Source organism: Crassostrea angulata, chromosome 2 (genome assembly GCF_025612915.1).
Source record: "Crassostrea angulata isolate pt1a10 chromosome 2, ASM2561291v2, whole genome shotgun sequence".
Classification (NCBI taxonomy): domain Eukaryota; kingdom Metazoa; phylum Mollusca; class Bivalvia; order Ostreida; family Ostreidae; genus Magallana; species Magallana angulata.
Genome location: NC_069112.1, coordinates 1,757,437 through 1,829,525, shown reverse-complemented (window position 1 = coordinate 1,829,525; position 72,089 = coordinate 1,757,437). Strand labels below are relative to the sequence as shown.

The 72,089-nt window shown below is 35.6% G+C and overlaps 4 protein-coding genes across 8 annotated transcripts; 2 read left to right on the top strand and 2 right to left on the bottom strand.

The window, feature by feature from the left end:
• Positions 1-4,998: 4,998 nt before the first annotated feature.
• On the bottom strand, positions 4,999-18,930 carry LOC128171446 (uncharacterized). The gene is made up of 6 exons (XM_052837235.1): positions 18,705-18,930; positions 13,943-14,001; positions 12,456-12,502; positions 6,444-8,196; positions 5,887-5,964; positions 4,999-5,698 (listed from the first exon to the last, which is right to left on the bottom strand). Exons 4-6 carry the CDS (start codon positions 8,191-8,193, stop codon positions 5,640-5,642), a joined length of 1,887 nt encoding a protein of 628 aa, XP_052693195.1. The 5' UTR covers positions 8,194-8,196; positions 12,456-12,502; positions 13,943-14,001; positions 18,705-18,930; the 3' UTR covers positions 4,999-5,639.
• Positions 18,931-24,282: 5,352 nt separating this feature from the next.
• Positions 24,283-28,777, top strand: LOC128171362 (uncharacterized). Its single transcript, XM_052837141.1, has 11 exons — positions 24,283-24,640; positions 24,799-25,008; positions 25,294-25,641; positions 25,939-25,959; positions 26,148-26,162; positions 26,309-26,422; positions 26,810-26,962; positions 27,116-27,406; positions 27,766-28,101; positions 28,239-28,451; positions 28,692-28,777. The coding sequence occupies exons 1-11, from the start codon at positions 24,367-24,369 to the stop codon at positions 28,772-28,774; spliced, it is 2,058 nt and encodes a 685-aa protein (XP_052693101.1). The 5' UTR covers positions 24,283-24,366; the 3' UTR covers positions 28,775-28,777.
• A 6,760-nt stretch (positions 28,778-35,537) lies between these two features.
• On the bottom strand, positions 35,538-56,871 carry LOC128171358 (ralA-binding protein 1-like). 5 transcript variants are annotated; one of them, XM_052837135.1, is made up of 15 exons: positions 56,825-56,871; positions 53,841-53,938; positions 51,800-51,932; positions 50,922-50,976; positions 50,526-50,667; positions 49,226-49,348; positions 47,153-47,356; positions 46,680-46,798; positions 45,599-45,729; positions 44,802-45,003; positions 43,259-43,798; positions 42,424-42,817; positions 40,896-40,985; positions 39,777-39,979; positions 35,538-37,034 (listed from the first exon to the last, which is right to left on the bottom strand). In XM_052837135.1, exons 2-15 carry the CDS (start codon positions 53,860-53,862, stop codon positions 36,903-36,905), a joined length of 2,490 nt encoding a protein of 829 aa, XP_052693095.1. In that variant the 5' UTR covers positions 53,863-53,938; positions 56,825-56,871; the 3' UTR covers positions 35,538-36,902. The 5 variants fall into 5 exon arrangements, with proteins under 5 accessions (XP_052693095.1, XP_052693096.1, XP_052693093.1 ...); XM_052837136.1 differs by lacking the exon at positions 56,825-56,871 and adding an exon at positions 56,041-56,177; XM_052837133.1 differs by lacking the exon at positions 56,825-56,871 and adding an exon at positions 54,311-54,453.
• A 614-nt stretch (positions 56,872-57,485) lies between these two features.
• LOC128171401 (frizzled-10-like) lies at positions 57,486-64,678 on the top strand. The gene is made up of 2 exons (XM_052837198.1): positions 57,486-57,754; positions 63,763-64,678. Exons 1-2 carry the CDS (start codon positions 57,582-57,584, stop codon positions 64,427-64,429), a joined length of 840 nt encoding a protein of 279 aa, XP_052693158.1. The 5' UTR covers positions 57,486-57,581; the 3' UTR covers positions 64,430-64,678.
• The last annotated feature ends 7,411 nt before the right edge of the window (positions 64,679-72,089 follow it).

Below are 72,089 nucleotides of genomic sequence, written 5' to 3'. Positions count from 1 at the left end.
ACGTGTGCGATTCTGTGTAATGGTATATGTGTTAAAGTGCAGGAGTGTGTGTAACGGTGTATGTTTAAAGTGCTTGGTTTTGTGTAACGGTATATGCCTTCGATAGCACGATTGTGTACAATGATGTGTGTGTTAAATGTTTGATTTATTGTGTGTAACAGTTTATGCTTGAGAGTGCGTGATTGCGTAAAACTATATGTGTTAAAGTGTGTGATTTGATATAACGGTTTATGCGTTAAAGTGTGTGATAATGTGTATAACGGTATATGTGTGAGAGTGTGTGTACATGTGTGTTAAAATGCATGATTGTGTGTAATGGTATATGTGTGAGTGTGTGATTATGTGTGACGGTATGCTTTAAAGTGTGTGATTGTGTGTGACGGTATATGTGTTCGAGTGTGTGATTGCGTGTAATGGTATATGTGTTAAAGTGCAGGAGTGTGTGTAACGGTGTATGCCTTCAATAGCACGATTGTGTACAATGATATGTGTGTTAAAGTGTGTGATTGATTGTGTGTAACAGTTGATGTGTTAGGGTGCGTGATTGCGTAAAACTATATTTGTTAAAGTGTGTGATTTAGTTTAACGGTTTATGCGTTAAAGTGTGTGATAATGTGTAACGGTATATGTGTGAGAGTGTGTGTACATGTGTGTTAAAATGCATGATTGTGTGTAATGGTATATGTGTGAGAGTGTGTGATTATGTGTGACGGTATGCTTTAAAGTATGTGATGGTGTGTGAGGGTATATGTGTTCGAGTGTGTGATTGCGTGTAACGGTATGCGTTTTAAAGTGTGTGATTTGGGTGTAATGGCATATGTGTTCAAGTACCTGATTGTGTGTAACGGTATATGTGTTAAATTAATAGTGTGTGATTGTGTGTAGCGGTATAGGTGTTAAAGTGTTTGATTGCGTGTAACGGTGTATGCTTTAAGGTGGTTGATTGCGTGTAACAATAGATGAGATGCAAGTGCGTGATTGCGCGTAACAGTATAACTATATGCGTAAAAGTACCTGATTGCGTATAACAGTGTATGCATTCAAGTGGGTGATTGCCTGTGACGGTAAAAACGTAACAGTTCCTCATTCCGTGTAACATTATATGTGTTAATGAGCATGACTGCGAGGTAACATTATTCACGTGTAGTAAATACAACTGCGGTAACAGTGCATCTATCAAAGTGTGTGATTGCCGGAAGAAGATACATCTATTAAGGTTTGTACCGGTATTTTTTGAGTGAGATTGATATAATATATAAATAGTGCCTGTTTGGGAGGGTAACAGTTGAAATTGACACCCCTCCGCTTCGCGTCGGTTGACAATGGTTTTCTCGGGGTGTCAATTTCAACTGTTACCCTCCCAAACAGGCACTATTTATATAATGTTACCCGTTGCTAAGTGTGTTGCTAACGCTGAGGGTAATAGAACGGATTATGAACTGCATCTTAACCAATCAGATTTCAGTATTTAACATGAAAGTATAACAACATAATTTATTGCACGATCATGTTACAATTATCGACCAACCATAAGCTGAGGACAGATATCAAAATAACAGTCTTTATCATAGTACTCAGAATTAAACCTATCAGTTATAACGAAATTCTTAAAAACAACTTTGAGTACTTGGATGTAAAATTCATTTTGTAATTTGTTGTTGACTTGTCTCCATTAACATCTAACTATAGTGACTCCAAAAGGAGATTGGTTTGTCAGATTTGGTTCGCCCCAATACATAATTGTCTTGTTCTTCTATATAAAGTTACAGCATCATATTTTATGTTTCTGTACCAAATACAACAGTAGTGTCTTTCTAAGAAAAAAAAAGTCAAAACTAAAAAGAAATATCACATTTATTGAGTTCTATCTACAGATTGCTACGACTCACCAAACATCATTTGTATATAAGTAGTATGTATTTCATGGAAAGCGTAAATACAAAGAAAGAAAAAAAAATAAGTAAACTAAAACTTGGTCACAATATTCCTCCAAAACTATTTACATAAACATGAATTTTCTATCTACCTGATCAATGCAACTCAGTTTAATGAGGGAGAAATGTGCTAAATCCACCATTAGTGCACATATAGGTATATTCTTACAAAATGCATCTTAAACCCAATACAAAGAGTTGCATCAAAGGAGTAACCACATGGCCTATATAACATTTGCCTTACTCCACTATCCCATGGTGTAACTTGTAATAACATTGTAAGTATACAGGACTTAGATCATTTAAGGCATCATTCAGCTGTACATATATAATATATTGACATACAAATTAAAGTTATCTACTTTAAAAAAATGTTCATTGTATCATTTAAACAAACCCCCCCCATCACAAACTATAACATATACAATACATGTATATTGACATACAACTACTTTAAAAAATGTTCACTACAATAAAATACAGTATTTAGGTATGGTCAAATTTGAATGTGGGATCACCCCCTGATCACACTAATCATGACATTTTGTAATAATAATATATTAACTGATACTCCATAGCCCCCCCCCCCCCCCCCCCCTTTTTTTTTGCGAAGTTAGGCCTACCCATAAGGCCATTGCAGGTTTAGCCCCCCCCCCCCCCCCCCCCAACTTTATCTCACAGCAAAGATAATTGGTTTTAAATTTACCTTGAAAAGATGGAAATATTGAGAAGTTGGAGTTATAGGTTATTGGTTAGTAAGATCTCTTTTTTTGGAACTATAGGTATCCCCCCCCCCCCCCCCCCCTGCATTAGGATTTTGGGAGTTAGTTTTTTTGGGCTTGCCAAGATTGATTAATCTAGCCCCCCCCCTCCCCCTCCCCCCCCCGTTGACTTTCAATTTGCTTTCGACGCCACTGTACTCAATAAACTCTCCCACAAAAAAATGTCAGGGATCAACAGCATAAAATACAGATATCTCTAGAAAACATTAGTAGAAGGGGGATAACTTTCTTTCATTTCAAACTGAAAAATACAAATTGGAGTTATCCCCCTTTGCATGTGTTTTTTAATCAACACTGAAAAAAATTCATCACACATTCGTCACATTTCTAAGGAATATCTCTGTCCCAGCACCAAAGTACACCAGAGATTTATAAGAGATCTCAGGAGCTTATTATGTAAAACACACATATCGTTCAAATGTAAAATAGCAACTTAATAAACTAATACTAAATAGAATTAATAAAAAGGATGACTAACAAATTACTGTTAAATCCATGTACAAAGAAATGGAATCCAAACTTCACGCACACAGAAAAACAGAGTCCATTGATGATGTATAATTTATATAAAGTTCACGCACACAGAAAAACAGAATCCATTGATGATGCATAATTTATATAAAGTTATTTATATAAAGTTCACGTACACAGAACACAAAGTCCATTGATGTCGGGTAATTACTTGACTTCTGTACCTCCATTGGAATTATGGGTAATCCCGACAGGTTTTTTTACTGTCTCCCCCTGAACTGGCCTGAGGGCGTTATAAAAAAGCAGTTTGTCTGCAAGAAACAAAAATAATTAGTTTATGACTGTATTAAAGGAAAGAAAAAGTAAGCAAGCTCAAATACCCCACGTTCCCCCATTACTTGACAACGCTACACATCATGAATGGCAGAGTATGCATTAAGGTGGTATGGGACACTTCCATGTTGTGACGTATTATTTATCAAAATAAACAATAAAATAAAGTGTAATTATATAAGTATTTTCTTTCCACAATTGATCACCTAACTCCGTAGCACAGTGGGTAAGAGGGTTTACTATGAAGCTGTAAGTCAAGAGTTCGAATCCCGCTGGGGGTTTTACAATTTTTTACCTTTTCAATTATTTCTAAAAGCTATTTTTTGGTTAAATATTGTAAAATTTGAAAATTCTAAACCGGTGAAAACTGTTCACCCTACACACCAGTGTCATGATTTTCACAACTTTGACTCTACACTACTAGAGGATGCTTTTACTTATGTTTCATCTTTCCTGGCTGAATGGTTTCTGAGAAGATTTTTAAAGATCTACTCTACATAAGTATATTCATATGTAAAAATTTGACCCCCAATTGACTTAATTGTGGCCCCACCCTACCCCAGAGGGGGGGGGGGGGATTCTAGATATTTACAACTTTGAATCTACACTACCTGAGGTTGCTTCCACAAAAATTTCAGCTTTCGTGGCTTATTAGTTTTTGAAAAGAAGATTTTTATTTTTAAAGATTTACTCTAATCTATGTTGAAGGTTCGACCATTGTGGCCCCACCCTACCACCGGGGGTCATGGTTTTCACAACTTTGAATCTACACTACTCGAGGATGATTCCACACAAGTTTCAGCTTTCCTGGCTGAGAAGATGATTTTCAAAGATCTATTCTATATATTCATATATATAAATATCATATTACATATATTTTATATGTAAAAAAAAATTACCCCCCCCATTGGGGCCCCACCCTACCCCCAGGGGTCAAGATTGTCACAACTTTGAATCTACACTACCTGAGGATTCTTTCACATAAGTTTCAACTTTCCTGGCCAAATGGTTCTTGAGAAGAAGATTTTTGAAAATTTCTTTAAATTTTTTAAAATATTTTCTAATTATCTCACCTTAATAAAGGGCATGTTGCTTAATTTTCACAACTTTGAATCCCCTCTGCCTAAGGGTGCTTTGTGCCAAGTTTGGTTGAAATTGGCCCAGTAGTTTTGGAGATGATGTTGAAAATGTGAAAAGTTTACAGACAGAGGACAGACAGACAGATGGACGGACAAACGACAGACAAAATATGATCAGAAAAGCTCACTTGAGCTTTCAGCTCAGGTAAAATAAAAATGATAAAGGGCATTACTAGCAAACCATCATCAGATCAAAACTTTCTGCAATTATGCACATATCTTATCATTTGTCTTAAACATCAACAATATACTAATTAATTCTAATGGTTAACAAATTCAAGACAAAACATTGTAATTAAATTTCCTAGAAACATGCAAATCAACACATTGTGCCCCAACTACCTAAAAAGTTTTACGAAATCCAATACAGCTGTTTGAGAAGAGTCACGTTTACAAAAACATCATTGCTAAATTCAACATATGGCCAAAATTCAAGTTCAATGGGGCTAAAATTCCCAGACAGATAAATGAATCGGAACTTCCTAGTAATTAGCACATCTACACATTGTGTTCTAAATACCTTAAAAGTTTCATAAAATTCTGTGCAGCTGTTTAATATAAGTTTTGCTTAAAAACCAGGACTGAATGGCAGATAGGTTGAAATCATTATTCTCTAACAACTCCATTGCTTGGGGTATAATAATGGCACAATTAGCAAAACAAAGATACATTTTGGAATTGATAAAGATCCAACATTTACAATGTTTAATTGTTTAGTTATTATTTGTTTTATAATATTCCACATTCAGAAAATAAAACTTGTATAACATGATGTTTCTCACTCAGCAACAGACAGCCATGTTTGGATGATCACAAAGTGTGAAATAAACAGGAGTCAGTATTACAGTCCATGTGAATTATACACAGCTCAATTTCAGCTGCAGATGTTGAACAAAGTGACAAACAACATGTGTGGTTTTGAGAGCAGACTAGATTTGTACAGAAACATTTACAACCTGTCAATATCCCAGCTATCTCGATTATACGGCTGGTGTTGAGCTGGACATGGTGTCCTCATCAGGACATGGTTTGTGTTCATCTACAACAAGGCATTAATTAGCTGTTAATTAATTAATTCCATACATTATATATAATGATAGAGCTACATCTACAAATTAAAACTTTAACCTGATTACCATGTCACTTGGTCTATTATTTGTCTAATTAATTAAATTAAGTCAATTAACATGTAACAAAACAACAAATACATGCGTCAGTGAGTTTTACCTTTGTTTAGTTGATGAGTTTTGTTGTGAGGATGTGTCGTGTATTGAGTGTCTCCATCAGGACGGGGTCTGTGTTTGTCTACAACAAGTCATTAATTAGCTGTTAATTAATACATACAGTATATGTAATGACAGAGCTACATCTACAAATTAACACTTTAACCTGATTACCATGACACTTTCTTTAATATGTATCTAATTAATTAAATTAAGTCAATTAACATGTCACCAAAAAACTGATTACAAATACATGAGTCACTCTATATATTTCATAATTAAATACAGCAACCTTCTATTTCTATTCACTAAATACAATGACATGTAACTGTACATTTAATGAATAAAATAATGTATCTAATTTCTGTACATTTTAGATAAACACTGACTCCCAATGACTGGTAGATACAGCTAACCCTGTAACAATGAGTTGTTTATATTGACAAACAATCACACAGATAAACATGTCTTACATGTATCTTATTGACTGATAATTAACACGGACTGTGTGTCTTAGTTATCTATATCTAATTAATGTGAATGATAATGACTCAGACTTACCTGTCAGAGCGTTCTGTCTGGTGATATACCTGTAGACACACACCTTGTTGTTGTACCGTGCTCCGACCCAGAGACGGTGAGTGTTGACATCATAACTCAGGCTCAATGGATAACGCATCTCTTGTGATTTTGTCAGTAGATGTGACAGGAACTGACCGTCCTTATTTATCATCTGTACTGTGTCGGTTATAACATCACACACCAGGATGTGTGACAGCGCGTCAGTACAGATTCCCCATGGATCTAGTCCTGATCCTGATGGATGTCCTGTGTAGGAGAAACGATGTCTTCCTCCACGCTCTGTCACCACTACAGCACTGAATGAGTCAGACACCAAGACATCCCCATTGTTGTTCTCTGTTATATAGTAAGGTCCACTATACAGTCCCCGTCCTGTGTTATCGTGTTGTATGGTTTGTGTGAGTTGTCCACTCTGGTTGTACCGGGTTACCTTGCCTGTCTCTGTATCATCGTTATACATCCCGACCAGTAGATCCCCAGTGGACGGGGACCAGTACACACACCGTGGTTCCCATGTAGAGTCTGTTCTCTCTATAAATGTGGTGGTTGTTTTCATATCCTTTGACAGTTTGTTGATGTTATCATTCCTATCTATATAAATCAGTTCACTCTCACTGTTCACTGTGTGTAATCCATAACCACTACATGAATCCTCCACACGATGTAGAGGGACACCTGTTGTGTCTGTCAACATGAGATTGTTTCTCCAATCACTGACCCAGACCCGGTCTGATGTCACACAGGAAATGTGAAAACAACGACCAACACCTGTCAGTGTGAGAGATTGATGGAGCTCAGCACCAGACGTCAGTTTCCGCAGACACTGGTTTCCTACGCGTCGGTTTCCTCTCTCTGTGATTTGGATTGCACTCAGTGACTCCATCACATCCTCCTTGTTGAGTGACTCAGTCATGGAGAGCTGGCTGGTGTGGAGTGTAAGATGTATCTGGGGGAGGGCTGTCTTTGTGAATGAGAGGAATTGTAGCGCACTGAATGTGAATGCTGGCTGTACATATCTGTGTTCATATCTCCTTAGTCTGACAATATGTCTGATCATTTTTATCTTTTGTTTTTTACATCTGTGTTTGAAATCAAAGTAACATAACACATTGTTCAATAGATCATATACCACATAGTCAATGAGATCCTTCAGTTTCTGGGCCTTTGTTAACATCTCTGATTGAAGGGGGGAGAATTCTGTGTGACAGGTTTTGACATCAGCTTTGATTTCTGTCAGGAGAACAGGTCTGTAAAAGAGAGCCTCACTTCTGATGAAGTGAATGGTTCCTCTGTGTTGTTGTCGCTTTGTTTTATATGCTGTTTTAACAACTATCTTCTTGTGTTTTCTATGTGTTTGGCAATTATTACAGGCAGGAACTTGACAAAGTTCACAGTACTTTGTATAAACATGGCTAGGATGTCTCACACAGATCTCTTGTGTTGGGATGTAGTTGATTTTATCACGGCGTGACACAACATCATGGTCTATTGTTTGGAGATCTTTTACATGGTTCTCTTTACACTGGGGACACAGATCACATGGACACGATACACAATGGTACGCTGTATCCCCCAGACACTTAGAACATTGATGTAGTCTAAATGAGGAGCTTGCTGTGATGTATTGGGAGCTTGCTGTGATGTATGGGGAGCTTGCTGTGGTGTATTGGGAGCTTGCTGTGGTGTATTGGGAGCTTGCTGTGTCCATGATGTGGGCGGTCTGGATCATAACCTGTTGAATGAAAATAAAAGAGTTTTAGAATTATCATTGTTTTATATATTCAATGTCAAATGATATAAGAAATATTTAAGTTTAAAGCAGATGTTTTTATTTAAGAAATAATATATTTTTCCTATCTACTTATGTAATTGACGGTTCATCATTCTGGTTCTGATTATAGAGACACTCAACCAGTAGAAAAATACAACATAATATTGCTGATTGAGAAAGAGGTGCTCTCTCTCTCTCTCTCTCTCTCTATCCCTACATTTCTTTCTCTCTCTCTCTCCTCTCTCTCTCTCTCTTTCTCTTCTCTCTCTATCCATACATTTCTTTCTCTGTTTCTCTCTCTTGGATGTGTACATAATTGAGAAAGTGTACTATATGATTATCTAGCAAAGAAAGTCAGAGAGAGAAAAATAAAATAAGATGTAGAGTACAAGTCTCAATTTAGTTCAATTCAATTACCAGGTATTTACTGGTTCAATTTACCTAACATGCATTCCTGCTATTTTTATTTCTTTCTCTTAATCTCTGTTTCTCATAATTTTAATACTAAACATGCACTCTCTCTCTCTCTCTCTCTCTCTCTCTCTCTCTCTCTCTCTCTCATGTACAATTGCTCTAGATCTTATTCCTCCTTTCTCTCAGACTTTTTTCAAACAAATGCTTTTTCTCTATCTCCTCGGATTTCTCCTCTAAACATGTATTTTAGTTCTCTATTTCTATCTTTCAGACAAACTCAATTAAACATGTACATGTACTAAATATATCTTACTGTCAAATATGTAATCTCTCTCTCTCTCTCTCTCTCTCTCTGACCTATTCTTATAAACATGTGCATATTACTATTGTAATATATTTCTCTCTCTCTATCTCTTTTTTCTCTCCGAGTTACTCTCTGTTAAACATATGCATCTTTCTATTTCTCTTAGCCATGTAATCTCTCTCTCTTTCTTTCTCTCTCTCTCACATTCTCAAATTTTACAGCTAAACAAGTTCTTATCTTTCATTCTTTCTCTAAGCCTCTGTCCCTCATTATTTCAGCACTGATAAACATGTAAACACTTTTTATCTGTTATGTAAACATGTGCATCTTACTTATTCTCTTAGACATGTAATCTCTTTCTTTCTTTCTCTCTCTCTCTCTCTCTCTCTCTCTCTCTCTCTCTCTCTCTCTCCTCTTTATCTCTCTCTCTCTCTCATTATTACTCCTTCATTCACTATCTCATAATTTTACGGTTAAGTTTGTACTTCTTATCTCTCATTCTTTCTCAAAGCCCCTGTCTCTTATCATTTCCTGATAAATATGTTCTTTTGCTTTCCATCTGTTCTCTCTATCCCTCAATATTTACATTCTACTGTGTTTTTCCATTAAAATTTATTATCTTTAAATGCCTGTAAATGCAACACCTAATCACTGCGTATGAATTTACATGTAATTTACATAAGTAGTTCTCAAACAAAAATTTCTATGTTATCGGTTAAAAAAATTTATTTCATGAATGTTGTCAAAACACCATGTTTTTTAATCATTCAACAAAAAAGATGACTTTATAGTTAAAAGCAAAATTTCAAGAGTTATTTTTCATGGATTATATTTTCATGCTCGTCGATCTCAACTCAACAGTCTATGTGATAACCAGTTTAAACCGGTTTTATATAACAGCTATTCTTGCTGTTACTAATTTACTCCCTTCGTGATCTGCAATTTATATTGATTTATTCAAGTAAACAATTGATTTCATCAGTAAGGGAATGTAAATATAAGCATTGAATGATTTAGTTTTGATGTCGTCGTGTCAATAACTGCCGTCAGATGAGCAGACAAATTGTCATTACACGCACGTTATTCAATTTGTCTGCTAATGGCAGACGTCAAAAATAAATCATTCAATGCTATACACTTTCACTGCTAAACCCTCTCTCTCTCTCTCTCTCTCTCTCTCTCTCTCTCCTTACTCTTATAGCGAAGCGAGCTCTGCCGGCAAGGCGTGTGTGAATAGAAAATTCGGACTAGTTGCACATTCATTCAACGGATTTTTTTGGCGTCAGTAAATCGGACCAGTAATGCATCGTTTTAATCGTCCCAGTAGTTCCCTGTAATCATGGCAATTTTTATCACTTCACACTCTCACGAGAATCAGCAAGACAAATTTAGACAGTAAAAGCAATAACGATGTAAGCGACATACAGTCAATGTTACCTCTAAAGTTCACCTCAGTACACTTTCAATCAAAAATAATCGTGTGACGTCACAAACGTTTACACATTGATCCGATATATTTTTTCGGAGTCAGTAAATTTTGACCCACAATTCATAGTACCAATGGTTTCCAACCTCACGTTCCAACATCACGTTCTCCCGAGAATCAAAGTAAAACCTTTGAAAAGCTTATAAGATGTGTAATTTTAAGAACATCATGCTTTTTAAGTAAATAAAACAGTATACTTCGCATACTTTTATTTCTCAGGGGAGTTTTAAAGAGTAAGACGACACTTAACCAACGTCAGCTTTGACGTCACAATTAGCACTGATAAGGGGAAATTACTCTAATTGAAGTTATTGTAAATCTGCTGAAATGACCAAAATTCTCTTAAAATCTTGCAAAGGCTAAGATAAAGAACAGCTGACGAATAAGGACATTTCTTCAGATACAGGAAACAGTTGTAAATTGCACTAATTTGGATGAATGCTCACAAATATTTTATTCACTATAATTACGGTAATTTCCTGAAACGTAACGTTATACGTAGCAGCGCCTTTTTTTTTTAAAGGGGGTGGGTGGGTGGATGGCAGCCTCATCCAAAAAATCTTTGCAAGCAAAAAGAAAAATAAATCATGAAAATTCTAATCCTTCAGCTCTTTAGCAGTTCAATTGTTTCTTTATTTTCACTTCCATTTATTACATGCGGGGGGGGGGGGGGGGGGGGGGGGGGGGGGGGGGGGGGGGGGGGGGGGGGGGGGGGGAACAACACCATGTTCTTTTAACATGATAAGCAAATATTTTTAAGCGTAAATTAAAAATGAAATTAAACATTAATTTATTTTTTTTAAGTGGAGGGGCAAATCCATGGTAAGTCGATTTTCTATGTATAAATTGACAAAAATGAAAAAATTTTTAGCATGGGGGAGCTCTATGATGAGTCAAGTTTTATATATGTAAGTTTAAGAAAAAATGTCTACTGCAAAAAAAAGGGGGAAATCAATCAATCAATCATAATCACAATCACTTTAAAAGAGGAGATGCAGTGCAATGAATATTTATGTATTAAAATCTTTATTATTTAACAACATTGTATCTGAGATTAAACTATTGTTCTACATATAAATAAATAAATTATAACAAATCTTATAAACTATGAATAATGAAAATTTACTGAAAAATAGGTATGTTTTATTTTTTGGCATTCAAATTTCATGTTGTTAATTTTATTTTATTAATTTATTATAATTCATTGTTTGATCACATGCTGTGCTCGCCCCAACGGTCACACCGTAAAACATATTATATGTAAAGATGTGCATCTTACTTATTCCTTCAGACATATAGTCTCTCTCTCTCTCTCTCTCTCCACACACACATCACCATAACTTAGTTATAGAAATGAGGGCTGACACAAGATTTGCCTTCTCTCTCTCTCTGACTAACTCTGTTAAACATGCATCTTTCTATTTCTCGTAGACATGTAATCAATCGCTCTCTCTCTCTCTCTTTCTCTCTCTCCACACACAGATCACCATAACTTGGTTATATAAATGAGGGCTGACACAAGATTTGCCTTCTGTCTGATTCTATTGCAGTCTCTCTCTCTCTCTCTCTCTCTCTCTCTCTCTCTCTCTCTCTCTCTCTATGTCCCATGCCAGTTTATGTCCCATGCTTTGCTATTCCCTTAACACTGGTTGATTTTTGACTGTCCCCGGGCAGATAATTGAACTATACCCCAGCCCTGACATTACCACAAGGATATGTTTCTCCTCGTCTAATACATTAATCATCAAATGGGAATGTGGGCAATAGTTATATTGTCTGTTCCTGGGTAAGAAGTTAATGTTGACCTCGGCCTATGCTCTTGGGCAACAGTTCTTACCCCAGGACTAACACAATGACTACTGCCCTCATACCCATTTAAAAGATGTATACTAAAATGTCTATGAATGACACACGACGACAAACGTGAGATAGCAATGGGTCTCCTGAGTGACTCAGGTGACCTAAAAATACATAGTATAGCTACATGAACATGGTGATATTACATGAATACTATACCACATATATTCTCTCTTTGACCTCTCAGTCAGACACAGCCTGGGAACCTGTAAAGAGACCATCAACTGTTACATTCTAGTACTTGATGATATCCCGAGCAAGTGCGGGATTTAATAATATACACATTTAAATGATACAATGTTTAATATGTTGATCCATATCTTTTTTATTTATGTATATATAGTGTCTGATTTTTTTCTTAATTTATTTCTTAACCTTTTTCAAGCTCGTAAAAATCTACATTTACTATATCAAATACTGCTTACTCTCAAACATGTACTTTGCATCTACTGGGTATGTTAATTCTCTCTCTCTCTCTCTCTCACATACACAGGTGCACACACACAGTCTTTCTCTGCTTACAAATTGTTCTTGATTTTCTGTACTAAACCTGTATATGTAATATTACTCTTTATATCTTACTCCCTCTCTTCTCTCTTAGTTTTGTTCTGTCAAACAGGTACTAATGTTCTTATCTCTCTCTGTTCTCTTTCTTTCTCTTTCTATCCCTCTCTCATACTTTCTTTGCTTTTTCTCTACTGAACAATTCAGTTTCAATTTCTTTATTAACCAATTAAGGGCCCTCAAGGGACAACATGAAGACTGTTGCATACAACATTCAATGAACATAAAACATTCAATCAACATATACAAGAGGGAAAGAGCTGGATGATTAAAAGAACTATGTAATATTACTCACTAGATCTCTCTCTCTCTCTCTCTCTCTCTCATACTTTCTTTGCTTTTTCTCTACTGAACATGTACATGTAATATTACTTCTTAGATTTTATCTCTCTCTCTCTCTCTCTCTCTTTCTTTGCTTAAAATTTCCCCTTGAATTTTTCTACTAAACCTGTACATGTAATATTTCTCTTTAGATCTCTCTCTCTCTCTCTCTCTCTCTCTCTCTCTCTCTCTCTCTCTCTCTCTCTCTCTCTCTCTCTCTCAGTTGTGTCATTACCCCATGTAGAGAACATTTTGTACTTGCTATCAAAATACAATTCACACCTAATCATCAAATGTGTGCAAAATGGGAATCCACCAACGTATACATGTTAATTCCTGGCTTATGGCCCATGCTTTGCTATTCCCTTTAAAAGTGGCCTTAACCCTGGTTGATTTTTGACTGTCCCCCGGGAAGATAATTGGACAATACCCCAGCCCTGACATTACCACAAGGTTATGTTTCTCCTCGTCTAACACCTCAATGATCTAATGGGATTGTGGGCAAAAGTTATTCTCTCAGTTCCTGGGTAAGAAATTGATGTTGACCTCGGCCTATGCTCTCAGGCAACAGTTCTTACCCCAGGACTAACACAATGACTACTGCCCTCGTACCCATTAAGTAATGAAAACTATCATAAAATGTCTATGAATGACACACGACGACAAACATGAGATAGCAATGGGTCTCCTGAATGACTCAGGTGACCTAAAAATACACAGTATAGCTACATGAACATGGTGATATTACATGAATACTATACCACATATATTCTCTCTTTGACCTCTCAGTACACAGCACAGTCAGAGACAGCCTGGGAACCTGTAAAGAGACCATCAACTGTTACACACTAGTATTTGATGATATCCCACGCAAGCACTGGATTTAACATCATATACATGTATACACATTTATGATACAATGCTTAATATTTTAAAAAAATTTTTTTGGTTCATTTTTGTACATATTGTGTCCGATTTTTTTCTTAATTACCTTCTCATGTTTCTTAACATGTTTAAAATGGTTGATATATAAAGTACATTTATCATTTTGCGGTTTATAAAGCCACTTAACCTTTTCTTTAAAATTGAAATAAAACCCAACTGCATGGCTGGATTTTTACAGGAGCAGGATGAAAAATATAAACTAAAATGGTTGATATATACATGTACATTTATTATTTTGCGGTTTATAAAGCGTAAACTGCCCCAAACCATTTCATATCGTATAAAACAAATAAATATTGAATTCATTGCTTATACTTTAATTTTTTTTACTCTTCATTGTAAATAAACATAGGTAATCACAGATTACTAAGCTCACCGAGGCGGAGCATCACCCTTAAGAGACATCACCTTCATAAGACCACCTTTATCATTTTATATGAAAATCATACTTTATGATCTTGGATATTCATGGATTCTGTTTTGACAAAATATCGTATATCATCTGATAAATTTTTTTATGATAATCATATGTTCATATGTTAATCAATACAATGATATAAAATTAAATATTGCATCATGTCATATTTTTAATATATATCATATAATACAATAAAATACCGTAATAAACAATAATGAGATATGATATTGTAACATACGATATGACATTGTATTGTGTTATACCATATTGTATTTGATCACATAATACAATATCATAAAATATAATACAATATAGTATTATATTACAATATCATATTACATAAATTAATACATCATAACATTGAAACATGATATTATATTGTATAATATAGTATGATATTGTATTGAATGACATTGAAACATATTTGATCATACATTGTATGATATTATATCATATAATACCATATAATTTTATTCCAACATTGTATCTTATCAAATGATACCATATTATGTGATAAAGTAAAATATTATAAAATACATTATTATATTATACATGTATATTGTATCATATGACACAATCATTTATAGTACAATATCATATCATGCAATTTCATGTGATATGATAATATATCATATAAACCAATATCATATCATACAATATCATATGATACAATATTATATAATATTACAATATCATATAATACAATTTCATGTGATATAATTCTATATTACTGAAACCAATATCATATTATACAATATTGTATGATACAATATAATAGAATATACAATATTGTATCATAGGATACAATATAATATTTTGCAATATCTTATGTAATTGTATCATGTGAAAAAATAATAAATTAATAAAAATACAATTTAATATTATACATTACTATACATAACAATATCATGATACAATATCATATCATAAAATATCAAAAAAATTGATACAATATCATATCGTATCGTATAACTTTTTATAGTATAACATATGATATCATTTTGTATCATATCAAACAATATTGTTTCATATCATACAATACTATATCATAGGAATCATGTTATATCATTTATCAACAAACACATCTATCTATCGAGCAGGTTTGAGCGAGGTAGGAGATTTCTTTAGCATCCTTGATAATGGAGATCAGGCTCTGCATCTGAAGCAACCTCTGCGTTTAATTTATAATAAAGTTAAATCAACTATGCAAGCTATCATCTAAAAAACATGTGACCTGTTCCAAAAAACTAAACCTCATCCAGCATCCAAAACCTATGGCTCAGATTCAGCATTCAAGCCCATCAGGTGCATTGGTATCATAAAACGCATCATCCATGCAAGTTTGGTGAAGTTTGGACCAGTAATAACTAAGATATCATCCTCAGAGGGCACTAGCAATTAAAACCTTAACTTCCTCCAGCATCCGCAACCTATGGCTCAGATTCAGCATCCATGCCTGTCAGGTGCATCTGTATCATAAGACGCATCATCCATACAAGTTTGGTGAAGTTAGGACCAGTAATAACTAAGATTTATTTTTTAGCATCCTTGATAATGGAGATCAAGCTCTGCATCTGAAGCTACCTCTGCGATTCATTCATATTACAGTTAAATCAACTATGCAAGTTTGAAATAGTACTATCATCTATTAAACATGTGACCTGTTCCAAAAAACTTAACTTTATCCAGCATCCAAAACCAGACTCAGCATTCAAGCCTATCAGGTGCATCAGTATCATAAGACACACCATCCATGGAAGTCTGGTGAAGTAAGGACAAGTAATAACTAAGATATCATCATCACCTGTTTCAAAAACTTTATTTAAACAGCTCTTAAAACCTTAACCTCCTCCAGCATCCGAAACCTATTGCTCAGATTCAGCATTCAAGCTTGTCAGGTGCATCAGAATCATAAGATGCACCATCCATACAAGTTTGGTGAAGTTAGGACCAGTAGTAACTAAGATATAATCATCAGAGGGCACCTGCAACAAAAACTTTAACCAGCTCTTAAAACCTTAACCTCCTCCAGCATCCGAAACCTATTGCTCAGATTCAGCATTCAAGCTTGTCAGGTGCATCAGTATCATAAGACGCATCATCCATACAAGTTTGGTGAAGTTAGGACCAGTAGTAACTTAGATATTGCTATCAAAGGGCACCTGCAACAAAAACTTTAACCTGGTCCAACAACCTTAACCTCCTCCAGCATCTGAAATTTAGGACCCAGATTCAGCATCCAAGTCTTTCAAGTCCATAAGTAGGTCCAGATGCATCATCCATGCAAGTTTGGTGAAGATAGGACATGTAATAGCTTAGATACAGGACCTGCAACAAAAACTTTAACCAGGTCCGGACGCCGACGCCACCGCCGACGCCGAGGGTATTGCATAAGCTCTCCTTGACTTCGTCTCAGTGAGCTAAAAACGGTCATTTGACCCTTAAAATGACGTAAAACTGTACAAAATTCAAACGTAACGTCAGGTGTATTGACACATTTTTGACGTTAGTCTTGTTACGACGTAGGCAACATTCTTAATATGATATTCAACAATTTTTTAGCCAATCAGAAAGCGCATTACAACCAGAATTAGATTATATACCCATCAATTTTTCTTTCTTAAAGCTGTCAATTTTACAGAGTTTGATCTGAGTTTCCAGATCACCACACTGTGGTTTTTTCCGATTCCGTATCACTGCTCGCTGAAACTGATTTGTTCTTAAGGTCAAATCTCACTATAATTTGTAAAACTGTTCCAAATAAAAATTTCAGATAAAAGACGATTTTGTTGAAAAAACAATAATTGGGGAGGGGGGTTATCCCCCATTCAACCTCCCAATTGGATGTATACATGATTTATTCATATAGACGTAGAACACAATCTGTTCATTGTTTACAAATTAATGTAAAACGTTTACTACTAATCTTTCCTGGTATAAAAATGTATGAAATTAAAAGAAGCTAGTGTATGCTAGTAATGCAACTGTCAATACGATAAGCATGGACCATTATCATCGTGATGTCATGAAAAAGTTCAATTCAATATCAATATCAATATAATTTCATTGCTAGCCTAGTATATATTTTGATACAAACTCCCACTGACTTGGATCCCCCAAAGCATGTCCACCACCATACTCTCATTTTTGCTATTTTGGACTGGTTTTAAAATGTCGAAAATTAAAGTAGGTTTTCAATTAATTTTACAATATATGTATAACTTATCAGGCAAAATTCAATTATAGTTGATGGACATCATATCACACTTGTTGAAATACCAAAGGTGTAAGCAGTTACTCTGGTGCAGGCATTTTTCAGTTTATTGACAACATGTCTTAATCTAAGTATAGATATTCTTACATGTAACAAATGTTTAAGTGACAATAACTTGTTTCTATATTTTTTTTGTAATCCAGGTAAGTGATTAAGATATTGATAACAACTGACCCCATTTCTTACATGTTATACATGTTTAAGGACGGCGACGCAATTCATTTCCACGGTAGATTTTTTATTTAAATTTTTCTATAATATGTTAATCAGTTAATGACGAGTGAAAATCAATTTAAAAAAAATTATATTATCATCGACTTCCTTTCTTTACTGGGGGCATTTCAAAATTTGGGACTAAGGGTACGAAAATTCTCAGATATAAAAGAATTAAGTAATTAATGGGAATTTTCTGGGTGTGGGAAAAAATGTAGGTCATCGAGATTGTGGTAACGTTATATTTCTTATTGAAATCATTAATCACTTATTATTTGGGACTAAGGTACGAAAATTCTCAGATATAAAAGAATTAAGTAATGGGAATTTTCTGGGGTGTGGGAAAAAAATGTAGGTCATCGAGATTGTGGTAACGTTATCTTACTGAAATCATTAATCACTTATTATATCTACCGGTACATACAGCTGTTGGATTGAAACAACCTACCCCCTCCTCCCTTACCTGAACTAAGTTACAACAGTTTTTTTTTTCTCGAAAACTTTACATATACATGAATGACATGATTTCCGGGTAGCCATTTTATTTCAATATGTAACGTTACATAGGCCTAGTTGATTTTTAAATATATCGCGTTTTAACTCACATACTATTGTCACTGGCATGGTATATTGAAGAAGTAGACTACATTGTAGAATATATGATATGACAAACCTTTTGTTTCACGGGGAACACTTATCTAAACGAATAGAAATAAACTTTCCTTTCCTCTTCGGAGTCTTCCCTTTGTCTATCGTCTGTTCGACATACGTCACAGCGATGCTTAAACGTTTCGACCCCAAGTCGTTTCGGTCCCAGATGATGAATATACCGAAAACGCTGTTCGAATATTTAGTTTTTAATGTATTAATCGGTCAACTTAATTTCATTATTACTTAATTTAATCTTTATATTACTTAACGTATATATTCTCAAAGTAAAGTTAAACATATTTTTTAAAAGGGGAGGGGGGGGGGGGTCTGTGTCTGAACAAACGACTTAGATCTACATGTATAATTAAAAAAAAATGTCAACATTGAGGAAATAGGCACATAGCATCGTTTTTGAAAGTGGGAGGGGGCCAAACTTATCCAAAAAATCTTGACAAGCAAAAAAAAAAAACAAAAAAAAAATAAATTAAAGGTTACTTTACAAAACCCTGAAAATCCTAATCCGTGGTTGGGGTGGGGGGGGGGGGGGGCAACTCGATGTTAATTCAATTTTTTGTAGGTAAATTTAAGAAAAAAAATGATGTGCAAAAAAGTGGGAGGGGGGATGCTACGTGCCTGGGAAAGATGTTTCTACATTTCTACATATTTAGCAGAAACGTTGGCGAGAACAACTGAAGTGTATCTACTGGTCAGTTTCATTATATGTGCTTTCTTTTATTAATTCGTGTCAAATTTCATTATTCGTTTGTGAAATAACACGTTTTAGTCTTTTGGACGGCAATCCTACTACCTCTAGTATAGCTGCCCAGTCACGATGACGACACCGGAAATCGTGTTTATTTCAGCAGCAAAATCATCGCACTTGTTGAACTGAAGACAAGCACATAACAAAATGTCATGGACATTCGGTACACGCACTTTTTACACAAAATAACATGATCAATGAAATCAGCTAGATTATAAACGAAAAAAAACTGGATGACATTTTAATTCACAAATATTAAGTACAACTCAAACTGCCATTAGACACAATCTATATAAGAAACGCCATCATTCATGAAACATATATACGGAAAATCACCAAGACTGGGCGAAGAATATTCATAAACAAATTGTCTTGTATAAATTCCTAGACCGTTTTCCTATGTTACAAAGGATACCCACCAATAAAGATCATTGATAGAATGGTAAACAAGTTAATGTGTTTTAATTAACTAATTTAATTAATTTAATGGATTAATAATAATAATTCTATATCATGAAATAACAGTTGTAAGTTTTGTATAATTTTTCTATTTAATGGTAAAGACCTAGTAAGTTGTCAGAACTTGTGTCCAAACCATTTATATATGTATTATATATATATGTATACAATAAAATATGTTCAAATCAATGGATTAATGTATTTGAACATATATGGTACTGAAAATGAGGGGGGGGGGGGGGTCCTTGAAACAAATAATCGACATCATTCTATTTTGAAAACAAAATCTGAAGGATTACAAAATAAAATGAATTGGCCTACTGTATGTTTTGTGTCAAGAACAAATGATTGCACGGAAATGACGGAGCTAGATTTTTTTCAGGAAGGTGGGGAGGTATTTTGTTTGGCGGTTTTTGGTAGCTTTGCTATACTAATTTAATAAGTTATTATTTTTTTAATTTTAGAACGTTGCGTCTGAAACACCATACCCATGTAACTGATGTAGAGTACCGTCCCTTGATGCACCTGATGTAGAGTACCGTCCCTTGGTGTATCTGATGTAGAGTACCGTCCCTTGGTGTATCTGATGTAGAGTACCGTCCCTTGGTGTATCTGGTGTAGAGTACCGTCCCTTCGTGTACATGTATCTGGTGTAGAGTATCATCATGTCTTTGTATATACTTGTTGTAAATTGCATTTTTATTGAACTGTTACTTTTATGCAAAGGATATTTTATTCTATTCTACTACAGTTTTATTCTCCAATATACCACGAACGTCATCAGTAAATTATCAGATCAGAAACACCTATTTTTCTCGTACTGATCATGAAAGTACATTAACTTCAAACCGCAAAAAGTTTTAAAACCATGTCAATTTCACGTGTTATAGTTCCAGTCAAATGCGAGATCAATGCGGCTGTTCTTAGGACCTCCCCAGCACATTTTCACTGCGTGTTTTTACATAAAATATATAACGTGTAGTAGTAATATTCGTATTAAATTGCCCTTAAAATATTAGGAATATTACTCAAAGATTTTATGAATTAAGTGAAGAGTAATAAAAATCAAAAGAAAAATTTTGTCGTCTGCATGTGATTCCTTTGATCTGTTCAATATACATAACAAAACCGTTGGGGTTACACGGAACAGCCGTCAAATGACCTAGATCGTCTCTATATAGGAGAAACGATCTGTAGAAATACTGGGCTGTTAGTAGAATAAAAATAAAGTTCTTGTTTTCGTGAATGTTGCAGGATAACCTCCTCGGTCTCGAAATGTTGTTTGAAATATAAAAGCCTCGGCTAACGCCTCGGCTTTTATATTTCTAAACAACATCTATCGACCACGGAGGTTATTCTGCAACATTCACGATAATTCGTACTTTATTTCTTAAATCAATTGACGTGAATTGTGATCAAAACAAACTGTTTATTTACTGAATTTATTAATCTTTCTATTGTGTGTAGAATGCAATTATTAGTGGCATCCTGTAAATACTGGCACGCAGTGAATGCGTATAAAACGTGAAGATATGCTCAGCGAGACTGTTTGTCTTGCAAGACAATATTTCACTGACGTATTCAGAAGTATGCTAGTGACCTATATGTAAATTATGTATCCTGGAGTACCGTCCCTTGGTGTATCTGATATAGAGTACCGTCCCTTGGTGTATCTGATGTAGAGTACCGTCCCTTGGTGTATCTGATTTAGAGTACCGTCCCTTGGTGTATCTGATGTAGAGTACCGTCCCTTGGTGTATCTGATGTAGAGTACCGTCCCTTGGTGTATCTGATGTAGAGTACCGTCCCTTGGTGTATCTGATGTAGAGTACCGTCCTTTGGTGTATCTGATGTAGAGTACCGTCCCTTGGTGTATCTGATGTAGAGTACCGTCCCTTGGTGTATCTGATGTAGAGTACCGTCCTTTGGTGTATCTGATGTAAAGTACCGTCTCTCGATGTATCTGATGTAGCGTACCGTCCCTTGGTGTATCTGATGTAGAGTACCGTCCCTTGGTGTATCTGATGTAGAGTACCGTCCCTTGGTGTATCTGATGTAGAGTACGGTCCCTTGGTGTATCTGATGTAGAGTACCGTCCCTTGGTGTATCTGATGTGGAGTACCGTCCCTTGGTGTATCTGATGTAGAGTACAGTCCCTTGGTGTATCTGATGTAGAGTACCGTCCCTTGGTGTATTTGATGTAGCGTACCGTCCCTTGGTGTATCTGATGTAGCGTACCGTCCCTTGGTGTATCTGATGTAGAGTACCGTCCCTTGGTGCATCTGGTGTAGAGTACCGTCCCCTGGTGTATCTGATGTAGAGTACCGTCCCTTGGTTTATCTGATGTAGAGTACCGCCCCTTGGAGTATCTGGTGTAGAGTACCGTCCCTTGGTGTATCTGATGTAGAGTACCGTCCCTTGGTTTATCTGATGTAGAGTACCGTCCCTTGGTGTATCTGGTGTTGAGTACCGTCCCTTGGTGTATCTGATGTAGAGTACTGTCCCTTGGTTTATCTGATGTAGAGTACCGCCCCTTGGAGTATCTGGTGTAGAGTACCGTACCTTGATGTATCTGATGTAGAATACCGTACCTTGGTGTATCTGATGTAGAGTACCGTGCCTTGGTTTATCTGATGTAGAGTACGGTCCCTTGGTGTATCTGATGTAGAGTACCGTCCCTTGGTGTATCTGATGTAGAGTACCGTCCCTTAGTGTATCTGATGTAGAGTACGGTCCCTTGGTGTATCTGATGTAGAGTACCGTTCCTTGGTGTATCTGATGTAGAGTACCGTCCCTTGGTTTATCTGATGTAGAGTACCGCCCCTTGGAGTATCTGGTGTAGAGTACCGTCCCTTGGTGTATCTGATGTAGAGTACCGTCACTTGGTTTATCTGATGTAGAGTACCGCCCCTTGGAGTATCTGGTGTAGAGTACCGTACCTTGATGTATCTGATGTAGAGTACCGTACCTTGATGTATCTGATGTAGAGTACCGTCCTTTGGAGTATCTGGTGTAGAGTATCATTATTTCTTTGTATTTACTTGTTGTAAATTGCATTTTTATTGAACTGTTACTTTTATGCAAAGACTATTTTATTCTAATCAATCAAACGTTGAGAAAATGATATATCCCTTGAAGTAAATGGTGATCATAACAAACTGTTTAGTTACTGAATTTATTAATCTTTCTGTTGTGTGTAGAATGTTATAGTGGCACCCCGTAAATACTGGCACGCAGTGACTGCCCGGGCACCTGCTACTGCCTCGGTGTGTACAATGTGCGGGTCTACAGCTCAGGTACGGTCCATCCGATCGTCACCTGTCGCCTTGTCGGTTTGGTCAAGGAATTATCAAGCCAGGAGATAAAACGGAAGTCACTCTGTTTAATCAGCGCATGCATCGTATCTCCACTCACGATAGTATATTATATCGATTGTTCTTTCTTCAGGCGCAGCTTTCTTACTTCTTGTTAGAACATTTCTAGGCCTAGTTATTAAGCAAATAATTTTCTTTTGGAAAATTTATTTTAAAAAAAAAGAAATATAATTTTATTCAACGTGACAATGACTGGAATTATTGCGTATATTTTCTTTACAACAGGTAAGAACACTATAACTTTCTTTTTTGATAAATCGTCCACTGTTAGTTCAATGTTATCAATATAAATCTTGCATGATGTATTTGTATATAACATTTTCTGATCCAATAAAGAAAAAATAGCGTACGTCATATGGAAAAAAAGAGCTAAGCAGGCACTGCCCCCCACCCCCACTTTTTCTCACAGCAACAAATTTTTAAAAATTACATATAAAAAATTGAATTATCATAGAGTTGCCCCCCCCCCCACTTTTTTGGTAGTATGTAAAAAACTGATATGAAAATAAGGAAATAAGGAATGAAATTGAAGTTATATACTCTGTCAGCCCCCCCCCCCCCCCCCCCCCCCCCCCCCCCGGATTAGGATTTTGAAGATTTTGGAAAAGCTTAAATTTCCTTTTTTCTTTTTTTTTCTTTTTTTTGCTTGCTTGTCAAGATTTTTTGGATGAGTCTGGCCCCCCACTTTCAAAAACGATGCTTCGTGCCCGCTAAGTTACTAGTATTTGAACCTGATGTTTTCGGTGTTGAGTTTTCTTTAGTTTTTATGAAATAAAAAAAATTAATATTAATATATTAGACGATTTAAAAAAAATGGAAAAAAAAACCCAGGTACAAACAACTAAAATTACTTTGATTTAAGACATTACATTTTGAATTTAACATCGTATTGGCGAACTTTATATCTCGGATTTTATATGTTTAAGAAATGCATGAAATACCACCATCGTAAGAACAAGTTTATCAATCACTATAGTTACATTGTAGTCTTACACACCACACTCAGTGAACCCGATAAAGAACTAATCAGAAGCCGCCATCATAACAGCAAACACAAACGATTCAACATACCCCGGGGGTCTCCCTCTATGATGGGAGGGGGTGGTCCCTTCCACGGAGGTGGGTCAAACGGCAGCCCAATGGGAGGAGTCTTGTCCCACGGGCCGATGTCAGCCCAATCAATGGGCCCAGGGGGCGGGATGCGAGGTCCGCGCCCAGGGGGCGGGGCGATGGGCGGGGCGATGGGAGGACACGCCCCTTCCTCCGTTTTTAACCCCTCCCGCTGTCTGAGACGTGTACGGTGTCCCCAATGGTGTCTAATGGTTGATGAATTTGGCTGTCAATCTTGTCCATGTGGTCCAGGTAAAAATCATATCAATATCTTTAAGAATCATTTTAGTTCGTTTTTGTCCTAATTATTGATTGAAGAGTATGATGAGTATGATCAATATATGCCTGATACCTACTAGAAGTATATGATTTGGGGGGATTTATGGCGGTGCAATTGATATTTTAATTAGGCGGCGGAATGATGGCGATGTCAGGCGGTTCTTTCATGTCCGGCATGCCTTCCATGGGCGGAGCCGCTTTCTCTCACGTCAATCAAGGACCAGGAACTAAGACAGACTGTCTAGGGGTGGAGCTATGCAAATCAACCTGTGAAGGGAGGTACAGGATTGGTCCTTTAGGATCAGACGGATGTCCGTCCTGTGACTGCAGCCCGGTATCAGGTAAACCAGTACATGTTCCTTACTGGTTTGTTGTAGGGATTCTGTTCGGCATGTTGTCAACAAATCAAACGTCATCTTTGCTGTAAATAAATCCTTGTATTTTTTTATAAGCTCAAACATTGTTTCAAATATATATACAACCAAATACGTCAAGACTTTCAGAGCAGTTGTATACCAGCATCTCTTCCTTTTTGTTCCATGTCTAGCTAGCTTTGTTATGCTGATTTTTTTTCTTTGAATTTTATTTATATTATAAACGATATTAATTTGTGAATGATAATTTAGTGGGCGGATCTTCCATTGGCGGTGGAGGAGGTGGATATATGGGTGGATCAAACTCCGTCAATGGCGGATTCACCCCGTTCACCACCTCTGGTGGCGGCTCCAACATCTCAGGGGGCGGAGTCGGGGGCGGCACCATGCCAGGGGGAGGTGGAACTGTATCGGGTGGCCGACCGTCAACACAAGTTACCACGGCAACATCTTCCCACAACACATACCTTGTGTCCCCGCCCAATGAGTGCAGAGTAGAACAGACGTGTCGGGAGACGTGCGGAACTCACTACCACATACGGGAGGCGGGGCGTGACGGGTGTGGCACCTGTATCTGTGTCAAACCGGCAGTCACCTACAGTAAGTCACGTGGTATCAAATTAGATATAGATCCATAGACGGTCCGTCGACTCCAATCCTCTCCTCTCCATGTAGCTACAGATCTGCAACAAAAGTCAATTATATCTAATTATTCACGACTTTCATAAAAGGGTATCTGTAGTTGTGCCTTAAATCAGTCTTACACTGTCATGAGTACTATAACTATTATGTTTTATATCAACAAACATTGTTATGACACCAGCAGGTGACTTTTAACTGTATTATGTTTTATATCAACAAAAATTTTATCAAAAATAATCATATTTTTCTTTGTAGCTCAAGTTGTTCAGCCACAAGGTAATGTAGCTTCTTTGCATCAGTACTAACAGGTGACTTTAAATCTTAAAACAGTCAAACGCACGTTGACAACATAAATTGAGATCAATCTTAACAAAACGTTAGTATTTTTTTCGCTAGAGAGGGCACTTTTAATATGTCTTATATCAACATTTTTTTATAAAAAATAAACATATTTTTCTTTGTAGTTATTCAGCCACAAGGTAAGGTAACTTCTTTGCACCAGTATTCAAAGTATTAAAATAGTACTGTATGATTTTATAACAGATGTTCATTGTTTCTTCTTACTAGTAGTTCGAAAATTATATCATAACGAGATCTGTCTGACCCTAGCATTTGACCTTTGTAGTTCAGCAGATAGTGACCTTGACCTGCCCTAGTTTGGTGTGTAGCTATGGATGTAGTGTTGGCTACAAGTGTGGGGCAGACGGATGTCCCACGTGTGACTGTGCCATACCCTCAGGTAAATGACAACTCTCTTAGTAAAACTTGGCAAAAGTTAACCGTGCTGACATTTGATTACACTCTGACTGCTGTCTGACGTCGTCATTTATGTGTCCTACACTCTGCTTCACGTCGGTTGACAATGGTTTTAGAGGGGTGTCAATTCCAACAGTTACTCTCCAAAACAGGCACTATCTACTAGAATATATTATAAGGTCGCCGTTTTCAATAACATCAGTCGTTTCTTGTAATAAATTCTAAAATGCGTCTACACATATATAACAAATGAGAAAATGATACAGTTTTCATTTATTTTTAGATTGAAGGAATATACCATTTTACAATTATTTCGTTCACTATCTAATCTTGTATTTATCTTTATGCATCTATATTTTTGATTGGCCAGGGTACTCCACACATGAGGTTGTCATTCAACACAAGGTTGACTGTGTGACGTCATTCAGCTGTCCTACTTCCTGTGAGGTCGGGTACAAGTGCGGTGTGGACGGATGTCCCACCTGTGAATGTCTAGTCGGATACGTACAGCCCCAGACCACGTGTAAGTCACATGGGCAAGTGTGTGAACGTTTAGTGCAATGTATAGAAGAAAAAGCGTCAGGATAAATACGTTTCACAAACCGATCCATTATACATGGAAAGTACCCACCGTCAAAAACAATTGACAATAAATGATACTTATTTGTTGTTCTAGCTGAATGCATTGATTGCGAGTACATTGACTTCCTCACACCTACACCCGAACCAGTGACGTACGTACAAACAGCACCAAAACAAACAGAAACTGTTTACGTCACAGGAGGGAGCAAGTGTCATGATTGTGACGTCACACCTCAGATGGTGTCATATGTCAAGCCTAGACCACAAACTCAAACTGTTTATGTCAAAAACCCGAACGAGTGTTACAATTGTGAGCCCCCTGTGGAACCCCAGTTGGTGTCCTATGTCAGACCCCGGCCCCAGACCGAGGCTGTATACGTCACAGGTAGATCTGACTTTTGCTTTAATTCTTAATTAAGACTTAATAAAAACTAGTCTTCCTATGTATTTTCAATACGTTTACTTTTTTGTATTTTTGAATGCGTGTTATAACGCGATGAACCAAAGCTGTGCAACATCGGTTATTTTCGTCATGTTCTTGACGTCACATCAAATTACCTTATAAGGTAAATCCAAAAAATATGTAACGTTAGCTATTATCATTTAATTAAATTACTGACATATTTGGTATTGTCAATAACTGTTCATTTTGTATTGATTTTTTTTCTTTTTTCTTATAGTAAAGAAAACGATAGTTATTGTAATACTAATATACATTTTTATTTTATAATCAATATTTGCCAGGGTCCACAGACTGCAATGGCTGCGAGAAACCTCACACCTACTACGTACAGAAACCCCCCACACAGACAGTGTATGTACAAAAACCGGAGACTGAACACACCGGAATCCCGGTATATGTAGACCGGCCACGCCCACAAACCGTATTGGTCACACAAACCTCGGGCTGTCACAACAGTAACACGTGCGGCTCCAAGGTCCCGGATACAGAACACACGGGGATCCCTATCTACGTGGACAGACCGCCTCCACAGAAACAAACGGTGGTCGTCACTCAGACTCAGACCAACACCAAGTGTCACAACAGCAACACGTGCGGCTCAAGTCAATACGTCACAGGTAATGACGTCATAGAAAAGGGATTCTTAACATTTGATGCACTGATAAGTAAGGGTCTATTAATAATTTATCTCAAACAATTTCAAAAAGACGTTTATCTGTGGTGTAAAATATATTATCGTTTTACGATTCATAAGGTTCCGGTGGTGTAATCCTGGGTGTATTGACGGGCGGATCAAGTTACTCTATAGGATCAACGGGCGGTGGCGGATCCTATTATAACATTGGGTCTACTGTAGGGAGCGGATCTGGTACCTATTTGACACACAGGGGCGGGGGAACTCCCTATGGTATCAGTGGTGGATCGGCAGTCTACAGCAACGGGCGCGTGCTTACTGACACAGGAAGTGGTGAGTCTTGCCGTTGAGTAGAGTTATTTCTGTACGTTTGCAAATAACATGACTTTTATTACAAACGACCTTCATTTCTGTGTCACTTTCATGGTCTAACCTCTGTATTTTTTTCTCTACATGTGCTACAGTTTACCGACCCTTTTTTAAAAATACTAGTCTTTTGTCCACTACTACTTATATTATTATAGTAGGCTACACTGCTTTTTTTGTCCACAATATACTTTCTCTATATTACAGCATATTGTCCCCCGATGAGACATGACTGTCACCCTTCCTGTATCAAGTATGACGACCCTCACTGTAGACGCTGTCTGTGTTGACAGGTAAATATACATACTGTATCGATGTTTACATCTATACTGTATCAATGTTTACATCTATATTGTATCAATAATTACATCCATACTGTATCAATGTTAACATCTACATACTGTATCAATGTTTACATCTTTACACTCTATCAATGTTTACATCTATACTGTATCAATATTTACATCCATACTGTATCAATGTTAACATCCATACTGTATCAATGTTAACATCTACATACTGTATCAATGTTTACATCTTTACACTCTATCAATGTTAACATCTATACTGTATCAATATTTACATCCATACTGTATCAATGTTAACATCCATACTGTATGCATGTTAACACCTACATACTGTATCAATATTTATATCTTTACACTCTATCAATGTTTACATCTATACTGTATCAATATTTACATCTATTCTGTATCAATGTTTACATCTATACTGTATCAATGTTTACATCTATATTGTATCAATAATTACATCCATACTGTATCAATGTTAACATCCATACTGTATCAATGTTAACATCTACATACTGTATCAATGATTACATCTTTACACTCTATCAATGTTTACATCTATACTGTATCAATATTTACATCCATACTGTATCAATGTTAACATCCATACTGTATCAATGTTAACATCTACATACTGTATCAATGATTACATCTTTACACTCTATCAATGTTTACATCTATACTGTATCAATATTTACATCCATACTGTATAAATGTTAACATCCATACTGTATCAATGTTAACATCCATACTGTATCAATGTTTACATCTTTACACTCTATCAATGTTTATATCTATACTGTATCAATAATTACATCTATACTGTAACAATATTTACATCTATTCTGTATCAATGTTTACATCTATACTGTATCAATGTTTACATCTATAATGTATCAATAATTACATCCATACTGTATCAATGTTAACATCCATACTGTATCAATGTTAACATCTTCATACTGTATCAATGTTTACATCTATACTGTATCAATGTTAACATCTATACTGTATCAATGTTAACATCCATACTGTATCAATGTTAACATCTATACTGTATCAATGTTAACATCTATACTGTATCAATAATTACATCCATACTGTATCAATGTTAACATCCATACTGTATCAATGTTAACATCTATTCTGTATCAATGTTTACATCTATTCTGTATCAATGTTCACATCTATACTGTATCAATGTTTACATCTATATTGTATCAATAATTACATCCATACTGTATCAATGTTAACATCCATACTGTATCAATGTTAACATTTACATACTGTATCAATGTTTACATCCATACTGTATCAATGTTAACATCCATACTGTATCAATGTTAACATCTACATACTGTTTCAATGTTTACATCTTTACACTCTATCAATGTTTACATCTATACTGTATCAATATTTACATCTATTCTGTATCAATGTTTACATCTATACTGTATCAATGTTAACATCTTTACACCCTATCAATGTTTATATCTATACTGTATCGATAATTACATCCATACTGTATCAATGTTAACATCCATACTGTATCAATGTTAACATCTACATACTGTATCAATGTTTACATCCATACTGTATCAATGTTAACATCCATACTGTATCAATGTTAACATCTACATACTGTATCAATGTTTACATCTTTACACTCTATCAATGTTTATATCTATACTGTATCAATAATTATATCTATACTGTATCAATGTTTACATCTTTACACCCTATCAATGTTTATATCTATACTGTATCGATAATTACATCCATACTGTATCAATGTTAACATCCATACTGTATCAATGTTAACATCTACATACTTTATCAATGTTTATATCTTTACACTCTATCAATGTTTACATCTATACTGTATCAATAATTACATCTATACTGTATCAATGTTTACATCTATAATGCATCAATGTTTACATTTATTCTGTATCAATGTTTAGAACATACTGTTTACATCTATACTGAATCAATGTTTACTTCTACAGTAAAACACGCTTACAACAAAGTCCCAGGGATGGGCAATATTACTTCATTATAAGCGTAATTCGTTATATCCGTCAAGTTTACAACATGAAACAGAGACTTGGGGAATTAAATTCACTTTGCTGAAAGCTTCAATTCATTATAAGCATGTTCGCTATAACGGTGTTTTGCTGTATACTGTATCAATGTTTACAGATATACTGTATTAATGTTTACATCCATACTGTACCAATGTTTACATCTACATGTATACTGTATCAATATTTACATCTATACTGTATCAATATTTACATCTATTCTGTATCAATGTTTACATCTATACTGTATCAATGTTTACATCTATATTGTATCAATAATTACATCCATACTGTATCAATGTTAACATCCATACTGTATCAATGTTAACATCCATACTGTATCAATGTTAACATCCATACTGTATCAATGTTAACATCTACATACTGTATCAATGTTAACATCTACATACTGTATCAATGTTTTCATCTTTACACTCTATCAATGTTTACACCTTTACTGTATCAATGATTACATCCATACTGTATCAATGTTAACATCCATACTGTATCAATGTTAAGATCTACATACTGTGTACTGTATCAATAATTATATCCATACTGTATCAATGTTAACATCCATACTGTATCAATGTTAACATCCATACTGTATGAATGTTAACACCTACATACTGTATCAATATTTATATCTTTACACTCTATCAATGTTTAAATCTATACTGTATCAATAATTACATCCATACTGTATCAATGTTAACATCCATACTGTATCAATGTTAACATCCATACTGTATGAATGTTAACACCTACATACTGTATCAATGTTTACATCTTTACACTCTATCAATGTTTAAATCCATACTGTATCAATGTTTACATCCATACTGTATCAATGTTAACATCCATACTGTATCAATGTTAACATCTACATACTGTATCAATGTTTACATCTTTACACTCTACCAATGTTTACATCTATACTGTATCAATAATTACATCTATACTGTATCAATGTTTACATCTTTACACCGTATCAATGTTTACATCTATACTGTATCAATAATTACATCTATACTGTATCAATGTTTACATCTATAATGCATCAATGTTTACATTAATTCTGTATCAATGTTTAGAACATACTGTTTACATCTACAGTGGAGCCTCAGTTATCCGGACGCTTTCGTTCCCAGGTTGAATCGTCCGGATAGGTGAAGCGTCCGGATATCTGAAATGTGTCTATTGTTGTCATGAATGATAAAGTATATGTATGCAATGGCTCCCAGTGTTGATACTAGGTTTTTTTGCCTTTCATACCATATAGCAACACATGCTAGAGTGAACGTTTTTAAGAGATAAAGAACTCTGCTTTATTTTATTATTTTGTCATGAAATATTAACCGGACAATAATGATAACCGAATCTAGCTGAATTCTTTCTGTCCAAGTGTGATATGTGTGTGATACACTGTTGTTCGCAATTTTCCAATTTTTGAAAGTGATTTGGGAAGTCAGTGTATTGATACAAGCTACTCATGAGGGTCTAGCACGTAAAAAAGGTGTGAAACTTAATTGACAGGGGTAATCTTTTGTACTGAGTAGGGTATCATCAAAGTTTACCGTCCGGTTAAATGAAGCAAGATTAGTAGTAAATTAGTGTTTTGTGGTAAAAACAGACCGTCCGGATCCGGAACGCGAAATTCTGGATAAGTGAGACAAAATAACGTATAAAAAATCTGTTCCCAAATAAAATCGTCCGTAAACTAAAGCATCCGGTTATCTGGCGTCTGGATATCTGAGGACCCACTGTATACTGAATCAATGTTTACTTCTACAGTAAAACACGCTTACAACGAAGTCCCAGGGATGGGCAATATTACTTCATTATAAGCGTAATTTGTTATATCCGACAACATGAAACAGAGACTTGGGGAATAAAATTCACTTCGCTGAAAGCGTCAATTCATTATAAGCATGTTCGCTATAACCGTGTTTTGCTGTATACTGTATCAATGTTTACAGATATACTGTATTAATGTTTACATCCATACTGTACCAATGTTTACATCTACATGTATACTGTATCAATATTTACATCTATACTGTATCAATATTTACATCTATTCTGTATCAATGTTTACATCTATACTGTATCAATGCTTACATCTATACTGTATCAATGTTTATATCTATACTGTATCAATGCTTACATATATACTGTATCAATGCTTACATCTATACTGTATCAATGTTTAGAACAAACTGTGTCAGTGTTTACATCAATACTTTACTTGGAGTCCAAGTTTTAATTATGTGCTTATTTTTTTCTTTCAGAAAGAAGTTTATCACAGGAAGGCAGCGTTACTATAAACAGGGATTATCAAATAAATGTCCGATACCTCAAGTTATATCTTTAATTAGTTTTTATTCATAATTATACCAATAACTGTAAGGCAAATCATCTCCTACGAAGACAAAACATATATGAGTCCCAAAAAGATTACTTCATATATCAAAATGTAATTGATATCAACATCAATTACTCTCAAAATTAAAATTCATTATCTTAGTTCAAATACATTAAGATATTTCAACACGAAATACTTTGTTTATTTTTTCAGCAATTGCATATCAATTAATCTAAGATCATTTTTAATGGTGTTAGGCCCCAGAATAGAGATTATATTTTGGATGAATCGGGCTAATCCCAACTCAAAATCAACAATCTAGTAAACTGATTAAGGGTCAATCCTGATCTCAACTCAAAATCAACAAACTAGTCAACTGATAAGGAACAATTCTGATCTCAACTCAAAATCAACAATCTAGTAAACTGATAAAGGGTCAATCCTGATATCAACTCAAAATCAACAAACTAGTCAACTGATTAAGGGACAATCCTGATCTCAACTCATAATCAACAAACTAGTCAACTGATTAAGGGTCAATCCTGATCTCAACTCAAAATCAACAATCTAGTAAACTGATAAGGAACAATCCTGATCTCAACTCAAAATCAACAATCTAGTAAACTGATTAAGGGTCAATCCTGATCTCAACTCAAAATCAACAAACTAGTCAACTGATTAAGGGACAATCCTGATCTCAACTCAAAATCAACAATCTAGTAAACTGATTAAGGGTCAATCCTGATCTCAACTCAAAATCAACAAACTAGTCAACTGATTAAGGGACAATCCTGATCTCAACTCAAAATCAACAATCTAGTAAACTGATTAAGGGTCAATCCTGATCTCAACTCAAAATCAACAATCTAGTAAACTGATAAGAAACAATTCTGATCTCAACTCAAAATCAATCCTGATATCAACTCAAAATCAACAAACTAGTCAACTGATTAAGGGACAATCCTGATCTCAACTCATAATCAACAAACTAGTCAACTGATAAGGAACAATCCTGATCTCAACTCAAAATCAACAAACTAGTCAACTGATTAAGGGACAATCCTGATCTCAACTCAAAATCAACAAACTAGTCAACTGATTAAGGGACAATCCTGATCTCAACTCAAAATCAACAATCTAGTAAACTGATTAAGGGTCAATCCTGATCTCAACTCAAAATCAACAATCTAGTAAACTGATAAGGAACAATTCTGATCTCAACTCAAAATCAACAATCTAGTAAACTGATTAAGGGTCAATCCTGATATCAACTCAAAATCAACAACCTAGTAAACTGATTAAGGGACAATCCTGATCTCAACTAATAATCAACAATCTAGTAAACTGATAAGGAACAATTCTGATCTCAACTCAAAATCAACAATCTAGTAAACTGATTAAGGGTCAATCCTGATATCAACTCAAAATCAACAAACTAGTCAACTGATTAAGGGACAATCCTGATCTCAACTCAAAATCAACAAAGTAGTCAACTGATTAAGGGACAATCCTGATCTCAACTCAAAATCAACAAACTAGTCAACTGATTAAGGGACAATCCTGATCTCAACTCAAAATCAACAAACTAGTCAACTGATTAAGGGACAATCCTGATCTCAACTCAAAATCAACAATCTAGTAAACTGATTAAGGGTCAATCCTGATCTCAACTCAAAATCAACAAACAAATCAACTGATTAAGGGCCAATCCTGATCTCAACTAATAATCAACAATCTAGTAAACTGATTAAGGGTCAATCCTGATCTCAACTCAAAATCAACAAACAAGTCAACTGATTAAGGGCCAATCCTGATCTCAACTCAAAATCAACAAACTAGTCAACTGATTAAGGGTCAATCCTGATCTCAACTCAAAATCAACAAACTAGTCAACTGATTAAGGGTCAATCCTGATCTCAACTCAAAATCAACAATCTAGTAAACTGATTAAGGGACAATCCTGATCTCAACTCAAAATCAACAAACTAGTCAACTGATTAAGGGTCAATCCTGATCTCAACTCAAAATCAACAACCTAGTAAACTGATTAAGGGTCAATCCTGATCTCAACTCAAAATCAACAATCTAGTAAACTGATTAAGGAACAATCCTGATCTCAACTCAAAATCAACAAACTAGTCAACCGATTAAGGGTCAATCCTGATCTCAACTCAAAATCAACAATCTAGATATCTAATTAAGGGTCAATCATCTTTAGCATGGTAATGTCTTAGCCTAAACAGCTATATCAATCTATCTACCCCATGATAACAAACAAACCTGAGAATTGGAGTAACAATGATATACACAAGTTTATTGCACAACATGCAGGTAATAACAAGATACACATAATACAAATCATAAACAGTCAATACAACATGCAGGTAATAACAAGATACATATAATACACATCATAAACAGTCAATACTATATCTACTCTCAACTCAATCACATTAAGGGCATGTACTAGTGATCATAAGACATGAAATATCTAGGCATCTTAGGACTTATTGTGTCTAATCTGAACTTAATTCAATTATCTATCTGAACTTAATTCAATTATCTACAGCTTCTTGTGATCATTAGGAATCGTATTCAAACTCGGAGATACAATATACAGAATATCATTGGCAGAGAGATAAGGTATTAAAGGTCAGCTGTACTCCAAACAACCTCACAGGATCTGCCATTCCTTGCGTCAGCGTTTAATCGGTTTTATATAAAAGTAACACATCTGAAATGCCAGATTTGACACAACTTCTTACAAGTACAATGTACTAACATCTGATACCTGGAATAACTAGTGCTGTTGAAAACAGTCAAAGGTGTTTTTCACTGTTCACATTTTTTGCCTATTTCATCTTCAAAACATACACCTATGCTCACACATTTGCTAACAGTTATTACTTTCAAATTGCAGATTTCCAACATTTCCAAGGAATATTCATTTAATAATTCAAGTCCTGACGAACTTAAAAATTATCAACAATCATCTATAAGTTAGATCCTTTACTAATGTTATTTACATCTGTTGCAACACATTCTCTGAGTGTACAAAGAATAACTAATACTATGGTTTCATCAATATTCGTTGAATACCAATTTTCGTGGATTTCGTTTTTAAGTTGATCCATGAAATTAAATGTTCATTGAAATGCAATTTCTATTAATATTTTCTATTGATGGGGTCATTGGCCACGAATTTACATATCCTTGAAACTGTGATTTTCACTTTATCCACGAAAATTGATACCCTTGAATATTAATGAAACCACAGTATCAGAAAATCTACCTAAGTCAAAACTTAGGGCAGGATGCAGAATCCATTACACCCTAAGCAGCCTAAATATAAATGGATACATGTCAGGGCCAATAACTAAAGTATTAACAATAATTACATGTGACAGTAATACACTGTTACATGAATACTATCATTGATGTAAATACAGTTTACTATATATTCTATCAATAAAGATATGAATTGTCTGTTTTCATTCGAATAATAAATAATCTTAACGCTGAGAGAGAGCTCTCTCCAGATGCTGTTGTTGTATAACTGTTGATGTGTGGTGTTGTTGTCAAAGAATTGCCTGAATGCTGAAAGAATTCTTTGGCTGTTGTTTTGTTGTCTTTATGTAATTGTTGTGTTATTGTGATGTTATCCAAGGATTGCCTGTATACTAAGAGAGCTCTCCAACTGTTTCTGTTGTATCATCCGGATCTGAACCTTGACATCCAGACAAATCATCCTCTCTTCATGGATTTTACTACACAACTCCGCATTCTTTCTCTGTAAAAAGAATTAAGGCATTAAACTTATACATTTCCAAAGAATGTACTTTTTTTCTCCAAATATTGCACTTCAAAATAACTCTTAGGATATTGCTTAAGTTAAAGAATATAATGATGATGATGATGAATATCTAATTTTTTGAGTGCTAATCAGCAGCTACATTCATTATTTCATTCCTCTACTGTATCGTAGATTCCTTATTTTATGCTAGTACTTATTTCTGAAATTCAACCATTTTCCATCAAATCGCAAGAACATAAAATTGCAAATGCCCAAATTTTATCATAGTTTCATGTACTTTACATGTGTCAGAAAACTAAAAGCGAGATTTAAAGAATTCACAAGACGGCTTCTCGCAATTGTATGCAAATATTAATTCCTCATGTTTAATTAGGAATTTACAGTATATTTAAAAAGAAACTATTAGTTGCATACCAGGGTCCTCTCTTTTGTCCTGATTGTTGGCTAATTGTAACATCACCTCTTGTCCCTTATTTCTTATTATTAGCTGTTTTATTTATTATCTATTATATAATGGTATCAGCTGTTTACACTACCTACAACATTGTTCAATAATTGTGACATTCTGATTCTCATTCCTCGCTATCAGCAATTCAAGATTTACCTGTATCCCCCCTGTTAATATCATCTGTTATATAGTAGTTTACATTACCTCCTGGTCCTCATTCCTAGCTATCATTTGTTCAAGATTTACCTGTATCCCCCCCTGTTAATATCATCTGTTATATAGTAGTTTACATTACCTCCTGGTCTTCATTCCTCGCTATCAGCTGTTCAAGATTTACCTGTATCTCACCCCTGTTTATATAATCTGTTATATAGTAGTTTACATTACCTCCTGGTCCTCATTCCTAGCTATCATTTGTTTATATTACCTCCTAATCCTCATTCCTAGCTATCATCTGTTTATATTACCTCCTGGTCTTCATTTCTAGCTATAATCTGTTTATATTACCTCCTGGTCTTCATTCCTAGCTATCATCTGTTTATAGAACCTCCTGATCCTTATTCCTAGCAATCATCTGTTTATATTTCCACCTGGTCTTCATTCCTAGCAATCATCTGTTTATATTACCTCCTGGTCTTCATTCCCAGCTATCATATGTTTATATTACCTCCTGGTCCTCATTCCTAACTATCAGTTGTTTATATTACCTCCTGATCCTCATTCCTAGCTATCATCTGTTAATATTACCTCCTCGTCTTCATTCCTAGCTATCATATGTTTATATTTCCACCTGGTCCTCATTCCTAGCTATCATCTGTTGATATTACCTCCTGATCTTCATTCCCAGCTATCATATGTTTATATTACCTCCTGGTCCTCATTCCTTACTATCATCTGTTTATATTACCTCCTGATCTTCATTCCCAGCTATCATATGTTTATATTACCTCCTGGTCCTCATTCCTAACTATCAGTTGTTTATATTACCTCCTGATCCTCATTCCTAGCTATCATCTGTTAATATTAACTCCTCGTCTTCATTCCTAGCTATCATATGTTTATATTACCACCTGGTCCTCATTCCTAGCTATCATCTGTTGATATTACCTCCTGATCTTCATTCCTCACTATCATCTGTTTACATTACCTCCTGATCCTCATTTCTAGCTATCATCTGTTTATATTACCTCCTGGTCTTCATTTCTAGCTATCATCTGTTTATATTACCTCCTGGTCCTCATTCCTAGCTATCATCTGTTTATATTACCTCCTGATCTTCATTTCTAGCTATCATCTGTTTATATTACCTCCTGGTCCTCATTCCTAGCTATCATCTGTTTATATTACCTCCTGATCTTCATTCCTCACTATCATCTGTTTATATTACCTCCTGGTCCTCATTCCTCAATATCATCTGTTTATATTACCTCCTGGTCCTCATTCCTCAATATCATCTGTTTATATTACCTCCTGATCTTCATTCCTCACTATCATCTGTTTATATTACCTCCTGATCTTCATTCCTCACTATCATCTGTTTATATTACCTCCTGATCCTCATTTCTAGCTATCATCTGTTTATATTACCTCCTGGTCCTCATTCCTAGCTATCATCTGTTTATAGAACCTCCTGATCCTTATTCCTAGCAATCATCTGTTTATATTTCCACCTGGTCTTCATTCCTAGCAATCATCTGTTTATATTACCTCCTGGTCTTCATTCCCAGCTATCATATGTTTATATTACCTCCTGGTCCTCATTCCTAACTATCAGTTGTTTATATTACCTCCTGATCCTCATTCCTAGCTATCATCTGTTAATATTACCTCCTCGTCTTCATTCCTAGCTATCATATGTTTATATTTCCACCTGGTCTTCATTCCTCAATATCATCTGTTTATATTACCTCCTGGTCTTCATTCCTAGCTATCATATGTTTATATTTCCACCTGGTCCTCATTCCTAGCTATCATCTGTTTATATTTCCTCCTGGTCCTCATTCCTTACTATCATATGTTTATATTACCTCCTGGTCTTCATTCCTCACTATCATCTGTTTACATTACCTCCTATCAGCTGTTAGATATACCTGTATCTCCCCCTGTAAATATTATCTGTTATATAGTAGTTTATATTACCTCCTGGTCCTCATTCCTCGCTATCATCTGTTTATATTACCTCCTGATCTTCATTCCTCGCTATCAGCTGTTCAAGATTTACCTGTATCCCCATACGTTTATATTATCTGTTATATAGTAATTTACATTACCTCCTGGTCCTCGTTCTTAGCTATCAGCTGTTTGAGGATCTCCTGTAGGTCCTCCTCGTCCTCACTCTCATAGCTGCTGTCTGACTCGGAGCTGTATTCCTCAACATCTGAGTCCTGTCTTAGATATTTGAGCTCATCCAGTTCCTGGTTTAATCTCTCTATCTCATGTTTCTCTGTGTCTATCTTTGTTCTCAGTTCTCTCTCTGTAATAAAATAACATTGTATAAATCTTTATCTATCAATGTCTCTATAATGTCTTTTGTGGTGTTTTCAGGAGTATTCTATGTACGAATTAATTTTCTGGAGTGAGTTACTCCCCTTTTCTTCTACCCTCTTGTCATTAGAGATTTTTGCACTGAGCCGTGCAAAACACAATAGCGGTAGAGTCACCGTACTACCATTCTGTACAAGCGTTCACTTTCCATGCAAGAAACTTAAAGTCCTACGGTGTAATTCCATTGGGGTGTATAATACACATTTCTTTCGCACAAAGACATTTTCTAGAAAAAAACTGCGTATATATTAGGCAAATTGCGGTACATGTTAAGCTGTTTAGCGCAGGACTGGCCATGTAATAACTTTGTAATGAATTGAGTGTATAAATAGATATATAAACAACACAAAACAGGTGATATAAACAATTATCTCATTAAATCTTAGCAGAATTCAAATTACACACTCAATTATTTGTCATAAACTCATTATCGTCTAAGTTTAGCTTCTTTCGATACGGGGTCACATGTCAGAGTCAGAAGTCATGTTACAAAACAGACATGTTGAAAGCACGGGGCCTAAAAACACTGCCCGCTGGCCGCATTAGAGAGGTGGCTGCTTAAATGAATTATATAGTGAAAAACTAAACATGCGAGATTGAAACTGGCCACTAATGGCGAGTGGCCGCTGTTTAAAGGTGGCCATAACAGCAGGTGCGACTGAAATTAATAATTATTTCATTTTCAAATGAATATTAAAGGGATCCCTTTTTTGCATACTAATAATCCTCTGTTGCATATTCATTATATATAGCCAGAAGCTCCCCTACTTAACCCTCTTGTTGAATATTCATTATCTATAACCAGAAGCTCCTCTACTTAAACCCTCTTGTTGAATATTCAATACCTATAGCCAAAAGCTCCTCCTCCTCCAGAATAAGTGCTTGTTCTTCATCCAACAGAGTCATCATTTCATCATCATAGGCAAACTCTCCATCTGGAATGAATATTCATAAAAACATTGTGTTAACATGACATCAGTCAATCTTCCCCAGTTACAAACTATTGGTCTGTATTTGAGTTTTGTTTGTATTCACACATGAATCTACTTTAGGTTACTTAATACATGTATCTTCCTATTAATAAGTTACTTATACATGTATCTTCCTATCAATAAGTTACTTATACATGTATCTTCCTATTAATAAGTTACTTATACATGTATCTTCCTATTAATAAGTTACTTATACATGTATCTTCCTATTAATAAGTTACTTATACATGTATCTTCCTATTAATAAGTTACTTATACATGTATCTTCCTATTAATAAGTTACTTATACATGTATCTTCCTATTAATAAGTTACTTATACATTTATCTTCCTATTAATAAGTTACTTAATATACATGTATCTTCCTATTAATAAGTTACTTATACATGTATCTTCCTATCAATAAGTTACTTATACATGTATCTTCCTATTAATAAGTTACTTAATACATGTATCTTCCTATTAATAAGTTACTTATACATGTATCTTCCTATTAATAAGTTACTTATACATGTATCTTCCTATTAATAAGTTACTTATACATGTATCTTCCTATTAATAAGTTACTTATACATGTATCTTCCTATTAATAAGTTACTTATACATGTATCTTCCTATTAATAAGTTACTTATACATGTATCTTCCTATTAATAAGTTACTTATACATGTATCTTCCTATTAATAAGTTACTTAATACATGTATCTTCCTATTAATAAGTTACTTATACATGTATCTTCCTATTAATAAGTTACTTATACATGTATCTTCCTATTAATAAGTTACTTATACATGTATCTTCCTATTAATAAGTTATTTATACACATTTCAAACACTGACTTCATCTGGTGTTAGTCTCTGTTTAGTCTAACATCACTAACGACCCTTACTACCCATCTTCTTCAAACACCGAGAATTTTACAGCCCCTCTTAATTTATGTATCCTTTACAAACACTGACTCGTTGGATTATTCTATTCTTACATATATTTTAAATTCTGACTGATTCTGTGCAGCTCTTATTCTAAACATTATATCACTCTTCATTTATAAACAGGAATATTTTTAGTATCTCTTCATATACCTGTACATTGAACTCTTTCATTACCCCTCAATACTTATTCAATTTAGACATTAAATTTTTTTCTGTACCCCTCTACATATATTCATTTCAATCTACAGTAAAACACGGTTATAACGAAGCGCCAGTGACGGGCGATTTTGCTTCGTTATAAGCGTAATTTGTTTTATCCGTCAAGTTTACAACAAGTAATATAGTCAGGGGGAATGAAAATCATTTCCCTGTAAGCGTCAAATCATTATAAGCGTGTTCGCTATAACCGTGTTTTACTGTATACTCCTTTCGGTACCCCTCTGAACTCACCATTCTCAAACTCCTCATTCTGTGACTGGTCCCCGTGTCTTGGTTCTCCGTCCGCCTCGTCTTCACCCGCCTCCACTTCCTCCATTCCGGACTCCTCTATCTTTTCCCTAACCTCCTTTACCTGATGAACTTTTTTGACCTCTGACCTAGTTTCCTCCTGATCTGTCACACATGCTTCACTGTCATCTGTCCAAGTGTGGGCCACGCCCCTCTCTGCCTCCAGAATTTCCTCTGCCGTGTTCTCAAACTGGTCATCCGAGGAGTCTCCCTCCTCCTTGACCCCTGCAGCTGTTTTGTCCTGTACTCCACTTGGCTCAGGTCCCGAGTCTTTGTTAACCTGTCCCTCTTTTTTATCTTCATTTTCTCTAACTGTTTCCTCCTTTTCCCCATCATCCTGTAGGGTTCAACTCATCCATTAGAATGTTTAAAGATTAACAAAAGATGTGCTTGGCAAGTACTTGTGAATGAGCAGTACACACGCTGTTGTATCTAATCTAACCTATATATGACTTTTGATTTGGTAAATGATGCAAAAGTTTAAATGTTATTCACTTTATTTGAATATTGAGCATAATTGGGAAGAAATGCCTCTCAGTTAAAAAAACTTTAAACAGAAAGACTGATCATTAAACCTTTATTCATTTAATAATCTTAAAATCAAATGTTTTCAATGCCATGCACCCAGTATTTCCTCTATTAGTAAAATCCTGTTAAAGGTGATTTATTGTAATATGTTGTCTACAACAGCTTTATATCAAGAGAGCTCAATATAACGACCCATATATGAAATTTATCTGTCTCTAACAACTGTGGATAAACTACAGAATAGTACTACCTGGTCTGTGGGTATCACATCCACCTCCAGTATTGGAGTTGTTTTGGTCTCAGGAATTTTCTCCTCAATTTGAACCCCTAAAGCAGAGTCCAGTTTCTGTGGGTCCTCAGTCACTTCTGCTGTTACGTCTCCCGAGTCCACAGAGTCCTCTACTCTCTGCGTGATGGTTTCCATCTTCTCCTCTCCATCCTTACGCTGGTCAGTCTGAGCTGTAGATTCTTCCTCCTGATTGGCTGTTGCAATCTGTGACTCCATCCCTGCTCCCCCATCACTTGCTGTCCCCACAGTCTCCACTGATTCCTTCATCTTGACCTCTGGGCCTTGTGGAATGACCTGTGTATCAGCCACATCTTGATTGGCTGTTTCTGTTGTGGGCGGAGCCTCTTGCTGTGTGATTGGCGCCTGTTGGGGAGGGGGCGGGGCATGTTGTTTGACTGGCACCTGTAGATCTAGCTTTAGCTCCTCCTCCTCTGCTAGAGTTGGGGGCCTTGATTCTCTTGTTTGTTTTTTCTCTGTTGTTTCTTTCTGTTTCTGTTTTATCTAAATAATCAAAGTACTGAGAGTAATGAAAGACAGGGTCTTGAAAGATTGAATTTGAAAATACAGTCAAGTTCATTGGAAAATGTTTTTCTCTATTATAATTTCACTTTAAATTCTGATCTATTTCCCAAATCCCTCTGCAGAACTTGAAAAAAAAACACTTTGAACAAATAAACATTTGACAGCAACGTTAGAAATATATATAAAATAGAGCTGCTATATGTAGATGTAATCACCTAGACAACCTGGAATTACTTTCTGAGGTTTTGATTTAGTTATAATTGTATTAGCTTTACCTTCCAAAGGAAAGCTTCCATTGAAACAGACAAGTTTTAATCTAGACCTACCCTCCGTTTGAGTTGTGTATCAGTAAACTTCTGTTTGAGTTGGGTGACAAACTTTGGAATACTTTCTCTTTGAGTTGTGTAATTACACATTGTACATACCTTCCATTTGAGTTGGGTGATGATAATAGGTTGGATCCAACTTCCGTTTGAGTTGGATGACTTCACTTTGACTTACCTTCCATTTGAGTTGAGTGACTACACGTTGGACCTACCTTCCTTTTGAGTTGGGTGAAGATATGTTGGAGCCACCATCCATATAAGTTGTGTGACGACACGTTGAACCTACCTTCCATTTGAGTTTGGTTTATGATATGTTGGACCTACCTTCTTTTGAGTTGGATGACGATACGTTTGACCTACCTTCCATTTGAGTTGGATGACAATACATTAGACCTACCTTCCATTTGAGTTGGATGACGATACGTTGGACCTACCTTCCGTTTGAGTTGCGTGACGATAAGTTGGACCTACCTTCCGTTTGAGTTGCGTGACATTACGTTGGACCTGCCTTCCATTTGAGTTGGGTGACGATACGTTGGACCTACCTTCCGTTTGAGTTGGGTGACGATACGTTGGACCTACCTTCCATTTGAGCTGGATGACGATACATTGGACCTACCTTCCATTTGAGTTGCATGACGATACGTTGGACCTACCTTCCGTTTGAGTTGGGTGACGATACGTTGGACCTCCCACAGTAGTTCTTCCTTCTCCTGGTCTGTAGATCCAGCATTGATCTCAGCGTGCAGCGCGTTCAGTAGAGATTCCTGTTTGTGTAGCTCCTCCTCCATCAGAGCAAGGGATTCTGGGAGTTCCAGGGACCAGCGAGATGTCGTGGGCTTGATCGGGGGTTTATATCTGATATGAAATTATATGGGGTTAAATCAAATTGACAGATAGAGGGCTTATATCTGAAAAGAAATAATATGGGGTTAAATCATTTTAACAGATTGGGGAATTATATCTGATATGAACAAATACAGGGTAAAATCAATAAAACAGATTGGGGGCTTACTAGCATATCTGATATGAAATAATACAAGGTTAAATCAATTTGACAGCAGATTATGACATTTACAAGCCCTCTCTCTATTGAATTCAATGATCTATCTAGACATTTATGTATACACATGTCATTTAACTTATCCCCTTAAAATAAGGAAAACTTTGATTAACTCAACCGAATGAAGACCATGTATATTCTGACTTAATTAAGATCATTTTCACATAAAGAAACAGCTGTGCTCTTACTCCACATGACATTTCCTGATGTATTCACAGTATACAATAAACACAAACCATTGTAATAGTGATACATGTATGTTTACAACAAAAATGAATTTTTACAATATACCAACATGTTAACAACATGATGAAGGAATTAATTTCTATTTTGATGTTTATAACTCATTTTTGACATTTTTTCTCTCAAGTTTCAAAAACCTGTACTCACTTTTTGATCTCGACGTCTGAGAAGAGTTTACTGGAGGACTGGAACAGAACATTGAGGACTCGGTGCGAGATCTGCATGGTGGGACTCAGAACAATGGACACGTTCTGTAGACTCATCTTGTTCTCTTTCTCCTGAACACATACAATATACAACACAATTATAACACAGTACAATGGACACGTTCTGTAGACTCATCTTGTTCTCTTTCTCCTGAACACATACAATATACAACACAATTATAACACAGTACAATGGACACGATCTGTAAACTCATCTTGTTCTCTTTCTCCTGAACACATACAATATACAACACAATTATAACACAGTACAATGGACACGATCTGTAAACTCATCTTGTTCTCTTTCTCCTGAACACATACAATATACAACACAATTATAACACAGTACAATGGACACGTTTTGTAGACTCATCTTGTTCTCTCTCTCTCGTTAAATGTAACACCTACCCTTTGCATTATATTACATGTAACACATACCCTTTGTATCATATGACATGTAACATCTACTTTTTGTAACACATTATATGTAACACCTACACTTTGGATTATATGACATGTAACACCTACCCTTTGTATCATATGACATGTAACACCTACCTTTTCTATCACATTGCATGTCACACCTACCCTTAATATCACATTACATGTAACACCTACCCTTAGTATCACATTACATGTAACACCTACTCATTGTAACACATTACATGTAACACCTACCCTTTGTAACACATTACATGTAACACATACCCATTGTAACACATTACATGTAACACATTACATGTAACACCTACCCTTTGTAACACATTACATGTAACACCTACCCTTTGTAACACATTACATGTAACACCTACCCTTAATATCACATTACATGTAACACCTACCCTTTGTAACATATTACATGTAACACCTACCCTTTTGTAACACATTACATGTAACACCTACCCTTTGTAACACATTACATGTAACACCTACCCTTTGTAACACATTACATGTAACCCTACCCTTTGTAACATATTACATGTAACACCTACCTTTTATAACATATTACATGTAACACCTACCCTTTGTATTACATGTGTCATGTGCACAATCATCCAGGACAGAAGTAGTCGGTTACAGGTCGGGAGTTCATTGATCAGTCGCCTGAACGTATCACATCTCGCTATCTCACCACGCACCACTATCAACAGACAATGTAGCCTCATCAATCAATAGTCATATCAATTATGTTAATATATTTGTTGATTGAAACCTACTGAGAAGCCAAAACATTAATTTCTGTGTAAAGTTAATAGCTGATCAAAACGTCATATTTAATGTCATCTCTTGATCTTAGGTGTGACTGTTGCATTATAAAGAACAATAAACAAGGTTAATTTAAAATGATCTGTACAGTATTGCATTTAAAGGGAAAGTCTCCAATTCGGTGGTTTTTTTAAGGCAAGAAATTAGTAACTACATGTGTAGAATGCATAATTAGGACACAATTTATTGATAAATAACCTCAAAAGATTAACATCATTTATTGGTTTACCTGATGCCTCCTCAAACTTGCCCATCAGTGCCTTGGTCAGCACTGGCTCGGGGAGCTCCCTCAGGAACTGTTTGAGTAGACTCGCGATGATGTTGGGTTCGTGCTCCTCCAGGTAGACAGGTGCCCCCCTGTTGTAGCAGTCCTTCAGCATTTGAATCTTAGACTTGACCCCCGAGATCCGGTAGATCCCCTCACACGATAGACCTGTCAATCATAAAGAAGACCTGTCAATCATAAAGGATCATATAGAAAGACCTGCACATCACACAACAGTATACAATTGTTGACTGGTAACAGTTGATCTGTCGGACTGGCTCGCAAACTGTTGCCCAAGGACAAGGTGCTGTTCAAGACAGTCTTCACACTCCCCAATATTTGATTTGATTCTTACCGTGCTCTTCTATATAGTCCTCACACTCCCTGACATTTGATTTGATGCTTACCATGCTCTTCTATATACTGCACACACTCCCTGACATTTGATTTGATTCTTACCATGCTCTTCTATATAGTCCACACACTCCCTGACATTTGATTTGATGCTTACCATGCTCTTCTATATACTGCACACACTCCCTGACATTTGATTTGATTCTTACCATGCTCTTCTATATAGTCCACACACTCCCTGACATTTGATTTGATGCTTACCATGCTCTTCTATATAGTCCACACACTCCCTGATATTTGATTTGATTCTTACCATGCTCTTCTATATAGTCCACACACTCCCTGACATTTGATTTGATGCTTACCATGCTCTTCTATATAGTCCACACACTCCCTGATATTTGATTTGATTCTTACCATGCTCTTCTATATAGTCCACACACTCCCTGATATTTAATTTGATTCTTACCATGCTCTACTATATAGTCCACACACTCCCTGACATTTAAATTAAGGTGGCTCTATACACCCACAGTCTATTCCAATTTTCAATAGAAGACCACAAAACATATACTTATCAAATATTAAAACGACGATAGGGATACTATAGGTATTTTTAAAGAATATTTTAATGTTTTTTCGTGTTTTTGTAAAATATTTTTTAAAAAGACAGCTATCAACAAATTGAGAGAAATTATTTTGTCATATGATCGTTATTTCCTTCGGACACATAGAAAAAAATATAACACTTCTAAACATTCAAAAATGTTATTATTGCAATTTTTTTTAGTGTTTCCCCAAAACATAATTTTTTATATTTAAATGTTTATATAAAATGTATTTTAATAAATTTGACATACAAAATTGAATGAAAACTATTGCAAATAAACACAAAAAATATCTTAAATTTTATTTGGTATGAAAGTTTCTCATGTAAGGGTTATCGTTCCTAAGTCCCAAGGCCAAAACACCTTGGGGACTTTTCATTTCTGAGTTGAAGAAAATTTCCTAAACATAATGTTGGAATGATAAATACATACATATTTCATTATAGACTTTGCCCTGTATAAGTGAATATATTCGCTTTAATGCAAAACTAAGTCAAAAAAATAAAGGGGAACATTGACTAGGCTAATAGGATTTATGTATCCCAACCTGAGAGAAATTCAAAGCAACCCTCTCATCCCCGTTAGGTGTCGATATTAATGTGCATTAAAGTATATTATAATTGAAATATTTTAACCTGTTTAGAATTTTCTTTCACGGTATTCAACCAAAAAATACATTTAAGAATTTTTTGGAAAGTTAAAATTTTTATTGTTCTCAACGGGAATCGAACTCATGACCTCCTGGTTTGTTGTGAACCCACTACCCCACTGCGCTACGGTGTAACATATCAATGTTGCTAAAGAAACTCTTTAAAAATTTATATTTGATTTTATTGTTTATTTCGATAAATAATACCACAAAACGTGAAGGTGTCACATACCACATTACTTGTAAGCAATGAATTTTCCAATTATCAAATTAAATCTATCCATTAAACAAATTTTTCAAAATAGCGGTTCCCATACAATTCACCTCAGTTTAAATCAGCCAGTACCGGAAATGCATGTTTCCAGATTTACTTTTTTGCGTACTGCGTCATCAAAAAGTGGTGTATAGAGCCAACTTAATTCTTACCGTGCTCTTCTATATAGTCCACACACTCCCTGAATAGTCGCGGCAAATCGATTCCATCATGACTTGGACTCCGCTCCACAGCCACAGAGAGGGGCACACCAAAAATAGGCTTAGTGGCTTCTTCTGAAAGGATAGAAAGATGGAACAGTCAGAAAAAATATTGTTGCTCTTTCATTATCTACCTGTACATACCTTTCTCACTGTTACCCATCTGTTGTGATGTCATTGTCTACCTGTACGTACCTTGCTCACTCTTACCCATCTATTGTGATGTCATTATCTACCTGTACGTACCTGTGATGTCATCATCTACCTGTGCTTACCTGTGATGTCATTATCTACCTGTAGGTACCTGTGATGTCATCATCTACCTGTAATTAACTGTGATGTCATTATCTACCTGTATGTACCTGTGATGTCATTATCTACCTGTATGTACCTGTGATGTCATTATCTACCTGTAGGTACCTGTGATGTCATCATCTACCTGTAATTAACTGTGATGTCATTATCTACCTGTATGTACCTGTGATGTCATTATCTACCTGTAGGTACCTGTGATGTCATCATCTACCTGTAATTAACTGTGATGTCATTATCTACCTGTACGTACCTGTGATGTCATTATCTACCTGTACGTACCTGTGATGTCATTATCTACCTGTACGTACCTGTGATGTCATCATCTACCTGTACGTACCTGTGATGTCATTATCTACCTGTACGTACCTGTGATGTCATTATCTACCTGTACGTACCTGTGATGTCATTATCTACCTGTACGTACCTGTGATGTCATTATCTACCTGTACGTACCTGTGATGTCATCATCTACCTGTTTGTACCTGTGATGTCATCATCTACCTGTACGTACCTGTGATGTCATTATCTACCTGTACGTACCTGTGATGTCATTATCTACCTGTACATACCTGTGATGTCATTATCTGCCTGTACATACCTGTGATGTCATTATCTACCTGTATGTACCTGTCATCTACCTGTATGTACCTGTGATGTCATTATCTACCTGTACATACCTGTGATGTCATCATCTACCTGTGCTTACCTGTGATGTCATCATCTACCTGTACATACCTGTGATGTCATCATCTACCTGTACATACATGTGATGTCATTATCTACCTGTACATACCTGTGATGTCATTATCTTCCTGTATGTACCTGTATGTCAGCATCTACCTGTACGTACCTGTGATGTCATTATCTACCTGTGCTTACCTGTGATGTCATTATCTGCCTGTACATACCTGTGATGTCATTATCTACCTGTGCGTACCTGGTTCGGCTGGAGCTGGAGGCTCATGCTTGGATTTCTTTTTTCCTTTTGTTTTGTGTTTCTTTCCTTCTTTCTCTTCTTTCTTCACTTCCTTTTCTTTTTCCTTTTCATCTTTCTTTCCATCTTTGTCCTTCTTTTCTTCCTAAAATTTAATTGACTTGTGTAAAGTATCACTATAACTTTCTGTACATTATTTCAAAAATAAAAAAATATCAAAAACGGTCAACAATTTGAAATTCTTTTTTGATAATCATTGTCACCATAGCCAATGTTTACTCTAATGAGACCTAAAAATTAAAGTTCATTTACCCACATACAGAATTAACTCAAGCAGAAAGACTACTGCATTTTGTTCCTCAAGGGACAATATCAAGGCAAAGGTCCGGGGCCACTCACCTTTGGTTTCTGCTTTTTGAAAAACGACTTGGTTTTCTTCACCTTAGAGGGACTCCTGTAAAACAGTGAAACAACTCAAAATAAGACCACAACAGAAATAAAACAAAATGAGTTCATAAAGTGTGTACATTAAATATACTAGGTCATTCACCAAAAACTCATTAAATCAATGATTAACTTGGTTGTCAAGTAATGTTAATTAGGTTCTGTATCAGGGTTCTTTTCACCTCATGTCATTTTTGCTCTTATACAATTGCAAGCAGTTTTGCCCCTTACTGAATTCACCCAGACGCAGTTTTGTTTATAGAGAAATAATTGAAGACATCGGAATTCGCCCAGTCTTAAATCTGCCCACTGACAATGAGGGCGAAGGGCCAAAATAAAATGGGGGCCAAATTAAAACGGGGGCCAAAATAAAACGGGGGCGAATATTTCCCTGTATACAGTATTTCTTTTATCTTCTTTTATTTCTTCGTAAAAAAAACATTGGGTAGGTAAACTGACTTGATGTTTTTCACGGTAGATTGAGATTTCTAAAATACAAATAAAGAGTGAAATACTTTGACCTGTTTGGCGGTCGGCAGCTTATATTAGCAACCCAATTAAGCCATTTCTTTTGCTGGCAAACGAACATTATGCTATTTGAAAGATATCATTTATTCAAATGCTTAACAACACTTTAAATTTCATGAGGATAGCATTATTGGAACAAAAGCTATGACATTTTAAAGTTATAAAATTTCAGTCGTTTCCTGGAATTTTATGCTTTGATAATGATCAAGCTCAGTAAAGACGAGAAATATGGCGGACAATGCCTTTTACAAGTCGTGTTTAGCTTTAAGATCAGCTGAGATATAACTGAGATAGAGTTAACTCACTTGACTTCATCTAAGGTGAGCTGAGATGTGTCCGAGTCCTCTTCGTCGAACTTGACGTACCCCTGATCCTTCTGCCCTTTCTTGGAGTCGCGTTTCTTTCCCAGTAAATCTCGCTTCTTCCCTTCTTCAGAGCCTGACATAAGGGAGAGAATTTTTGCGATGACAAATTCAAAATTCCTTTTTTAAGTTAGAAATACAAACAGAAATATTGTAGTAAGATACATGTAAATGTATACAATGAGTTAATATGGCCCCATTCAGCTTGTCTGTGTCCGTAGATTTCTTTTTATAGCGCTACATTTGTAGGAATTAATATCCCATAAAATGGCAAGAAGAATATCTTGCAGGTTTTTAAATATCTGGGGTTTTTTTTTGCATACATATACCATACAAATCTTAATGAAACTATGATAAAAATTTATATTATCATGATTTAATGCAAAACAATTGAATTGTGGAATTAAGTACTTGTATAATATAATGAACCTACAGTTTTCAAAATGATTAGTCATGGACATTCACCACAGACTGCAAGTACAGTCCCTGAAAGTTCAACTTTCCCATTTTTCTGTGCATTCACCATGTGCTCAGATTGCACTCGCAGAACTTTCACTTGCACTTTTCACCCGTATTTACACCAATATGATATGGACAGGTTTACATTGAGAAGTATTCAAGACATTGTAGTGTAGATCGGTTAGGCCTCACTGGATGTACAAGAAAAAGTATTTCTCTTACTGGGAAGCCGCTACAGACAACATCGAAGAAACCTTGAGGTAAATCCATGGGAATAGGTATGCTGCTGGGAGCTCTGTATTAATATACACTGAGTAGAACAACTTTAAGACTCTTGTGAACCTTGTGAAATTTCCTTCCATGCAAAAAATGTTGGTTTGATACAGTATATGTAAGAGTATGAAAATTGTTGATTTGAATGAATAAATAAATAAAGTTATTGTAATTGATACATCTAAACATTACACATATAAAAAAGTTAGATCCACCCTTTCTTTTAATTCATACACATGTACATATACCCTTAGGGCAGTGCTTGATCATGAGTTGGTCAGTGGATATTTGTGATCTTGGTTTTTATTGGTTGTTTGTGTCAGGTTGAATTTGGTTGGTTTGTATATTTTGCTTTATGTGTTTTACCGCCAAGTTTGACAATCTTTGTCTGGACATTGACCAGAACAGACTATATTTATATAGAGAAGTAATTTAATTTTGGACCAGACCTTGCTCTTTTTCTGGTAAGTTATACTAAGTATACTAATATCCTATAACACTTACTATTAATAAATTGATTATCCTATAAATTGCAGAAAACATTAATTAAGTCCATGATCACAAACTAATGAGTATGAATGAATTGGAATGAAAAGATATTTTTTATATGGAATACAGTGTAAAGATCAATATTTGGTTTATTTATTATAGTATTAATTGATTCTCAAATCAATTGTATATAAGAATTTTATGATGATCAGATATTTGATTAAATTGGTCATTTATAAGATCAATTAGATTATACTTCAGTAATAAATATTTTTAGAATTATTCTGTTCATATTACAGAATCAGTCAATGTCAATATAATTTCACCACGCAATCGGTGTACGTATTATGAGCCTGTTCCCATAGAATGGTGAGAAAGTGTTTTCGAATATTTTTTATCTGATTAATATATTTTATGACTTATTTTGGAGAAATGTAATTCATGTACATTATAAGAGTTACCTCCCGCTAAATGTTTAAGTACAATTATAGTAAGATAATGTAAAAATATTATCTTGATGGAAATACATATATATTGTACTAATGTTATATTTTGATATAAATTATATTATTGTTTTATGATATTTCAGGCCTTAAATATACATTGCAAATTTTAAAGTCACTGTGTCCGGATACGAATAAACGAACCATACAGATATCTTTGTTGTCAGTTATTTTAAACAAAGACTGTAACATATATAATAAACACAAAAAGTAGGTTCTTTCTGATTCACTGAATTCAATATTTAAATAAAAAGTCTCACCTTCTAAACTGTCCGGGTTCATTGTTTGCCACAAATTTTTTGGGGAAAATGTGATGAGCCTATTAACGCCTTTTCATACTATTTCTTTACAATAAAATCTGAAAAAAAGAAAACGGTAAAACAACCATCATATACATGTAAACAAACCGTACATGTATGTCCGTCCTCTTTTTCCTAACTAGTTAGGAAATCATGGATCTTATGATTCCTAAAATCGATGCTATATGTTAAAACAATCTTCAAATTAATTAAGGTTCAAAAAAAGATCATTATGAATAATTAAGTATCCAAAGTTTTGGTTTCTTCAAAATGATCATCGTCCGAATAAGGGATTTTTCCTCGAATGGAAGGGGCGACGTTCGTCCCACGTGAAATTATTTACATATAGCACTACAGTCACAGAACGGATAAAGAACTTGAATAATAAAATATATTATCATTTAGAGATTCCATATAATCAAAAGTTTTACCATTCTACCTCGATGCATTTTTCTTTCGATGAATTTTGCATAAAATTTTCCTTTTTCCGTAGAGGAAATAGTCAAGTCGGAAAAAATTGAACGCACGCTAATAATGGAGCCTTACACGGACGATATATATAATTCCGCATTAAAGTTATTCAGGAAGTAATACATAACATTTTAAAGATGCATTCTCTTCCTGTTCGTTCATCCATTCATTCATTAATTCTGTCTGTTTGTCTGTCTGACTGGCAACTTATTTTACATGTGATATTAACACGCATCTACATTTAAATTTATGCGTGATAGGAGACTAAGGACATTAAGGTGTCTCTACAGTATTAAATTTTACTATATATTCTTACCAAAATTGCACAACTTTACATACAGATTAAAGATTCAAAACGAACTTCTGGAAAAAATCCTCTTGACATCTTTTTAAACAACGCCTCATTTACAATTTTCTAGCAAAATACACACGTGCATCCAGCAAGGCGTGAGACGTTACACATGTGCTTGAAAATCAAGCCCGGGCCTTTTCACCCAATCCGGAAACAACACGCATCAAAAATTCAAATGACCTCGCATTATTACAAAACTGGGATAGTTAGACCTCTTACACATTGTTTTTCATCTCATAAAAAATTAGCTCTTGTCGCTTGCGGAAACTCCCCGAATTCAAGAATTATTTTGCCTCAGCCATGTTTTGACGTGAACCTTCAGTGAAATACTGTTACATAGGCGTCGGAACCGGGGGGGGGGGGGGGGGGGGGGGGGGCTGGGGGGGGGGGGCTTAGAAACAAAGCATAATAGAGGGTTCAGCCCCCCACTTTTTCTCGCAGGAAAGATTATTGTTTCTAAATTTAGCTTGATGATTTTGGGGGAAAAAAAATTTGGGTAAGTAATTTTTTTTTATGGGAAGTATAGGTATACTCCCCCCCCCACCCCCCCCCCCCCCCTACGGATTAAGATTTCCATGATTTTGGGAATTACTTTTTTCTCAATATTTCAGAGGATTAGTCTAGCCCCCCACCACTTTAAATTTGCTTCCGACGCCAGTGACTGTTATGACACCTTAAACACTTTTTGACTTGGTACATGTATTTGGAAACAGGGAGCCATCTATAAAAAACAAAACCACAAAACAAAACAAAACAAAACAAAGTGTCCTCTAAACACTACACAGTATTTTCCTATAAGGGTTAAAAATTGATTTTATAATTCTTTCCAAGCTAAAACAAAAAATGAACACGAAGAATTATCCTCTCCTCTACAGAAGCAAAGTTTAGACCCATCCCAAACATATAACATTGCTTACATACTAGGTTTGTATCTTGTTCAGGTGTTAATCAAATGGACGAATTCATCGACAGTTAGAGGATTTAAAGATATTATTACATTAGTACCTATATTGTAAGATACATTATTTTTGTGCTTTTTAATGAAATTTCATAAACGTGTTATATTTTTTTGGTCACATTGTTTCTTGTTGTGGGGGGGGGGGGGCACTTACTTCCATTTATATTGAGGCGAGGGGGGGGGGGGGTCAGATGGGGTGGTTGAGTGTAAAAATTTCTTATTCAGCGACTGCGCACTCTCTCTCTCTCTCTCTCTCTCTCTCTCTCTCTCTCTCTCTCTCTCTCTCTCTCTCTCTCAATATTTAATAGCACATAATATATACATTTGTACTACGATAAACGAATAAATTCATGATATTGATTGTGTTCAACTTTACTTACATACATTGTTGTTTTTACAACTCTTATACGGCTATCTGTCAAAATCTCGGTCAAGTCGAGATCTCATTAGGTCCGCGACCTGTCGTCTGCCGGCGCTGATTGGAGACTTCCGGTACTTGATATGTTGAGGTTCACAGACAAATGAACCCTCTCTACAGCTAGACTAGAGCTCTCTGTATTCTACTTAAAACACACAGATTTCAAATATGGTCGCCTCTTATCTCTTTTTAGGAGGATATTTGGTCATTAATTACCACGATATCTGTCAGACATATGATATTTTTGGCTATAAACTATCATTTAATAAAGAAAAAATTCGCATTAGAATTTCATTTCCTATATCTGTATACAGAAGTCTTACTCTGAAAGAAATCTGAACCAAGAACCTCAATGTGGGGCATGACTTATACAGGCTGCTTGGATCAATTTTTTTTACTACCGTTCAAATTGAAAAACCGGCGCTGATAGCTGACGCTTTAGATCCGCTATTTATGCGTCTCTTTTTATTTTAGAGCTTGGCATAAAATTATGATATTTTAAAACAAATAATTGCTACTTGAAAAATCTTACCCAAGGCTTATCATAAAGAACCTCAATTCGGGGCATGATTTATGAATGCTGCATGAATCCTACAGTTCAACAAACGGCGCTGATAGCTAAAGGTTTCGATCTTCAAGTTATGTGTCTTTTATTTTGAAGCTTGTATGCTCTATCATAACGTACTTAAAAGCTTTGGAAAAGTAAAAAATAAAATTGCGTCGACTTGTTCCCAAATGTAACGTACCTTGAAAAATGTTCAATATGCCTAATTTGTTCAAATAGCGTTGCTCACTGGTTTAAGAATAGTAATTAAGTCCACGATGTATTAGATGCTTCAAGCACTGCCTCGGTGTATGTATGAGACGAAGAAATCAATTCATATCAATAAACTTGATAGGATAATACATGTTAAAAACTAGATAGATAATGGTATATTTTATATCTCTATAAAGTAAAAAAAACAATTATGTTATTGAAATCGACCGTACTCGGTTATACGTTTTCAGTTCCGTTTCCGGTCCGCCATGTTCTCTAATGCACCCTATACATGTAGATGTATGAGTGATTGATGATCAAAGTACTGTGAAGCTATCATTTTCATTCAATTTCAACTGTTTCTGTTTTAATACTTTTGATTTTTGTGTCTACGTACAAAAAAATAATAACCAAATTAGGCCAACGAATAGCCTCATGATATTTTGAAAAAGACACCAAGTATGAGTTTAAGATTTGAATTACTTATTTATATTTGGTCTGTGAACAGCGAGTAAAATGTCACAACACAGAACAAGTATTCTGTTAACACAAGGAGCAAATAATGACCGCCGTCTGTCGGCAATAATTGGAAACTTCCGACACTTGTGACGATCTGCTGGTGTTCCCCTGACTCTAGAGCCCCCGTCATAGTAAATACAATGTACCAGTAACAGCCGCTCTACACTCCAACCTCAGACAGCAGTGGCAGCACACCCCCAGCTACTGTTGAACTGATTGCACACAACATGCTGGACAGATTTGTGAACGGGCTGGTAGCTATCAGTCTGGTGATTTCGTGCTGTCATGGAGACGATGAGTGTCAGGAGGTCGTGGTGCCCATGTGCCGGGGGTTGGTCGGCTACACACACACCCGTCTCCCCAATAGATTCGGTCACGTGACCCAGTCCCAGGTATACAGGTGAGTGGTCATCTCAAATAAAAATAAAACCTTGAGATTAAAGAGAACTAGTGATATACTAAATAAATGCACATAAATTGTTCATAATATTATATTATCTTCGTATTTGTGTAAGCTATTATTTTGACTACAATATGTATATTGTAAATATGTGAATATGTACACAAGGGATTTACCCAACTGCTGCACGTCCATATACATGTCACGTGGTTTGTTTTTGCATATTATGTAATCTTCCCTATGGGACGTTCTCTCTAATAATTGCAAAGTTGTATTCCCGTTGTATTCCCGTTGTATTCCCGTTGGGTCCAAAATCGAGGATAAATTTCTCTATCTTTACTTTAAACTAGGTAACATAGAAATCCGAGGGTACACCGTGTATATCAGGCATTTAGCATCGTTTTTGAAAGTGGGAGGGGGGGGGGGGGGGGAGGGGGACTCATCCAAAAAATCTTGAAAAGCAAAAGAAAACCCCCTTAATTTCCAAAATCCGGAAAATCCTAATCATGGAAGGGGGGCAGCAAGTATTCATTTAACTTCAGTTCCACTGCTCGTTTCCTTATTTTTAATTCAATTTTTTACATAGTCCCATAAAAAGGGGGGGGGGGGACTCCATATTCATTCAAATTTTTGTATATAGATTTAAGAAAAATCTTTGCTGCGCAAAAAAGTGGGGGGGGGGGGGGGCTGCCCAGCCCCCCCCCCTCCCCCCCCCCCCCCCCCGATGCTGGGACTTCTGTCCTTTCTGATATATTTCATGTTATCAAATCAAATATACAAGACTACTTTAAAGTAGTCATGTTGTATTTAATTTGATAAAATGAAATATATCAGAAAGGACACTTCGCTCAGTCATTGTAAAGGGGGGAGGGTGCTAAAACGCTGAACGGAAAACGGACCAGAACGGAAAACGGATAAAATACACTGATGCTTATCGCTTAAATATTATAAAGATTGGACACAAACTATTAACTTTGTATCATTTATTAAATTTTAAGAATGATTATTATCAAAAGCTGATTAATATTTTATATCATTCTTACAAATGTTTATCAACTAGATCATTGCATTCGATTTGCTTAATAAAGTACGAAACGGAAAAATGAAATGTTCACACATTGTAATTAAATAAGATATTATAATATCTTTTTAATTATTTTCCTTTTGTAATGTTGTTGCAATAATAGTGTGGGGCAGTTGTTTGAAGCTTTTGCAATAGGTTGGGTGTTTCGTGACTTCGAAACTTGCTTGGGATTTTAAACTTATTTTAAAAAATTCAAACCTGATGTACTCTCATCCACATTGAATTCTTAGTAATCTATACTATTTCAAAGATTTAATAACATTTTTAGCATTATTGATTTAAAAAACGTGACCCACGAACACAATTCACTATCATTGTTACGAGGTTTTGCTGCTACATCTGTTCGAGAACTTATTTGTCTCGCTATTATAAACATCATTTTATCGAAAACAGAATCATTTTATTGGATCATTTATTCTGGAAATCCGAGGGTACACCGTGTATATCAGGCATTTAGCATCGTTTTTGAAAGTGGGAGGGGGGGGACTCATCCAAAAAATCTTGAAAAGCAAAAGAAAAACCCCTTAATTTCCAAAATCCTGAAAAACCTAATCATGGAAGGGGGGGGGGGGGGGGGGGAGGACAAGTATTCCTTTAACTTCAGTTTCACTGCTCATTTCCTTATTTTTAATTCAATTTTTTAAATAGTCCCATAAAAGTGGGGGGGGGGGGGCAACTCCATAGTCATTCAAATTTTTGTATATAGATTTAAGAAAAATCTTTGCTGCGCAAAAAAGTGGGGGGAGGGGGCTGCCCAGCCCCCCCCCCCCCCCCCGATGCTGGGACTTCTGTCCTTAATTTCTGATATATTTCATGTTATCAAATCAAATATACAAGACTACTTTAAAGTAGTCATGTTGTATATTTGATTTGAAAAAATGAAATATATCAGAAAGGACACTTCACTCAGTCATTGTAAATGGGGGGGGGGGGGGGGGGGGCGCTAAAACGCTGAACGGAAAACGGACCAGAACGGAAAACGGATAAAATACACTGATGCTTATCGCTTAAATATTATAAAGATTGGACACAAACTATTAACTTTGTATCATTTATTTATATTTTAAGAATGATTATTATCAAAAGCTGATTAATATTTTATATCATTCTTACAAATGTTTATCAACTAGATCATTGCATTCGATTTGCTTAATAAAGTACGAAACGGAAAAATGAAATGTTCACACATTGTGATTAAATAAGATATTATAATATCTTTTTAATTATTTTCCTTTTGTAATGTTGTTGCAATAATAGTGTAGGTCAGTTGTTTGAAGCGTTTGCAATAGGTTGGGTTTTTCGTGACGTCGAAACTTGCTTGGGATTTTAAACGTATTCAAAAAAATTCAAACCTGATGTACTCTCATCCACATTGAATTCTTTGTAATCTATACTATTTCAAAGATTTATTAACATTTTTAGCATGTCCTGCAAAGTCTCTTTGTTCTGAAATCGACGATCGTTGTCTACATCCTCCACCGTCTTAGGTCACTTATTCCCAGTATTTTAGGTATGACAGTTTAGGTCACTTATTCCCAGTATTTTAGGTATGACAGTTTAGGTCACTTATTCCCAGTATTTTAGGTATGACAGTTTAGGTCACTTATTCCCAGTATTTTAGGTATGACAGTTTAGGTCACTTATTCCCAGTATTTTAGGTATGACAGTTTAGGTCACTTATTCCCAGTATTTTAGGTATGACAGTTTAGGTCACTTATTTCCAGTATTTTAGGATGACAGTTTCTTTACGGTTACCTGCGTGATTGTACATTCCTGTAACATAATCCGAATAAGGAGCTGAATATATTGTATATTTTGCTAAACTGGGACTAGTGGTCAAAGCCTGTAATGTTAATTTTGAGACAAGTTGCTGTCCTTTAAAAAAAGGACTACAATACGTGGACCATTTGCATGTGTTTCCAACGAAAACGTGAGCTAGAGCTTTAAGATTATCAACGTTTCCACCGACGCTAGCCCCCTACTTTTATAACCACTAAATTTGTACGTTGGATTACGTATATGTATAGCCCTGACATTTTATCTCAGAATTTAAAGGGTTCATACTTCTAAAATAATTATGATCTATCTATTAATGAAGTCTGCATGTATAGTATCAGGCATTCGGCGAATCTACTATCTGCGCACACATTACAATTCGCACTACTTGTTTACTATGCAGTGACAGCTTTGTTTAAATTGATTTCATATTTTGATGCATTTTTCTTGAGATTTAAACTTTTATACAGTGACATAAGTATTCAATCACACTTAAATGCTTAAAAAATTTTAATTGGGAAGGATCTAGCTTCGCCTACTATAAAAGTAAAGTTAAGTTACATGTGTATACGGAAAACAACAAAACATTGCAAATTATGCTATATCAGCCTATTTGATGCATGTTGTAGTTTCGGCATTACATTAACTTATTTTATAATACTGACATTTCATATCACATGCCGATTATTTCTTTAAAAGGAATACTTTGTTTCTGTTTTGACTACTGTTTACCGTGAACTTTATAATAGTACAGCGCCTTTGAACTTATGAGTGCATATGGTATGGAATCCCGATCGCGATTCAGATAAACTTGTGCTATCCTGGTTCCCTGAGCTACCTAATACGCACAGGAACCAGGATAGCTATGGTGTCCGGATAGGGCCATTTGCGTTAGCGCGACATCGCGGTCAGATAAACGAGACATCGCGCTAACACACAACACGCCGTCGCGCTAACGCAACTTTGCACAACACGCCGTCGCGCCAACACAACTTTTCACAACATGCCATCGCGCTAACACACAACACACTATCGCGCTAACACAAAACACGCCGTCGCGCTAACACAACTTTGCACAACACGCCGTCGCGCTAACGCAACTTTGCAAGTTTCACAGTCTAGTAGGAAGTCGTGTCCGGAAATATTAGACTGTGCATGCTGAAAATTGTAGGCCAGCATGCAAGCATGGATGAAAAATAAATAAAATGTACTTTGAAATTCAATTATTATCAATACATATGAATAGAAATATAGTCTGTTGTGTGTTAGCGCGACGGCGTGTTGTGCAAAGTTGTGTTAGCGCGACGGCGTGTTGTGTGTTAGCGCGACGGCGTGTTGTGCAAAGTTGCGTTAGCGCGACGGCGTGTTTTGTGTTAGCGCGACGGCGTGTTGTGCAAAGTTGCGTTAGCGCGACGGCGTGTTGTGTGTTAGCGCGACGGCGTGTTGTGCAAAGTTGCGTTAGCGCGACGGCGTGTTACGTGTTAGCGCGACGGCGTGTTGTGCAAAGTTGCGTTAGCGCGACGGCGTGTTGTGTGTTAGCGCGATGTCTCGTTTATCTTACCGCGATGTCGCGCTAACGCAAATGGCCCTATCCGGACACCATAGATAGCTCATGCGCAGACTGAATTTTCCCCATAGCATCCGGTGTAACCTCGCTTATATATTTTCTGCGTGGACCTCAGGGTCCACGCAGAAAATCATAACTTTTTCTAATGAAATAAACTTGAATATGGATAACAGTTTTAACAATGTTAAAAAATTGGATAACGTATATCGTTTAGCTTGTTTAACACATCTATCAAGTCAATAACATTATGTAACATTTTCCGTATTCCATACCGTTCCGCTTTCCATTCCGTTTTCCTTTCCGCGTTTTAGCGACACCCATTGTAAGCTAGGGTAACTGATCCTGCAGGAACAGGATAGTCGGCGTAAAAACACAGCACTTTAATTTAATTTCATCTTCATCATTGGTGTATATGTATAAGCAATATCGGGACGTCGCTTAATCAAATTACATGCAATATTGAAATTCACACTTAATGCGTGATATTCAATCAATAACAGAGCCAAGCTTCAGCTTTGTACAATAAACATAAGTAGATTCTTTTTTTTAATTTTTTGGTTTTGCTTGTTCAGATTTTGGATAAGTTTGCCGCTCCCCCTTAAAAAAAACTATATTGCCACTATGCATTTAAGCGTCAACACTTGGTCGCCACTAGTACATGTATATCCTGAGATGACCCCTGGTTACCACTAGTTTATCCTGAGATGACCCCTGGTCACCGCCGGTATGTCCCATGATTTCTAAATTTCAAACACTGAGTCTGACCCCATTACGAGCCATCTCCTCCTCTAATGAAGAGGCGGTCAGCCCGAAGAAAGAAAAAAAGGAGAAACAGACAAGAGCATGCATGACCGTTACACCAGCACTACGACGGTGCACTGTGCGTGAGGCCTAAAGAATGTGTTTAGGGTAACCTACAAAAATGTCCCGATCCTACCATTTTTAGATGTCTGTTTTTTTCATATTATTTCCATTAAAAACACCGTTTTTAGATATGACCTACCTAACCTAATTTTTTCATCAGTGTTTCCCTAAACACACATTTTTTTCTTAGGCCTAACTGCATTAGCATTACTGCGGGGTAATGTACGTTACACAAGTATTACCACCACGTACTGTATGACACATTAGCATTACCGCATTGTACTGTACATTAATTTCTCAAGCATTACCGCCGTGTACTGTATGTTACACCAGTATTACCGCCGTGTAGTGTATGTTACACCAGCATTACTGCCGTGTACTGGTGTATTAACAACATTTGGGCGATTGCTAAAGTCTATGCACTTCTAAACATTATGAGTGTATGTATTATGCATGAGCGTATAGAGTAAGGTTTGGGTGAAAAATCTTTTTTTTATAATTTAACATTGTTCACCCCCCGCCCCTGGTATACAAACCATTCTCTCTCTCTCTCTCTCTCTCTCTCTCTCTCTCTCTCTCTCTCTCTCTCTCTCTCACATTAATTTTTTTCCCGACAAGTTAATTATATTTACCCTTAATGCTGTTCTTCCATATTAACCACTCCCTACTGGCTTTTCCATTGTTTTCAATAGCTAAATAAATTTGATTTTTTTCCAGGGCCATCGAGCGATACTGGCCGTTCATGGACAGCGACTGTCACAAGAACTTCCGGTTAACTGTATGCGGAACATTTCTCCCAAAATGCTCTACAGGAAGTAGCGCCACTGTACTCCCATGCCGCGAGACTTGTTTCAGTGCCAAACGAGGCTGTAGCCAAAAGTTGAAACAGGGAGGAACAAAATGGCCGAACAGACAGCTTAAATGTAATCGCTTCCGACGAAAGAGGCAGGGCTCTTGCCTTAAAGCAGTGCCTAACCACATGGCGCCGGCGCCTCTGCGCTACGCCTACTGTGAACAAAATACGTTCAGTGCATGCGCTAATCTCTCTCTTCAGATTCGAACATTACCAAACATGTTTCTTCAGAGTGACGAACGAATTATTCAACTGGAAATGAATCAGTACGAAGCCTTGTTACAATCGCGTTGTCATGACAACTTAGCATTTCTATTGTGTGGTGTTTTTGCGCCATTTTGTCCCAATGACCAGCAGCCCTTCGTTCTGCCTTGTCGTGAGACTTGTGAAGAAGTTGAAATGGCATGTGCAGAGGAGTTCCAAAGGTTGTACCGCGGTCTCCCATGGCCAGCAAAATTACAGTGCCATCGATATCCCTCAGGATCTTCCCAACAAGCGTGTGCGACACCGAATGACGCTGCGATTGCATAATATGACTAAGAGTAATCTGATTTGATGTCTTCTGTGGAGACTATATATTCTTACATGTTCTAATAATATTATTCTATGATTACATGTATGATGTTGTTTGGATGTAAAATAATAAAAATAATAATCTAATTTATCGCACTAAGATGAACTACTAAAATGTTTTATCTAAGTCGAAATAACACAATTTATGTGCCTCAAAAATTGCACACCTGACATATAAGAATTAAATTAAAAACGCTTACACTCTTATGACTGTTTTTTTTAAATTCTTTTTACGTCGGATCAAAGTAAGTCAATGATTAATCTAGTCATTGACAAGCACAAGATTGATATACGCCCAACAAAAGTAATACTATTATATAACACAAGTTTGATAGACGCCCAACAAAAGTAATACTATTATATAACACAAGTTTGATAGACGCCCAACAAAAGTAATACTATTATATAACACAAGTTTGATAGACGCCCAACAAAAGTAATACTATTATATAACACAAGTTTGATAGACGCCCAACAAAAGTAATACAGTATATAGCAAAAGATTGATAGACGCCCAACAAAAGTAATACAGTACATAGCAAAAGATTGATAGACGCCCAACAAAAGTAATACAGTACATAGCAAAAGATTGATAGACGCCCAACAAAAGTAATACTATTATATAACACAAGATTGATAGACGCCCAACAAAAGTAATACAGTATATAGCAAAAGATTGATAGACGCCCAACAAAAGTAATACAGTACATAGCAAAAGATTGATAGACGCCCAACAAAAGTAATACAGTACATAGCAAAAGATTGATAGACGCCCAACAAAAGTAATACAGTACATAGCACAAGATTGATAGACGCCCAACAAAAGTAATACAGTACATAGCAAAAGATTGATAGACGCCCAACAAAAGTAATACAGTACATAGCAAAAGATTGATAGACGCCCAACAAAAGTAATACAGTACATAGCAAAAGATTGATAGACGCCCAACAAAAGTAATACAGTATATAGCAAAAGATTGATAGACGCCCAACAAAAGTAATACAGTACGTAGCAAAAGATTGATAGACGCCAAAAAAGTAATACAGTACATAGCAAAAGATTGATAGACGCCCAACAAAAGTAATACAGTACATAGCAAAAGATTGATAGACGCCCAACAAAAGTAATACAGTAGATAGCAAAAGATTGATAGACGCCCAACAAAAGTAATACAGTACATAGCAAAAGATTGATAGACGCCCAACAAAAGTAATACAGTACATAGCAAAAGATTGATAGACGCCCAACAAAAGTAATACAGTACATAGCACAAGATTGATAGTCGCCCAACAAAAGTAATACAGTACATAGCAAAAGATTGATAGACGCCCAACAAAAGTAATACAGTACATAGCAAAAGATTGATAGACGCCCAACAAAAGTAATACAGTACATAGCACAAGATTGATAGACGCCCAACAAAAGTAATACAGTACATAGCACAAGATTGATAGTCGCCCAACAAAAGTAATACAGTACATAGCAAAAGATTGATAGACGCCCAACAAAAGTAATACAGTATATAGCAAACGATTGATAGACGCCCAACAAAAGTAATACAGTACATAGCAAAAGATTGATAGACGCCCAACAAAAGTAATACAGTACATAGCAAAAGATTGATAGACGCCCAACAAAAGTAATACAGTATATAGCAAAAGATTGATAGACGCCCAACAAAAGTAATACAGTATATAGCAAAAGATTGATAGACGCCCAACAAAAGTAATACAGTATATAGCAAAAGATTGATAGACGCCCAACAAAAGTAATACAGTATATAGCAAAAGATTGATAGACGCCCATCAAAAGTAATACTATTATATAACACAAGATTGATAGACGCCCAACAAAAGTAATACAGTATAAAGCAAAAGATTGATAGACGCCCAACAAAAGTAATACAGTATATAGCAAAAGATTGATAGACGCCCAACAAAAGTAATACAGTATATAGCAAAAGATTGATAGACGCCCAACAAAAGTAATACAGTATATAGCAAAAGATTGATAGACGCCCAACAAAAGTAATACAGTATATAGCAAAAGATTGATAGACGCCCAACAAAAGTAATACAGTATATAGCAGAAAATTGATAGACGCCCAACAAAAGTAATACAGTATATAGCACAAGATTGATAGACGCCCAACAAAAGTAATACAGTATATAGCAAAAGATTGATAGACGCCCAACAAAAGTAATACAGTATATAGCAGAAAATTGATAGACGCCCAACAAAAGTAATACAGTATATAGCACAAGATTGATAGACGCCCAACAAAAGTAATACAGTACATAGCACAAGATTGATAGACGCCCAACAAAAGTAATACAGTACATAGCAAAAGATTTATAGACGCCCAACAAAAGTAATACAGTAGATAGCAAAAGATTGATAGACGCCCAACAAAAGTAATACAGTATATAGCAAAAGATTGATAGACGCCCAACAAAAGTAATACAGTATATAGCAAAAGATTGATAGACGCCCATCAAAAGTAATACTATTATATAACACAAGATTGATAGACGCCCAACAAAAGTAATACAGTATATAGCAAAAGATTGATAGACGCCCAACAAAAGTAATACAGTATATAGCAGAAAATTGATAGACGCCCAACAAAAGTAATACAGTATATAGCACAAGATTGATAGACGCCCAACAAAAGTAATACAGTACATAGCACAAGATTGATAGACGCCCAACAAAAGTAATACAGTACATAGCAAAAGATTTATAGACGCCCAACAAAAGTAATACAGTAGATAGCAAAAGATTGATAGACGCCCAACAAAAGTAATACAGTATATAGCAAAAGATTGATAGACGCCCAACAAAAGTAATACAGTATATAGCAAAAGATTGATAGACGCCCATCAAAAGTAATACTATTATATAACACAAGATTGATAGACGCCCAACAAAAGTAATACAGTATATAGCAAAAGATTGATAGACGCCCAACAAAAGTAATACAGTATATAGCAAAAGATTGATAGACGCCCAACAAAAGTAATACAGTATATAGCAAAAGATTGATAGACGCCCAACAAAAGTAATACAGTACATAGCAAAAGATTGATAGACGCCCAACAAAAGTAATACAGTATATAGCAAAAGATTGATAGACGCCCAACAAAAGTAATACAGTATATAGCAAAAGATTGATAGACGCCCAACAAAAGTAATACAGTACATAGCAAAAGATTGATAGACGCCAAACAAAAGTAATACAGTATATAGCAAAAGATTGATAGACGCCCAACAAAAGTAATACAGTATATAGCAAAAGATTGATAGACGCCCAACAAAAGTAATACAGTACATAGCAAAAGATTGATAGACGCCCAGCAAAAGTAATACAGTATATAGCAAAAGATTGATAGACGCCCAACAAAAGTAAAACAGTACATAGCAAAAGATTGATAGACGCCCAACAAAATTAATACAGTATATAGCAAAAGATTGATAGACGCCCATCAAAAGTAATACTATTATATAACACAAGATTGATAGACGCCCAACAAAAGTAATACAGTATATAGCAAAAGATTGATAGACGCCCAACAAAAGTAATACAGTACGTAGCAAAAGATTGATAGACGCAAAAAAAGTAATACAGTACATAGCAAAAGACTGATAGACGCCCAACAAAAGTAATACAGTACATAGCAAAAGATTGATAGACGCCCAACAAAAGTAATACAGTAGATAGCAAAAGATTGATAGACGCCCAACAAAAGTAATACAGTATATAGCAAAAGATTGATAGACGCCCAACAAAAGTAATACAGTATATAGCAAAAGATTGATAGACGCCCATCAAAAGTAATACTATTATATAACACAAGATTGATAGACGCCCAACAAAAGTAATACAGTATAAAGCAAAAGATTGATAGACGCCCAACAAAAGTAATACAGTATATAGCAAAAGATTGATAGACGCCCAACAAAAATAATACAGTATATAGCAAAAGATTGATAGACGCCCAACAAAAGTAATACAGTATATAGCAAAAGATTGATAGACGCCCAACAAAAGTAATACAGTATATAGCAAAAGATTGATAGACGCCCAACAAAAGTAATACAGTATATAGCAAAAGATTGATAGACGCCCAACAAAAGTAATACAGTATATAGCAGAAAATTGATAGACGCCCAACAAAAGTAATACAGTATATAGCACAAGATTGATAGACGCCCAACAAAAGTAATACAGTACATAGCACAAGATTGATAGACGCCCAACAAAAGTAATACAGTATATAGCAAAAGATTGATAGACGCCCAACAAAAGTAATACAGTATATAGCAAAAGATTGATAGACGCCCATCAAAAGTAATACTATTATATAACACAAGATTGATAGACGCCCAACAAAAGTAATACAGTATAAAGCAAAAGATTGATAGACGCCCAACAAAAGTAATACAGTATATAGCAAAAGATTGATAGACGCCCAACAAAAATAATACAGTATATAGCAAAAGATTGATAGACGCCCAACAAAAGTAATACAGTATATAGCAAAAGATTGATAGACGCCCAACAAAAGTAATACAGTATATAGCAAAAGATTGATAGACGCCCAACAAAAGTAATACAGTATATAGCAAAAGATTGATAGACGCCCAACAAAAGTAATACAGTATATAGCAAAAGATTGATAGACGCCCAACAAAAGTAATACAGTATATAGCACAAGATTGATAGACGCCCAACAAAAGTAATACAGTATATAGCACAAGATTGATAGACGCCCAACAAAAGTAATACAGTATATAGCAAAAGATTGATAGACGCCCATCAAAAGTAATACTATTATATAACACAAGATTGATAGACGCCCAACAAAAGTAATACAGTATATAGCAAAAGATTGATAGACGCCCAACAAAAGTAATACAGTATATAGCAAAAGATTGATAGACGCCCAACAAAAGTAATACAGTACATAGCAAAAGATTGATAGACGCCCAACAAAAGTAATACAGTATATAGCAAAAGATTGATAGACGCCCAACAAAAGTAATACAGTATATAGCAAAAGATTGATAGACGCCCAACAAAAGTAATACAGTACATAGCAAAAGATTGATAGACGCCCAGCAAAAGTAATACAGTATATAGCAAAAGATTGATAGACGCCCATCAAAAGTAATACAGTATATAGCAAAAGATTGATAGACGCCCAACAAAAGTAATACAGTACATAGCCAAAGATTGATAGACGCCCAACAAAATTAATACAGTATATAGCAGAAGATTGATAGACGCCCAACAAAAGTAATACAGTATATAGCAAAAGATTGATAGACGCCCATCAAAAGTAATACTATTATATAACACAAGATTGATAGACGCCCAACAAAAGTAATACAGTATATAGCAAAAGATTGATAGACGCCCATCAAAAGTAATACTATTATATAGCAAAAGATTGATAGACGCCCAACAAAAGTAATACAGTATATAGCAGAAGATTGATAGACGCCCAACAAAAGTAATACTATTATAAAACACAAGATTGATAGACGCCCAACAAAAGTAATACAGTATATAGCAAAAGATTGATAGACGCCCATCAAAAGTAATACTATTATATAACACAAGATTGATAGACGCCCAACAAAAGTAATACAGTATATAGCAAAAGATTGATAGACGCCCATCAAAAGTAATACTATTATATAACACAAGATTGATAGACGCCCAACAAAAGTAATACAGTATATAGCAGAAGATTGATAGACGCCCAACAAAAGTAATACTATTATATAACACAAGATTGATAGACGCCCAACAAAAGTAATACAGTATATAGCAAAAGATTGATAGACGCCCATCAAAAGTAATACTATTATATCACACAAAATTGATAGACGCCCAACAAAAGTAATACAGTATATAGCAGAAGATTGATAGACGCCCATCAAAAGTAATACTATTATATAACACAAGATTGATAGACGCCCAACAAAAGTAATACAGTATATAGCAGAAGATTGATAGACGCCCAACAAAAGTAATACTATTATATAACACAAGATTGATAGACGCCCAACAAAAGTAATACAGTATATAGCAAAAGATTGATAGACGCCCATCAAAAGTAATATAGAACATAGCAAAAGATTGATAGACGCCCAACAAAAGTTATACAGTACATAGCAAAAGATTGATTGACGCCCAACAAAAGTAATACAGTACATAGCAAAAGATTGATAGACGCCCAACAAAAGTAATACAGTATATAATTCAAGTTTGATAGACGCCCAACAAAAGTAATACAGTATATAATTCAAGTTTGACAGACGCCAAAGAAAAGCAATACAGCATATAGCACAAGTTTGATAGACGCCCAACAAAAGTAGTACTATTATATAACACAAGATTGATAGACGCCCAACAAAAGTAATACAGTACATAGCAAAAGATTGATAGACGCCCAACAAAAGTTATACAGTATATAATTAAAGTTTGATAGACGCCCAACAAAAGTAATACAGTAGATAGCAAAAGTTTGATAGACGCCCAACAAAACTAATACTATTATATAACACAAGATTGATAGACGCCCAACAAAAGTAATACAGTAGATAGCAAAAGATTGATAGACGCCCAACAAAAGTAATAAAGTACATAGCAAAAGATTGATAGACGCCCAACAAAAGTAATACAGTATATAGCAAAAGTTTGAAAGACGCCCAACAAAAGTAATACAGTACATAGCACAAGTTTGATATATGCCCAACAAAACTAATACAGTATATAATTTAAGTAAGATAGACGCCCAACAAAACTAATAATGTATACACGGTTGTTTTTACTTCGTGTAATTTTCGCCGCTCTACAATTGCCCTTATTGAATTCGCCCAGACACAGTTGTGTTTAAAGAGAAATAATTGAAGACACCGGAATTCGCCGAGTCTTAAATTCGCTCGCTGACAACGAAGGCGAGTGGAGCGAAAATAAGACCGGAGTGAATATTCCACTGTATCCAGTATAGAGGTCCAAAAAGGTCGGTCTTGGCTCCATCGTCATCAGCTTCCCTTAGATCAATACCCAGCCTCAAGTCTGAGTATTGACCTCAAGTCTGAGTATTGACCTCAAGTATGAGTATTGACCTCAAATCTGAGTATTGACCTCAAGTCTGAGTATTCACCTCAAGTCTGTGTATTGACCTCAAATCTGAGTATTGACCTCAAGTCTGAGTATTGACCTCAAGTCTGAGTATTCACCTCAAGTCTAGGTATTGACCTAAAGTCTGTGTATTGACCTCAAATCTGAGTATGACCTCAAGTCTGAGTAATCACCTCAAGTCTGAGTATTGACCTCAAGTTTGAGTATTCACATCAAGTCTGAGTATTCACCTCAAGTCTGAGTATTCACCTCAAGTCTGAGTATTTACATCAAGTCTGAGTATTCACATCAAGTCTGAGTATTCACCTCAAGTCTGAGTATTTACCTCAAGTCTATGCACTTTTCATTAAAGGGGCATGGTCACGATTTTGGTCAAAAATATTTTTCCGATCTGAATAATTACAATGCTTCAGTGAGGTAAACAAAATTTGAGTGTCATTTGTTAAGTAATAAGCGAGTTA

Bases quoted from the DNA above. Each gene is read 5' to 3' on its own strand.
- LOC128171362 (XM_052837141.1), top strand. From the start codon at position 24,367: ATGATGGGAGGGGGTGGTCCCTTCCACGGAGGTGGGTCAAACGGCAGC. The intron at 24,641-24,798 runs GTAAAAATCATA...TATTTTAATTAG, and splicing joins ATCTTGTCCATGTGGTCCAG to GCGGCGGAATGATGGCGATG. The intron at 28,102-28,238 runs GTAATGACGTCA...ACGATTCATAAG, and splicing joins CTCAAGTCAATACGTCACAG to GTTCCGGTGGTGTAATCCTG.
- LOC128171446 (XM_052837235.1), bottom strand. From the start codon at position 8,193: ATGATCCAGACCGCCCACATCATGGACACAGCAAGCTCCCAATACACC. The intron at 5,965-6,443 runs GTAAGTCTGAGT...GACTTGTTGTAG, and splicing joins CAGACAGAACGCTCTGACAG to ACAAACACAGACCCCGTCCT. The intron at 5,699-5,886 runs GTAAAACTCACT...GCCTTGTTGTAG, and splicing joins AACTCATCAACTAAACAAAG to ATGAACACAAACCATGTCCT.
- LOC128171401 (XM_052837198.1), top strand. From the start codon at position 57,582: ATGCTGGACAGATTTGTGAACGGGCTGGTAGCTATCAGTCTGGTGATT. The intron at 57,755-63,762 runs GTGAGTGGTCAT...ATTTTTTTCCAG, and splicing joins ACCCAGTCCCAGGTATACAG to GGCCATCGAGCGATACTGGC.
- LOC128171358 (XM_052837135.1), bottom strand. From the start codon at position 53,862: ATGAACCCGGACAGTTTAGAAG. The intron at 43,799-44,801 runs GTAGGTCCAACG...TTGATTATTTAG, and splicing joins TCACCCAACTCAAACGGAAG to ATAAAACAGAAACAGAAAGA. The intron at 39,980-40,895 runs GTATTGAATATT...ATTTTATTACAG, and splicing joins GGAGGAGCTTTTGGCTATAG to AGAGAGAACTGAGAACAAAG.